The sequence below is a fragment of the Salmo salar genome, chromosome 13 (assembly GCF_965601325.2).
Source record: "Salmo salar chromosome 13, fSalSal1, whole genome shotgun sequence".
NCBI classification, from domain to species: domain Eukaryota; kingdom Metazoa; phylum Chordata; class Actinopteri; order Salmoniformes; family Salmonidae; genus Salmo; species Salmo salar.
The window spans coordinates 14724454-14796542 of record NC_138303.1 but is presented as its reverse complement, the minus strand read 5'-3'; the positions used below and the strand labels follow the sequence as shown (position 1 = coordinate 14796542).

The 72089-nt window shown below is 41.8% G+C and overlaps 5 protein-coding genes across 10 annotated transcripts in view; 2 read left to right on the top strand and 3 right to left on the bottom strand.

The window, feature by feature from the left end:
• The window catches only part of LOC106566485 (inositol 1,4,5-trisphosphate-gated calcium channel ITPR3), a 53453-nt gene extending 39013 nt beyond the window's left edge, over window positions 1–14440 (bottom strand). For all 6 annotated transcript variants that reach the window (XM_045692949.2, XM_045692945.2, XM_045692946.2 and 3 more), the window contains exon 1: window positions 14020–14440. In XM_045692949.2, the coding sequence (XP_045548905.1) occupies window positions 14020–14111 (92 nt within the window). In that variant the 5' untranslated portion in view covers window positions 14112–14440. The remainder of the gene's footprint in view (window positions 1–14019) is intronic.
• A 9929-nt stretch (window positions 14441–24369) lies between these two features.
• On the top strand, window positions 24370–30696 carry LOC106566465 (G-protein coupled receptor 37-like 1). The gene is made up of 2 exons (XM_014134530.3): window positions 24370–25466; window positions 29425–30696. Exons 1-2 carry the CDS (start codon window positions 24393–24395, stop codon window positions 30262–30264), a joined length of 1914 nt encoding a protein of 637 aa, XP_013990005.3. The 5' UTR covers window positions 24370–24392; the 3' UTR covers window positions 30265–30696.
• Window positions 30697–39259: 8563 nt separating this feature from the next.
• On the bottom strand, window positions 39260–43318 carry LOC106566464 (ADP-ribosylation factor-like protein 8A). Its single transcript, XM_014134529.3, has 7 exons — window positions 42890–43318; window positions 42098–42178; window positions 41800–41873; window positions 41595–41688; window positions 41346–41413; window positions 41180–41250; window positions 39260–41070 (listed from the first exon to the last, which is right to left on the bottom strand). The coding sequence occupies exons 1-7, from the start codon at window positions 43010–43012 to the stop codon at window positions 41015–41017; spliced, it is 567 nt and encodes a 188-aa protein (XP_013990004.1). The 5' UTR covers window positions 43013–43318; the 3' UTR covers window positions 39260–41014.
• Window positions 43319–47057: 3739 nt separating this feature from the next.
• On the bottom strand, window positions 47058–60135 carry ptn7 (Tyrosine-protein phosphatase non-receptor type 7; the record flags this gene model as incomplete). Its single annotated transcript, NM_001173849.1, is given in 10 exon segments — window positions 47058–47993; window positions 48379–48492; window positions 50839–50996; window positions 51651–51761; window positions 54282–54419; window positions 54730–54815; window positions 54923–55007; window positions 55105–55294; window positions 55592–55736; window positions 60043–60135. Coding segments are annotated over 9 exon segments (1167 nt in total). The 3' UTR covers window positions 47058–47836.
• A 9772-nt stretch (window positions 60136–69907) lies between these two features.
• The window catches only part of LOC100380652 (peptidase inhibitor 16), a 10261-nt gene continuing 8079 nt past the window's right edge, over window positions 69908–72089 (top strand). Inside the window, exon 1 of the mRNA XM_014134527.3 lies at window positions 69908–70276. Coding sequence (XP_013990002.3) covers window positions 70109–70276 — 168 coding nt within the window. The 5' untranslated portion in view covers window positions 69908–70108. The remainder of the gene's footprint in view (window positions 70277–72089) is intronic.

The following is a 72089-nucleotide window of genomic DNA, read 5'->3' as shown; positions in this document are numbered from 1 at the left end:
AACACCTATTCCCCCTCAGGGGACTGAAAAGATTAGGCATGGGTCTTCAGATCCTCAAAAGGTTCTACAGCTGCACCATCGAGAGCATCCTGACGGGTTGCATCACTGCCTGGTATGGCAACTGCTCGGCCTCCGACCGCAAGGCACTACAGAGGGTAGTGCGTACAGTCCAGTACATCACTGGGGCAAAGCTTTCTGGCATCCAGGACCTCTATACCAGGCGGTGTCAGAGGAAGTCTCTAAAAATTGTCAAAGACTCCAGCCACCCCAGTCATAGACTGTTCTCTCTGCTACCGCACGGCAAGCGGTACCGGAGCGCCAAGTCTAGGTCCAAGAGGCTTCTAAACAGCTTCTACCCCCTAGCCATAAGACTCCTGAACATCTAATCAAATGGCTACCCAGACTATTTGCATTGCCCCCCCCCCCCCCCTTTACACTGCTGCTACTTTGTTATTATCTATGCACTGTCACTTTAATAACTCTACCTACATGTACATATGACCTAAATTACCTAGACTAACCGGTGCCCCCGCACATTGACTCTGTACCGGTACCCCCTGTATATAGCCTCCACATTGACTCTGTACCGGTACCCCCTGTATATAGCCTCCACATTGACTCTGTACCGGTACCCCCAGTATATAGTCTCCACATTGACTCTGTACCGGTACCCCCTGTATATAGCCTCCACATTGACTCTGTACCGGCACCCCCCTGTATATAGCCTCGTTGCTGTTATTTTACTGCTGCTCTTTCATTATTTATTACTTTTATTTCTTATTTTTTTAGGTATTTAAAAAAAAAACTGCATTGTTGGTTAAGGGCTTGTAAGTAAGCATTTCACTGTAAGGTCTACACCCGTTGTACTTGGCAAGTGACAAATAAAATGTGATTTGATTTGAAACTCAAAATGGAATACATTTCAACACTGTATCTGACATGGTACTGGTGTCTTCTTTTTTTAAGCCCATAACCATGTGTGTAAGGTGTATACTTTTGTTTCAAAGTTGGTTTTGTTTAAGACTACCCTGATTTGGCCCACTGCAGTAAAAGGTTAAAGGTCTTGCTAATGACTAGTGACTTAACCCACTAGAGCCGATGTCCACGCCCCGCGTATATCTAATTAACATAATAATAACAACAAATCACCCCCAAAAATCTGTCCTTTTCAGCTGGAGATATGTGTGTTTTTTTTTACATCCACTGATGTCGCAATTCTGCATCTGAGGTGAAATGTGACAGAGCTAAAGCGGTGTTTGTCAGACCATGAGACATCCTGAAAATCACTCTTCTCACAAAATTGTTTGTAGAGTCTGAACGGTTAGTGTCCAAACTATTATGACCCCTCTATGGAAAGATGAGACTCTCACAAACAGGTCGGTTGTTTTGCTCTAAGACGCCCACAGGCCTCACAAGACTTGTCTGAAGATCCCCCGGTGCCAGTTCACAAAATTCATGGTAGTATATATGGAGACTGCTTAGTGCCCCCACAATATAATGACAATGTAGCCTGAACAGTGAACACTAAATGAACTGTTTAGATTGTAACAATGGCCTGTCCACAAAGCATATGCCGTTTCCTGGTATGTAGACAACACTATGTCCACTGTGATTGGCCAGAGCCGACACAGTGTCTTATGACAGACTGTTACATAATGGCCAGTGTGCAAGTGAGATTTGGTTGTGGACTCTGATTAGAGCCAAAATAACTTCATTAAAATAAGTGAGTAAGATTATTCCAGATCTGTTGTTTTCCTATATTGTTGCGTAGTGATGAACCAGGATAAAGACAACAGTTTCCCAAAATGACAATCAGAAAGCAGATTGGATTGTATGATTCATGCCTTATTATCAAATTACACATGGACTCAAAGGCCAACTGTCAGTTGATTTGAGTCAGAATTCTGTATTTTATTTTTCCTCACTGTCTCACGGTCACGGTTAAGAATGACGGTTTAAAGACATCCCACGATCATGACCTGTCTGCATTTCCCCGCTATGGACTCCCACAAGCTGTCAGTAAACATAACGAATCACTAGGGACCACTATCCACAGCAGCTCAGAAAACTAAATATACAAATCAGTTGAGCCTAACTACGGTCTCCCTGCAGACTCTGAGCTTTATTCGGATCATCTGTCACATCCTTCCACTTTAAAGTCAACTCTTAGCATGAATTGAACTACAGTATGTACAGGGCCTTCAGAAAGTATTCACAACATTTTGTGGTGTTACAAAGTGGGATTAAAATGAATTTAATTGTAATTTTATGTCAACAATCTACACAAAATACTCTAATGTCAGTGGAAGAAAAATTTGAATATTTTGTATTTATAAAATAAAATAAAACACTAATATTTATATAGTGCATTCTGAAAATATTCAGACCCTTTGACTTTTTCCACATTGTTACATTACAGCCTTATTTTTAAAATGATTAAATTATTTATTTTTCCATCAACAATCTACACACAATACCCCATAATGAAAAAATTAAACATATAGATTGAAAATGTTTAGAAAAAAAAAAAAACTGAAATACCTTATTTACATAAGTATTAAGACCCTGTGCTTTGAGACTCGAAAATGAGCTCAGGTGCATCCTGTTTCCATTGATCATCCTTGAGATGTTTCCATAACTTGGAGTCCAACCTGTGGTAAATTCAATTGATTGGACATCATTTGGAAAGACACACACCTGTCTATATAAGGTCCCACAGTTGACAGTGCAGGTCAGAGCAAAAACCAAGCCATGATGTCGAAGGAATTGTCCGTAGAGCTCGGAGACAGGATTGTGTCGAGGCACAGATCTGGGGAAGGGTACCAAAACATTTCCGCAGCATTGAAGGTCCCCTAGAACACAGTGGCCTCCATCATTCTGAAATGGAAGAAGTTTGGAACCACCAAGACTTCCTGGAGCTGGCCGCCCGGCCAAACTGACCAATCAGGGGAGAAGGGCCGTGACCAAGAACCCGATGGTCACTCTGAAAGAGCTCCAGAGTTCCTCTGTGGAGATGGGAGAACCTTCCAGAAGGACAACCCTCTCTGCAGCACTCCAGATCAGGCCTTTATGGTAGAGTGGACAGATGGAAGCCACTCCTCAGTAAAAGGCACATGACAGTCCACTTGGAGTTTGCCAAAAGGCACCAAAAGGACTCAGACCATGAGAAACAAGATTCTGTGATTTTGTTGAAACCAAGATTGTACTTTTTGGCCTCAATGCCAAGTATCCCGTCTGGAGGAAACCTGGCACCATCCCTACGGTGAAGCATGGTGGTGGCAGCATCATGCTGTGGGGATGTTTTTCAGTGGTAGGGCAATGACCCTAAGCACACAGCCAAGACAATGCAGGAGTGGCATCGGGACAAGTCTCTGAATGTCCTTGAATGGCCCAGCCAGAGCCCGGACTTGAACCCAATCAACCTCTGGAGACCTGAAAACAGCTGTGCAGTGACGCTCCCCATCCAACCTGACAGCGCTTGAGGATCTGCAGAGAAGAATGGGAGAAACTCCCCAAATACAGGTGCCAACCTTATACTGTAGCTTCATACCCAAGAAGAGTCAAGGCTGTAATTGCTGCCAAAGGTACTTCAACAAAGTTTTGAGTGAAGGGTCTGAATACTTATGTAAGTGTTAAGGACTTGAAAAAGAAATCTAAACCTGTTTTTGTTTTGTCATTATGAGGTATTGTGTGTAGATTGAGGGGGAAAAAACAATTTGATCCATTTTAGAATAAGGCTGTAACATAACAAAATGTGGAAAAAGAGGGAAAGTATTCAGACCCGAGTCAATATATGCTAGAAATACCTTTGACAGCGATTTCAGCTGTGAATTTTTCTGGTTAAGTCTAAGGAGGTTTGCATACCTGGATTGTGCAATATTTGCCCATTTTATTCTTTTAAGAATTCTTCAAGCTCTGTCAAGTTGGTTGTTGATCATTGCTAGGAAGCCATGTCTTTCCACAGATTTTAAGCCGATTTTAAGTCAAAACTGTAACTAGGCCACTCAGGAACATTCAATATCGTCTTGGTAAGTAACTCCAGTGTATATTTGGCCTTGCGTTTTAGGTTGTCTTGCTGAAAGGTAGATTTGTCTCCAAGTGTCATCTAGTATTTTGCCTGTGCTTAGCTCAGTTTGTTTTTAGAAAAAAAAAACTCCCTAGTCCTTGCCAATGACAAGCATACCCATAACATGATGCAGCCACCACCACTGCCATGCTTTTGATACTCAGTGATGTGTTGTTGGATTTGCCCCAAACATAATGCTTTGTATGCAGGACATAAAGTTAATTTCTTTGCCACATTTCTCTCAGTATTATTTTAGTGACTCATTGCAAACAGGATGCATATTCTTGGATGTTTTTATTCTGTAGAGACTTCCTCCTTTTTACTCTGTCAATTAGGTTAGTATTGTGGAGTAACTACAATGTTGTTGATCCATCCTCAGTTTTCTCCTATCACAGCCATTAAATTCTGTAACCGTTTTAAAAAGTCACCATTGACCTCATGGTGAAATCCCTGAGGGGTTTCCTTCCTCTCCGTTAACTGCGTTAGGAATGACGCCTGTATCGTTGTACTAACTGGGTGTATTGATACACCATCCAAAGTGTGATAACTTCACCATGCTCAAAGGGATATACATCTACCAATAGGAGCCATTCTTTGAGAGGCATTGCAAAACCTTCCTGGTCTTTGTCGTTGAATCTCTGTGCTTAAAATTCAGTGCTGGACTGAAGAACCTTCCAGATAACTGTATGTGTGGGGTACAGAGATGGGGTAGTCATTCAACAATGTATGTCGAACACCATTATTATATTTAGTCCATGCAACTTATTATCGTCTAAGCAAATTTTTACTCCTGAAGTTATTTAGGCTTGCCTTAACCAAGAGGTTAAACTTATTGACTCAAGACTTTTCTGCTTGTCATTATATATTAATTTGTAAAAAATAAATAATCTAAAAACAATTCCCCTTTGACATGATGGGGTATTGTGTGTAGGTTAGTGACACAATCTACATTTAATCATTTTAAATTCAGGCTGGAACAACAAACTGTAGAAAAAGTCAAGGGGTGTGAATACTTTCTGAAGGCACTGTAGGTTGTAATCTATAGCCTATTATACTGTAGGTGAGGATGTGGTCACAACAAAGCTTCTTAAAGTAGTCTGAATGCTTTGGGCTGCTCCTCTTCAGAGTGCACATAGAACCCATTACCCAAAGATGTCTGAAACATGAAGTGGTATTTCCATGACAGCAGATGAAAAACACAAGACAGGCTCACAGTTCACACAATGCAGTGGAAATATGCAAAAAGGGTTTGTATCTAAAAGACGCTGCCTGAAAGGCCAAGCTAATCCTACATCTTTACCATCGGTCTGTACATGTTTGCGTACAGAGGGTTGTCTCTGGTTAATGTCCCTATATCCCCCTCCTTCACATAATCAATGGGAGTTATCTAGCAGCCAGGTGAGGTTTGTCTACCTATTGCGGGTTCATTGCTTTGGCTAGAGTCTGGAGTGCTCCCCTGGTCATTTGCATTGCATATGAATCACTCTCAACTCAGGAATTGAGGTCTTTATAAAAACAGTTTTATTTTTGTTAAACTTCACGGTCATTGAATTAATTCACATACATAATGAATATCATTCAATGTGATTTTGAACTTATGCAAGAGATTTTGTTTATATACAGTGCATTCGGAAAGTATTCGGACTAGAGGTCGACCGATTAATCAGAATGGCCAATTAATTAGGGCCGATTTCAAGTTTTCATAACAATCGGTAATCGGTATTTTTGGCCACCGAATTGCCTTTTTTTTTTTTTTTTACACCTTTATTTAACTAGGCAAGTCAGATAAAGAACACATTCTTATTTTCAATGATGGCCTAGGAATGGGGGTTAACTGCCTTGTTCAGGGGGGATTCGGGGATTCGTTTTTGCAACCTTCTGGTTACTAGTCCAACGCTCTAACCACCTGCCTTACATTGCACTCCACAAGGAGCCTGCATGGCAGGCTGACTACCTGTTACGCGAGGGCAGCAAGAAGCCATGGTAAATTACTAGCTAGCATTAAACTTATCTTATAAAAAACTATCACTCTTAACATAATCACTAGTTAACTACACATGGTTGATGATATTACTAGTTTATCTAACGTGTCCTGCGTTGCATATAATCGATGCGGTGCCTGTTAATTTCTCATCGAATCACAGCCTACTTCGACAAACGGGTGATAATTCAACAAGCGCATTTGTGAAAAAAGCACTGTCGTTGCACCAATGTACCTAACCATAAACATCAATGCCTTTCTTTAAAATCAATACACAAGTATATATTTTTTTTAAACCTGCATATTTAGTTAATATTGCCTGCTAACATGAAATTGGGTCACTGCTCTTGCGTTCATTGCCTGGCTCGTTGCGAACTAATTTGCCAGAATTTTACGTAATTATGACATACCTTTGAAGGTTGTGCAATGTAACAGGAATATTTAGACTTAGGGATGCCACCCGTTAGATAAAATACGGACTGGTTCCGTATTTCACTGAAAGAAAAAAACATTTTGTTTTCGAGATGATAGTTTCCGGATTCGACCATATTAATGACCTAAGGCTCGTATTTGTGTTATTATGTTATGTGTGTTATTATGTTATAATTATGATTTGATAGAGCAGTCTGACTGAGCGGTGGTAGGCACCAGCAGGCTCGTAAGCATTCATTCAAACAGCACTTTCGTGTGTTTTGCCAGCAGCTCTTCGCTGTGCTTCAAGCATTGCGCTGTTTATGACTTCAAGCTTGTCAACTCCCAAGATTAGGCTGGTGTAACCGATGTGAAATGGCTAGCTAGTTAGCAGGTGCGCGCTAATAGCGTTTCAAACGTCACTCGCTCTGAGACTTGGAGTAGTTGTTCCCCTTGCTCTACATGGGTAACGCTGCTTCGAGGGTGACTGTTGTCGATGTGTTCCTGGTTCGAGCCCAGGTAGGAGCGAGGAGAGGGACGGAAGCTATACTGTTACACTGGCAATACTAAAGTGCCTATAAGAACATCCAATAGTCAAAGGTATATGAAATACAAATCGTATAGAGAAATAGTCCTATAATTCCTATTATAACTACAATCTAAAACTTCTTACCTGGGAATATTGAAGACTCATGTTAAAAGGAACCACCAGCTTTCATATGTTCCCATGTTCTGAGCAAGGCACTTAAACGTTAGCTTTCTTACATGTCACATATTACACTTTTACTTTCTTCTCCAACACTTTGTTTTTGCATTATTTAAACCAAATTGAACATGTTTCATAATTTATTTGAGGCTAAATTGATTTTATTGATGTATTATATTAAGTTAAAATAAGTGTTCATTCAGTATTGTTGTAATTGTCATTATTACATATAAAAAAAGAAAATATTTTTTTTTAAATCGGCCGATTAATCGGCAGCAGCTTTTTTTGGGGTCCTCCAATAATCGGTATCGGCGTTGAAAAATCATAAATCGGTCGACCTCTAATTCTGACTCCTTGACTTTTTCTACATTTTGTTATGTTACAGCCTTGTTCTAAAATGGATTAAATAAAAACCTCATCAATCTACACAATACAGATCTGTACCTCGACACAATCCTGTCTCTGAGCTCTACGGGCAATTCCTTCGACCTCATGGCTTGGTTTTTGCTCTGACATGCACTGTCAACTGTAGGACCTTATATAGACAGGTGTGTGTGCCTTTCCAAATCATGTCCAATCAATTGAATTTACCACAGGTGGACTCCAATCAAGTTGTAGAAACATCAAGGATGATTAATGGAAACAGGATGCACCTGAGCTCATTTTGAGTCTCAAAGCAAAGGATCTGAATACTTACACCTTATTTACAAATGTTGTATTTTTTTTAAATAAAATTGCCAAAAAATCTAAACCTGTTTTCGCATTGTCATTATGGGGTATTGTGTGTAGATTGAGGAAAATGTTTTTTTTTTTTAATCCATTTTAGAATAAGGCTGTAACGTACTTTTGGGGGGGAAGAAGTCAAGGGTTCTGAATATTTTCCAAATGCACTGTATATATTTAAATTGTAGTATGAATACCATCAGTGGTATGCTGTTTGAATAGGCTACCATCAGTGGGTTGAAGCTTTTCACCTGAGACAGAGAATGCAAAGCATGTGTGATTGAATGCAGAGCTATCATACCTCACAAGAAGGGTGCAGGCTCTGACTAAAACTACACAACAGAAAATCAGGGCCTTTACGAAAGCTGCACCAGGTGTATGTTCGTGGTTTTAAAGTCTGTGGCACTTTTAAAAACCTATGTCAGGCAGTCTAAAGCACTGCTGAGGCACCACTACAGCCTGAGGTTTGATCCCAGGCTGTGTCACAGCTGGCCGTGACCGGAAGCCCCATAGGGTGGCGCACAATTTGCCCAGCGCCGTCCGAGTTAGGGTAGGGTTTGGCTGGGGGTATTCCTTGGCTCATCGCGCTCTAGCAACGGGGCGGGTACTGCAAGCTGACTTTGGTCATCAGGCAAACTGTGTTTCCTCTGACACATTGGTGCGGCTGGCAGTGTGTTAAGAAGCACGTCTCAACCTTCGTCTCTCCCGAACTCGTTGGGATTGGCAATTGGACATCACAAAATTATATTTTAAACTGTCAGGTCCCTGATGATTTCATTCATAAACACAGATCTGCACTGTGTTCTCTCATGTGTAAATAACTCAAACAGGCACCGACGCAGATGCTGTCAAAAATAGTTACAACTCATTTGTCCTGCTTCTTCTGTCCTTACAGGCATCATGTGTTATACAGTAAGACAGACTTAAAGCAGCTTTAGGTATTTAGCTCTGAAGTCCAGTATCCATGTTTTCAATATAAGTGCAGAATTTATTATCATTATTGGTCATTCTTGGCCATTGATACACAACTTAGATGTAATTTAATTCTAAAATAATATTTAATTCTGTTAAGTGTTAGAGCTTTGAGGTAACCCCAATGTAAACAATACAAACTTTCTCTCTGGACGGAGACCTGATGTGAACCTAAAGTACATCAGTGTGCTTCTTTCTTTTACTGGTGACTCAAGACACTTACTAAAAGCTTTGCCATACTGAGCTAGAACCTTCCAATAGGCAGCCCTATGTTGTCAGACAGTCAAATGTGTGTCCTGTATTCGACAGAGATTTGGCATGCGTTACCCACCGCTCCATCCCTTGTTGTGACTGATTACAGCAGTCATCCCCGTGTTTGAATTTATGCAAACTAAGAGACATGATTTTAGAGACATGCTGTTGTACAGTCCTCATGTGATCCTGTGTTATAGGCTACTATCCACTTCCCCATCATTCCAGAAGGAAGCAATTGTCTCTCCACAGATGATAAATAAGTTAAACATTGACTAAATATTGTTTCAAATATGACTCAGCCAGACTTGTAGCCTACTTCGCGATAGTGGATTTGTGAAGTGAATAAATTAAGTGTTGCTAAAAGGTGACTCAAGAAGCTGTTTGAACAGGCATCAGAGGCTAAACCCTGGAGCTGTATTAGTGGCTGACTGGACAGGGCTCCGCTCTTAAGAAAAGGGTGTTATTTGTTTGTCCCCATAGGAGAACCCTTTTTGGTTCCAGGTAGAGCCCTTTGATGGTGAAAAGTAGAGGTCGACCAATTATGATTTTTCGACACCGATACCGATTATTGGAGGACCAAAAACCCCGATACCGATTAAATCGGCCGATTTTAAAAAATATTTTATTTTTATTTTTTTATATGTAATAATGACAATTACAACAATACTGAATGAACACTTATTTTAACTTAATATAATACATCAATAAAATCAATTTAACCTCAAATAAATAATGAAACATGTTCAATTTGGTTTAAATAATGCAAAAACAAAGTGTTGGAGAAGAAAGTAAAAGTGCAATATGTGCCATGTAAAAAAGCTAACGTTTAATTTCCTTGCTCAGAACATGAGAACATATGAAAGCTGGTGGTTCCTTTTAACATGAGTCTTCAATATTCCCAGGTAAGAAGTTTTAGGTTGAAGTTATTATAGGACTATTTCTCTCTATACGATTTGTATTTCATATACCTTTGACTATTGGATGTTCTTATAGGCACTTTAGTATTGCCAGTGTAACAGTATAGCTTCTGTCCCTCTCCTCGCTCCTACCTGGGCTTGAACCAGGAACACATCGACAACACCCACCCTCGAAGCAGCGTTACCCATGCAGAGCAAGGGGAACAACTACTCCAAGTCTCAGAGCGAGTGACGTTTGAAACGCTATTAGCGCACACCCGGCTAACTAGCTAGCCATTTCACATCGGTTACACCAGCCTCATCTTGGGAGTTGATAGGCTTGAAGTCATAAACAGCGCAATATATTGCGAAGGGCTGCTGGCAAAACGCACAAATGCTGTTTTGAATGAATGCTTACGAGTCTGCTGCTGCCTACCATCGCTCAGTCAGACTGCTCTATCAAATCATAGACTTAATTATAACATAATAACACACAGAAATACGAGCCTTAGGTCATTAATATGGTCGAATCCGGAAACTATCATCTCGAAAACCAAACGTTTTTCCTGTCAGTGAAACCGTTCCGTATTTTATCTAACGGGTGACATCCCTAAGTCTAAATATTCCTGTTACATTGCCCAACCTTCAATGTTATGTCATAATTACGTAAAATTATGGCAAATTAGTTCGCAACGAGCCAGGCGGCCCAAACTGTTGCATATACCCTGACTCTGCGTGCAATGAACGCTAGAGATGTGACACAATTTCATGTTAGCAGGCAATATTAACTAAATATGCAGGTTTAAAAATATATACTTGTGTATTGATTTTAAAGAAAGGCATTGATGTTTACGGTTAGGTACATTGGTGCAACGACAGTGCTTTTTTCGCAAATGCGCTTGTTAAATCAACACCCGTTTGGCGAAGTAGGCTGTGATTCAATGATAAATTAACAGACACCGCATCGATTATATGCAACGCAGGACACATTAGATAAACTAGTAATATCATCAACCATGTGTAGTTAACTAGTGATTATGTTAAGATTGATAGTTTTTTAAGATAAGTTTAATGCTAGCTAGCAACTTACCTTGGCTTCTTGCTGCCCTCGCGTAACAGGTAGTCAGCCTGCCATGCAGGCTCCCCGTGGAGTGCAATGTAAGGCAGGTGGTTAGAGCGTTGGACTAGTAACCAGAAGGTTGCAAAAACGAATCCCCCCTGAACAAGGCAGTTAAACCCCGTTCCTAGGCCGTCATTGAAAATAAGAATGTGTTCTTAATCTGACTTGCCTAGTTAAATAAAGGTGTGAAAAAAAATATATCAATTTTTTTATCACAAAAAAATATAAACAAATTGGCGGCCAAAAATACCGATTACCGATTGTTATGAAAACTTGAAATCGGCCCTAATTAATCGGCCATTCCGACTAATCGGTCGACCTCTAGTGAAAAGGTTCTACTTAAAACTTTGTATTAGTGAAAAATAGTTATTTTCAAAGGGTGTCCCATGGGGACAATTGAAGAAGCATTTATGGTTCCAGGTAACACCTTCTTTTCTAAAAAAGCTTTGTGGGTGGGCAGCAGAGGCATCATGCCCATAGGGGGCACAGGGGCAAGTACTCCCTCAGATTTGTCCTGTAAATAAAATACTTTTTTTGTTGTTTCTCTGTAAAACTACTAGCAACCTAGCTATTTTATGAAGTTGACTTTAGCTAGCCCAGATAGGTTCTCAATCTTCCAACCTGATAACTTGCTACCAAGAAGCCATTTCAAGCTACCAATCACATTAAAGTAGCTAGGTTGTCTATCTTAGCTTGCATGCCTGCTGGCAAGGCTGGTAGACTAGAAAAGCAAGCAATAACTAAATGTACTGAATAAGACTCACAAACCTTTTAACCAGATTTTTGCAGAGAACCATATTTTGTTTCTTTAAAAAAATAAACCAGTCAAGGAGGATAGACAGCTCAAGAGGTATGCTTAGATATGCAGAAAAATACATATTGTTTACATAGAATTAAGCAGGGCCTAGCCCCACTCCGGACACCCCCAGCCATCCTCACAAACTTTGTGCCCCCTCAGATTTGTACGGTGCCTGACGCCCCTGGCGGGCAGCGCCAAGTGAACACAAAGGGCACCAGAACACATCGAATGCTGTTCCTTCTCCGGCAGCAACTGGAGAAACCACAGGAAGCACTATGAATAGAGAGGATTTGAAAACATCGCAAATGGCAACGTATTCCCAACATAGTGCACTACTTTTGACCAGAGCACAATGGGCCCTGGTCAAAAGTAGTGCACTTAATAGCGGATAGGGTGCCATTTGGTACAGCACCAAGTTACCCGAGCACCTATCCGTTGGAAATCTCCAAGGGAACACACTTGGAATCGCTTCCTGATCCAGACATAATTCCTACAAAAATAATAGCATTCAGGCAAACAATGGAAGGGGGGCTGCAGTGTATATGTGAACATAAACAACAACAGGATACTGCCAGGGGAATATATCCAGGGACAAAGTTGTAGCCATGTTGTCACACCTTTCACTGACAGAGTATTAAACCAATAATGTCTATGATCTTTTTTCAAGGATATGTTTCTGACTAGAGGAAACCACTACTTTAGACATTGGTGGCAGGTAGCCTAGTGGTTAGAGCGTTGGACTAGTAACTGAAAGGTTACAAGATCGAATCCCCGAGCTGATAAGGTAAAAATCTGTCCTTCTGCCCCTGAACAAGGCAGTTAACCCACTGTTCCTAGGCTGTCATTGAAAATAAGAATTTGTTCTTAACTGACCTGCCTAGTTAAATAAAGGTACAAAAAAAAACATATGCCTGCACAAAATCAGATGAAACAACACTATTCATCATCAACAACAATGTAGGCCTAGTGCAACTCTTCACTCTAAAGCCTTGCAATGTGAAATACAACAGTTTAAAGTGGGGCTCTCCAACCCTGTTCCTGGAGAGCTACCGTCCTGTGGGTTTTCACTCCAGCCCTATTCCTGGAGAGCTACCGTCCTGTAGGTTTACACTCCAACCCTGTTCCTGGTGGGCTACCGTCCTGTAGGTTTTCACTCCAACCCTGTTCCTGGTGGGCTACCGTCCTGTAGGTTTTCACTCCAACCCTGTTCCTGGAGAGATACCCTCCTGTAGGTTTTCACTCCAACCCTGTTCCTGGAGAGCTTCCGTCCTGTAGGTTTTCACTCCAGCCCTGTTACTGGTCTAGAAGATGAATCCGGTTACTTACAACTTGGGTTGGAGCGAAAACCTAAAGGAGGGTAGCTCTCCAGGAACAGGGTTGGAGAGCCCTGGCTTAAAGGATTAGTTTGCTATTTTACAACTTGATGTTATATGATTCCTCAGCCTGAAAGTAGTCTATTTGCCAGGAAAAATTGAAATCCATGGTTCAGTTCTCTAAATAGATGATGTTTGTAATGACTAACTTTAGCCACTGCTAGCTGAAAATCAATGGAACAAAGTTGTAAAATAGTGAACTCCTTTTAATGAGCTTTCTGAACACAACAATTGTAATATCTTACTAGAGAACTGATGTTTCCATAGGTTATGCTTGACTATGTAGAGATCAGACTCCATGGCCCACTTTGCCATACTGAGACTGGGTATAACTTATTGTCATCAGCTGATGAAATATATGAGGGTCTCTCAGAGACACTAAATCTCAGATGCAATGATCTCATGACTATTTAATATGTCTGGAATTGTTATAATAGCTTACTGTGCTGTGTAACATGAGCTACACAAATACATGAAGCCTAAATCATGGATTCGTGGAGTTTTGTATTTCTCTGTAAAATGAATTCATTACGCAGAGAGCAAAACTTGACACAGAGGCTACAAGAGGTGAAGGAGATAAGAAGAATGAGTCTCGATTCGAAGTCGACCGATGGGGTAACTACCGTATGTTGAAATGAAGATCTGTCAAAATGACAAGACTGTAAACGTATAACCACAGGCAAGGTAAAGTATTTGTAGGGACATGCACATACTTACCCAAGTGTACTTATAAAACCATTGACAGAGCCCTCCGCGTAAAGGGAAACGATGTCCCCAATGTGCAAAAAGCTGGACATTGAATCCGACATCTTCGGTGACTTTCGCGTTGACAATTATCAACTGAAATACACGTATCCTCTTCTGTATTCTCCACTTGACTGCTGCGACTTTTTGAAGCGCTACTCGTATCTGATCTTCCCCCTCGTGCACTAAGGGCTAAGAACCCTTCATTCGAACTAATGAAGATTTCGTTGGAATGCACGGAGGACAATGTAGTTAATTCAAATTATAGCTTAAATTGTTTAATCCAATAAAGTTTAAACCCGAAAATGACCAATGACAACCCGATGTTAATGAAAGTAGAGAAAGTCCAAATGTGTCAGCGAAGTCGTCATGTTGACACTGCACCTGAAGACATAGTATTGGAACCAGGAAGTGTGTCATCTTGATAACTCCTCAGTTATCTGTTCTTGGTTCAGTTATCTTCTCAGTTGCCTGTTTCTGACTGTAGAAAGTACAAGAGAAAGATTGCGTTATACCCTCTCTTGCCTACATACATTAATACAATGAGAATTGGTACAAATGGATGGTACAGTAGGCTACAGTGCAAGGGGTTTTATTCAGTAGACATACAAATGTTTGTTTATCTGCTCATTATAGAGTCAATAAAAGTCCGATGATTGAAAGGGCGTCAATAAACCATAATCTCAACTATATAAACAAATAAACATATTTTAAACTATATATATCATAATTAAGAGATATAGTTTCATATGAACAGATATATTTGAAGAGGTTTTTAAGTTCAAAAGTGGATCACAGCTGCACTACTGTCTATGAGAGTGTGATGTAGTGGGATTCAAAAGATTCCTTTTTTATTTTGTCTTTTCTACATGCCCTGCTGGAGTTTAACTAGGCCTATTTCAGACGTCACTCTCTTACCATAGTTTACCATCTAGGGTTCTTGCTTACTACATCGTCATAGTTTTGGCCTTTCTAAAAGCTTGAGTTCAAGGTATTGAACAACATTTAGGCAGCTGTGTAGCAAACCCAGACAGCCATGCTTTTTTCCCGCCCACTGTTGACAACTCATGGTAGCAGGCGAGTCATGCTCAGCCTTTGGCTTGGACTTCCTGGTGCAGTCAAGGGGTGATACGGACTGAGGCTGAGCCAAGCTGTTTGTGTAGGAGAGACGTCTTGCTGCTTTCCTTACACAATACAGTATGTACAATGGAAATATAGCCCCTCTTTCGTGGTTTTCTAGTGGGCAGGTCTCATCTAGCTGTTCAAAAAGTCAGTGTTTGAGGAAAATGACATTTCTAACAATGTGCCAGTTAACTTAGCACTTATTCAGCAAGTGTCACTGTTCCATGGCTACAGTAGGCTACAACCTTATCTGAAGTACTTTCTGAGCCAAAGTATAACTCTCTAAACATGCAGTTCTTTCTTTCTTAGATTTCCCATTAAATATTGATTCCTCTGGTTAGCGCTGGCATTGAAAGGCCATTGTTACGGACTGACTTACTGACTGCCTTTAACTATCATTTCCCAGGCCGGACCATACATGGACACTACAAGGCAACATTTATTATCTGGCTTGGCCCATGTGAATGTATCCATGGTGAACATTTGTAATTCAAGGTTCCTCCGTCTTGTTTCTATGGTGATGGAGACAAAGGCCCAATGAAGGAGCATGAGAGAGGCCCATAGAGGTCCACTGGACCTGGGGAACATTCTGTCTCTCTCATTGTGATTAATACCTACTTTAGTAGAGACCAAACCTGGACCGTATTTTACACCCCACCTTCTCCTTTACAAGTACCACACAAACTTTAAGCTGGAAAGCCGCCACCTTAACTAATTTCATCATCATTTAACATCTGCTTTCTTGTAACCACATACACTATTACAATCCACTCAAACAGGTTTTGTGAGTTAAGGAGCATACTGTATTTATTTAACAAGGCAAGTCCATTAAAAACCAATTATTATTTACAATGACAGCCTAGGAACAGTGGGTTAACTGCCTTTTTCGGGGGCAGAAAGACAGATTTTTACCTTGTCAGCTCAGGGATTCGATCTAGCAACCTTTCGGTTACTGGACCAAACACTCTAACCACTAGGTCACCTGCTTCCCCCCTCTAACCACTAGGCTACCTGCTCTAACCACTAGGCTACCTGCCGCCCCAAAGGACTGTAAGGATTATTATCCTTATTGCTCTAATGCTGAAAAGAAAACGGACAGACACCTATTTTACTGGTATTTTTCCCCGTGTAGCTGGGTGGGTTTTAAAGGGGAATTTCACCCTGGGCTTGTTTTCATCATGTCTAAGGCATTTCTAGGTCAGTGAGATGTTTCACACACACTATCTATACAAAAGTATATGGACACCCCTTCAAATTAGTGGATTTGGCTATTTCAGCCACAACCGTTGCTGACAAGTGTATAAAATCGAGCACACAGCCATGCAATCTCCATAGACCAGGTATTACCAAACTGGGATATGCGCAATGCCGTCGGGGGTACGACAAATAAAAATGTGATTCACTTTTTCTTTTTAAAGAGACAATGCCTTCATCAAACACTGTTTCACGACGCATCAGTGACATGGCAGGAGATGTTTTGAAAACACTACTTCGCATACAAGCCAGTGAATTCAATGCGTTACAGCTGGATGAGTCAACAGATGTGGCGGGCCTGGCACAGTTCCTGGTATATGTCCGTTAAATTTATGGGGGGTCAATTAAGGAAGACAACCACTGGAAACCAGGACAACAGGAGTGGATATTTTTAAAGTACTGGACAGCTTTGTGACATCAAATGGACTTTGGTGGTCAAGATGTCCTGGTATCTGTACTGATGGCGCAAAAGCCATGACAGGGAGACAGAGTAGAGTGGTAACGCGCGTGCAAGCAGTTGCTCCCGACGCCACTTGGGTACACTGCAGCATCCACCGAGAGGCTCTTGCTGCCAAGGGAATGCCTGACAGCTTGAAATACGTTTTGGACACTACAGTGAAAATGTTTAACTTTGTTAAAGCAAGGCCCCTGAACTCTCGTGTATTTTCTGCACTATACAATGATATGGGCAGCGACCATGTAATGCTTTTACAACATACAGAAGTGCGCTGGTTATCAAGGGGCAACGTGTTTTTTGAATTAAGAGACGAGCTTAAAGTTTTCTTACTGACCATAATTTTTTTCTTGTCTGACCGCTTGCATGACGACGAGTTTCTCACACGACTGGCCTCTCTGCAACTATATTCAATGTGCAGGACGAAATTGAGGCTATGATTAAGAAGTTGGAGCTCTTCTCTGTCTGCATTAACAAGGGCAACACACAGGTTTTTCCAACATTGTATGATCCTTTTTTTTTTTTGGTGAAAAGCTTATGGACAAGCTTACGGACAATGTCAAATGTGATATAGCGAAGCACCTGAGTGAGTTGGGTGCGCAATTACGCAGGTACTTTCCCGAAACGGATGACACAAACAACTGGATTTGTTAAACCTTTCATGCCCTGCCTCCAGTCCACTTACCAATATCTGAAGAAAGAAAGCCTCATCGAAATTGCAACAAACGGTTCTGTGAAAATTGAATTTAATCAGATTTCTGGATTGGGCTGCGCTCAGAGTATCCTGCCTTGGCAAAATGCGCTGTTAAGACACTGATGACCTTTGCAACCACGTACCTATGTGAGAGTGGATTCTCGGCCCTCACTAGCAGGAAAACTAAATACAGGCACAGACTGTGTGTGGAAAATGAATTAAGACTGAGACTCTCTCCAATACAACATTGCAGAGTTATGCGCATCCTTTCAAGCACACCCTTCTCATTAACCTGTGGTGAGTTATTCACAATTTCCGATTTAACAAATGAAGTTTTATATGTAAGGTGGCTAAATAAAAAGCAAAATGATTGATTATTATTATTTGTGCCCTGGTCCTATAAGAGCTCTTTGTCACTTCCCACGAGCCGGGTTGTGACGACAAACTCACACTCATTCTTATGTTTTAATAGATGTATCGTATAGTGTGTGTGGCAGGCTTACAATGATGGCAAAAAACAACATTTGAGAGTGCACTGATCCTGGTGCTAGAGGGGGTACGCAGCTGGAGGTTGACTGTTTGAAGGGGTACGGGACTATAAAAAGTTTGGGAACCACTGCCGTAGACAAACATTAGCAGTAGCATGGCCTTACTGAAGATCTCAGTGACTTTTAATGTGGCACCGTAATAGGATTCCACCTTTCCAACAAGTCAGTTCATAAAATGTCTGCCCTGCTTGAGCTGCCCCGGTCACCTGTAAGTGCTGTTATTGTGAAATGGATACATCTAAGAGCAACAACAGCTCAGCCACACAAGCTCACAGAATGGGAGTGCTGAAGTGCGTAGTGCGTAAAAATCATCTGTCCTCGGTTGCAAACTGCCTCAGAAGCAACGTCAGCACAATAACTGTTCTTCGGGAGCTTCATAAAATTGGTTTCCATGGCCGAGCAGCCGCACACAAGCCTTAGATCACCATGCACAATGCCAAGCGTCACCTGGAGTGGTGTAAAGTTTGGGGAAGGCCCTTTCCTGTTTCAGCATGACAATGCCCACATGCACAAAACAAGGTCCATACAGAAATGGTTTATCAAGATCGGTGGAAGAACTTGACTGGCCTCAGAGAGCCTTGACCTCAACCCCATTGAACACCTTTGGGATGAGTTGGAACACCGACTGCGAGCCAGGCATAATCGCCCAACATCAGTGCCTGACCTCACTAATGCTCTTGAGGCTAAATGGAAGCAAGTCCCTGCAGAAATGTTCCAACATTTAGTGGAAAACCTTCCCAGAAGAGTGGAGGCTGTTTATAGCAGCAAAAGGGGCCCAACTCCTTATTAATGCCCATGATTTTAGAATGAGATGTTCGACAAGTGGGTGTCCAGATACTTTTGGTCATGTAGTGTAATTGCACAGCAGGAAGGCAGGTCTGGGCTTTGCTCACTGAATGATGGCCCTATGATGCCTTCTGGTGTATTGATGGGGGGGATTAAGTCATACAATCAAAATATTGACATCAAGAGGGCAGCTGACAAATACAAATGCCTACCTAAGTAAGTTATTTTTCCTGCAAGCCACCTAGCTAGTTAGCTAACAGGTTTATCTACTGAAACCCATGTTGTGTATTGCTGGCTAACATACTACATTGTTACAGTGGGGGGAAATCAAATTATTTTTCAGTTTGTTAACTTAGGTAGGTGGTTAGCTAGTCTAGCTAGCTAATTGAGCTAAACAACTACAGGTAGACATAGAGACTTCGGGGTTATGGTAAGGGCATTCATAAGCTACGGACAATGAACACAATTGCATTTTATCCATGTAAATTTCAAAGTACAGAGATACCGTGACGAAATCCTGAGGCCGACTGTCTTGCCATGCATCTGCCCCCATCACCTCATGTTACAGCATGATAATACACCGCCCCATGTCGCAAGGATCTGTACACAATTCCTGAATGGTCACTGTGCAAAGGTTGAGGTTATGCCATATTTATTTCTATTAGGCTAGATATTGTTGTAAATGTAATCTCTGTGCCTGTCCACATGTATGCATGTTCAACTTGTCTACCCTAATGTTATGCTGCACAGTTCAACTGTCGTTCAAACTGTGCAATGGAGTATAATTTATTATATATTCTTTTGTCTTGCAGATAATACAGTGTGGTGGCTGGGCTTCTTCCTGGAGTGGATTCTTGGACAGAAACAGATTTTCTTTGCATGCGTGTGTCATTGTAGCAGAACTGTATCCCGTGAACTGTATCCTTCTCGATGGATTGGACATTATGCTGGATTTCAAGCAGAAGATGACTCAAGAGGAGCTGTTTGATGGCAGTTTGATCATGACAACACTCCTCCCACAGCTGTATAAGTGTTCCCTGAACTTACTGTATGTTCCTTTGTAATGGCAATTTCATCATGACCACCTCTCCCATCATCTGCTGATCACCACTTCTCTTAGTCTTCGTTGTCGATTCGTGAAAACAGCAGTCTCATAAAATGTCTGTGTCCAGTTGCAAGGGATCAGTTTGAATTTAGAAAATGCTCAGTTATTAAAATAAATACTTTTTTTGCTCCATGAAGTAATCCAAGACAGGTGTCTGTCATCATGATATGCAACACTTTGGGGTGGACACCCACCTGTTTTGAAATAGATAAGATGGCAGCGTACACTGTTGGATTACTTAATTGTTTAGGGACAATGAGGGACATTGGGAGCTGCTTTTGAGAGGAAAGATCAGTCAACAAAGTGAATGGGCTGGGGGAGCTGCAGAAGGTGTGACAAGTTTTAGGAGGACAGTTCTTACACAGTATATATATGTGTATGGGAGATTGAGGAGAAATGCCACCTTTTAATTGTTCTCATAAACAACAATACATTTACTGTCTCTAAGCACAACTGAAACACCCTTCCTAATCTCAAAGACCTGTCTGTAAACTTCCCCCAGTCCATTGACTTTGACAAATAATTTGTGTCAATAGTAGCCCTTGGCAGGGGATTTTTGTAGATGTGTCTTTGTATTGTGTTTTGAGAATCTGCAGAGAGAAGAATGAGGTGGTTGTGTCATTACTGTTGTGGTCTTGATTTGATAGTTTTCAGTGTCCTTTGCATGTTTCTGTCCCACAATCTTGTTGTGCTCCATAACCGCAAGGTGTGTCCGCTCCCTCATGCGTGTGTACACAAAATGCCGCCGCTTTGTATTTTTTTCAGCAGGGTGGACTCCAGATAACCTGAGTTTTACAAAGAGAAAAAAGGTAGACTAAATTGATGACATGGTCTGGAAGGTTCTCTGTGGTCCTCAGTCTACATCTAACCACCTGTAACCCCACAACACAAACCATACAAACATGCTTACTGTAAATCTTAGCCGTCAGCTTGTACACATTTTTAGCCAACTTACCTTAACCTTGTGCAGAGCTAATGGAATGGTGGAATCAGATGATGTACCACCTACAACAAAACACCCAACAATACACAATTTAACCACCCCACTAATTGTATTGATCTCTATTAGACTGGCTATCATAGCATACCTAACATGGACATTTCAGTATTGTCAGCTTGCTGTTAGCTAATTAGCATCAGCTGAGAACCAACTAACCAACCATAGACAATTTATACACATTCATCATTACTACCAACACACCGAGAGTGAGTTAGCTATAATCGACAATTCTATTTTTAGTAACAGTGTTTTCCAGACAAGGGTGTAATAGATGGCTACCAGATTGAGTTACTCTTATTTGCTAACGTTAGCTAGCTTACATTCGCTAACGTTAGTCAAACTGGTATTGCATCACTTCCCAGCTGTCGTTTAAATGCATTCCCCATCCATTCAGCCTGAAAATCCCTCTGATAATCTTTGGTCACTGTAAGCATCATTTTTGATAGCTGCAAATAACTGGCAGCATCGGGGTACATTTCTGGTAGGTAGCTAGTACGGTGAAAGATAACTTACTTTCATGCTTGTTTGTAATTAGCACAGCCAGACAGAACATGATGACAAACGTTATTGAAAAACAAACATAAAAGAAGAGAAGTTCTGAGAGTACTATGTGTTGGTTGTTCGAAGTAAACAACGCCATCAACCAAGTTTGTGGGCATGCCCCATCTACCTAACGGAGCGGTATCTGCATTTGCTATGAATGCTGGACTTTATGGTTCACTATGAGCAGCCAAATACACAGGAAGCCGAAACTTCCTGATTCTACCATTGAAATGAAATAGTGCTCTTTCTAGCTTGTGGTTTGGATAATTTTGAAGTTTATGACAAAAACATAATGTTGTTAATATAGTCATGACTAATCTCAGCAAAAAAAGAAATGTCCTTTCACTGTCAACAGCGTTTATTTTCAGTAAACTTAACATGTGTAAATATTTGTATGACACTAACAAGATTCAACAACTGAGACATAAACTGAACAAGTTCCACAGACATGTGACTAACAGAAATGGTATAATGTGTCCCTGAACAAAAGGGGGTCAAAATCAAAAGTAACAGTTAGTATCTGGTGTGGCCACCAGCTGCATTAAGTACTGCAGTGCATCTCCTCCTCATGGACTGCACCAGATTTGCCAGTTCTTGCTGTGAGATGTTACCCCACTCTTCCACCAAGGCACCTGCAAGTTCCCGGACATTTCTGGGGGGAACGGCCCTAGCCCTCACCCTCCAATCCAACAGGTCCTAGACGTGCTCAATGGAATTGAGATCCGGGCTCTTCGCTGGCTATGGCAGAACACTGACATTCCTGTCTTGCAGGAAATCACGCACAGAACGAGCAGTATGGCTGGTGGCATTGTCATGCTGGAGGGTCATGTCAGGATGAGCCTGCAGGAAGGGGACCACATGAGGGAGGAGGATGTCTTCCCTCTAACACACAGCGTTGAGATTGACTGCAATGACAACAAGCTCAGTCCGATGATGCTGTGACACACCGCCCCAGACCATGATGGACCCTCCACCTCCAAATCAATCCTGCTCCAGAGTACAGGCCTTCGACGATAAACGCAAATCCGACCATTACCCCTGGTGAGACAAAACTTCTACTCATCAGTGAAGAGCACTTTTGACAGTCCTGTCTGGTCCTGCGATGGTGGGTTTGTGCCCATAGGCGACGTTGTTGCCGGTGATGTCTGGTGAGGACCTGCCTTCCAACAGGCCTACAAGTCCTCAGTCCAGCCTATTGCGGACAGTCTGAGCACTGATGGAGGGATTGTGCGTTCCTGGTGTTGGATGTTGTTGCCATCCTGTACCTGTCCCGCAGGTGTGATGTTCGGATGTACCGATCCTGTGCAGGTGTTGTTACACGTGGTCTGCCACTGCGAGGAAGATCAGCTGTCCGTCCTGTCTCCTTGTAGCGCTGTCTTAGGCGTCTCACAGTACGGACATTGCAATTTATTGCCCTGGCCACATCTGCAGTCCTCATGCCTCCTTGCAGCATGCCCAAGGCATGTTCACGCAGATGAACAGGGACCCTGGGCATCTTTCTTTTGGTGTTTTTCAGAGTCAGTAGAAAGGCCTCTTTAGTGTCCTAAGTTTTCATAACTGTGACCTTAATTGCCTACCATCTGTAAGCTGTTAGTGTCTTAACGACCGTTCCACAGGGGCATGTTCATTAATTGTTTATGATGCTTCATTGAACAAGCATGGGAAATAGTGTTTAAACCCTTTACAATGAAGATCTGTGAAGTTATTTGGATTTCTACGAATTATCTTTGAAAGGCAGGGTCCTGAAAAAGGGCCGTTTCTTTTTTTGCTGAGTTTATAGGCAGTGGCAGAGCCAGGGTGAAATTCCCTTCTAAAAGGAGACTTTGTTGTGTATTTTCAGAGAGAGAGAGAGAGAGTGAGAGTACGTACAAGCATATGAGAGGGAATACCTCCCAGGGGACATAGGAAACATTCAAACATCCAACTGCCAGTCAACAGGTTGCCCACTATTTCCTGGACCAGAGAACTCCTTCCTGTAGCTGGCCATCTATCTATTATATTTGAGTTCCATTCTGCCTCATTAGGGCATAGCATTACTCATTTCAGTCTGACATTTTGGCCTTTTGGTGAATTCTATAACCCCCTTCATGAAAGGTGTTTGTACTTAAAAAATGCTCTCCGCCTCGGACACTACACTCTTAGAAAAAAAGGTGCTATCTAGAACCTAAAATGGTTCTTCGGTTTTAGAACTCTTTTTTCTAAGAATGTAGAAACATACCTGAGGCTTAGGAATGCGCCTTTACCATGGAACCTGTCTGTGTGCGTGTGTGGACATACGTTGGTGCAGGAAAGAGGTATGCCTTATTGCCGGGAGCAGTGCAAATGAGCACTGTAATGACACATTCCAATAGATTGTAGATTAAGTAAATTACTCCACCTCTCCTGTGGGCAAAACCTGTCAATGCTGTTGTGTGTATAGTAGGGGAGCTGGGCTGTTCATGTGGATTTTGAAACAGGATGCTGTTCCTACACTATGAAAATACACTGCGCCTTTGGATAACACAACAGATCTGCTTATATATACAAGACACACAAGAAAGCCATCTGCATGTATCCTTATTGATGTTGAACCACCTGGATGTAATATTGAAATGAATGGGACCAGATCTGTATTTGGGATTGGTGTACTTTTTGGAGACATGCACTGCCCTCTACATGCACAACATAAAACTGCAACTGATAAGTATTTTGACCAGCAGAGGGCACAAACGTTTTGCTCCATTTGGGGGTCCATAGAGAGAAACAGATGAGTTCGCCTCTTGTCTTTCCCTTTTCAAAGGGACCAGCCACCCATGAATGAGCAGGCAACGGTACTTGTTAACAGACTCACAGACCCGCCTATGGGACTGCAGCCACAGGACGCAGAGAGAGGCAAGTTCCCCAAGCTTCAGCATCCCACCACGGATTGGGTAACTTCTTCTTCTCTACTAAATGAACTGCTGAGGGGGCCTCATTTTGACACCGTCTCCTGCAGTGAGCAAAGCTGGGAAGTTCTGGAATTTAAAAGAAAAGCTACTTTTCAGGCTACTGCTCTCAAGATGATTCTCTCTATTTCACTGGTGGTACTATTGACAGTGTGGGCTTCCGATGCCAAAAACATTCCCCAGACAAACAGTGCATCTCTTGAAAAGGATATGTTAAATCTCGACATTCAAGTCATTCAAAGCCATGGTTATGGCAATGAGGATGTGAAACGACTGGAATGGGACAAGCACCACAAGAGAGCACCGCGGGGTGCAGAGGACGAGGACACAGACGCAGGTGAACCTCAGTCTACCTTCTCACGGTCTTATGGGAACGAGTTCACCTCACCCAGAGCTACCCAGTTCTCTAGCTCAACCCTGGAAACTGGGGCCAACACAGACTCAACTCTGGACACTGGGGCCAACACAGACTCAACCCTGGACACTGGGGCCAACACAGACTCAACACTGGACACTGGGGCCAACACAGACTCAACCCTAGAGACTGGGGCCAACACATACTCAACCCTGAATACTGGGGCCAACACAGACTCAACCCTGGACACTGGGGCCAACACATACTCAACCCTGGACACCGGGGCCACTGGGGCCAACACAGACGTGGATCAGGGCAACAGCAGCACTACAGGAAGGGGGATCACCAACATCCACAACCCTCTGTACCCGGTGACTGACAGTTCCTACACTGCCTACGCTGTCATGTTCCTGTCCCTGGTGGTGTTCTCTGTGGGGATTATAGGGAACCTGGCTGTGATGTGCATCGTCTGGCACAACTACTACATGAGGAGTACCTGGAACTACATCCTGGCCAGCCTGGCTTTCTGGGACTTCCTGGTGCTCTGCTTCTGTTTACCTGTGGTGGTCTTCAATGAGCTCACCAATAAGAGGCTGCTGGGGGACATCTCATGCAGAGCGGTACCATATATGGAGGTGGGTTTGATTCCCTTAGCCCCCCCACCATCACCACACCCCTCCCCACACACCCCTCAAGCCACACCCTCCCCTTATGCCATGGTGGAATCACATGAAAATTATTAATGAACACAACTATTTGTACATGACTATATGATAAGTACCTGCTGTTGCCTAAAACAATCATACATTTATTTTTGTTGTTCTTTTGATTATATAATTATAGGATATTTACAATGATTTATGACATTGTTGCAAACCAGGCCGTAAAAGAAGGTTATGGGTTGAATTATGTTTATGGGCCACATAGTATTGTGAAATGTTTTTAAATGTTTAATACTTTTTTACCAACTGAATATTTATAGTATGTTTTCTGGTAAACCAAAGTTTATTAACTGATAATAAACAACACATTACATAGCTGTATGTAAGCAATACATTATAGAGTATCTACGATTTTGGTCTTATCAATATAGATACTACACTGTAAACTCATCGTTGTATATCTCGACGGCTAATGTAACAGGTCGGAAAGACTTCTTCCATATTGAAACTGTTCTGTAATTTAAATTACGAGTAAAACTACTATAAAAAATACTTCTCTGTCCATCGATTTTGGAATTTTTGATGCTCCCTGACTGTCTAGAGTTAATTTCAGTAATTATTAGTGAGCTGGACCCAGTCAATAAACTGTATGAATGTAGTGATCATTAGTGAGCTGGACCCAGTCAATAAACTGTATGAATGTAGTGATTATTAGTGAGCTGGACCCAGTCAATAAACGGTATGAATGTAGTGATTATTAGTGAGCTGGACCCAGTCAATAAACTGTATGAATGTAGTGATTATTAGTGAGCTGGACCCAGTCAATAAACTGTATGAATGTAGTGATTATTAGTGAGCTGGACCCAGTCAATAAACTGTATGAATGTAGTGATTATTAGTGAGCTGGACCCAGTCAATAAACTGTATGAATGTAGTGATTATTAGTGAACTGGACACAGTCAATAAACTGTATGAATGTCGTGATTATTAGTGAGCTGGACCCAGTCAATAAACTGTATGAATGTAGTGATTATTAGTGAGCTGGACCCAGTCAATAAACTGTATGAATGTAGTGATTATTAGTGAGCTGGACCCAGTCAATAAACTGTATGAATGTAGTGATTATTAGTGAACTGGACACAGTCAATAAACTGTATGAATGTAGTGATTATTAGTGAGCTGGACCCAGTCAATAAACTGTATGAATGTAGTGATTATTAGTGAACTGGACCCAGTCAATAAACTGTATGAATGTAGTGATTATTAGTGAGCTGGACCCAGTCAATAAACTGTATGAATGTAGTGATTATTAGTGAGCTGGACCCAGTCAATAAACGGTATGAATGTAGTGATTATTAGTGAGCTGGACCCAGTCAATAAACTGTATGAATGTAGTGATTATTAGTGAGCTGGACCCAGTCAATAAACTGTATGAATGTAGTGATTATTAGTGAGCTGGACCCAGTCAATAAACTGTATGAATGTAGTGATTATTAGTGAGCTGGACCCAGTCAATAAACTGTATGAATGTAGTGATTATTAGTGAGCTGGACCCAGTCAATAAACTGTATGAATGTAGTGATTATTAGTGAGCTGGACCCAGTCAATAAACGGTATGAATGTAGTGATTATTAGTGAGCTGGACCCAGTCAATAAACTGTATGAATGTAGTGATTATTAATGAGCTGGACCCAGTCAATAAACTGTATGAATGTAGTGATTATTAGTGAGCTGGACCCAGTCAATAAACTGTATGAATGTCGTGATTATTAGTGAGCTGGACTCAGTCAATAAACTGTATGAATGTAGTGATTATTAGTGAACTGGACACAGTCAATAAACTGTATGAATGTCGTGATTATTAGTGAGCTGGACCCAGTCAATAAACTGTATGAATGTAGTGATTATTAGTGAGCTGGACCCAGTCAATAAACTGTATGAATGTAGTGATTATTAGTGAGCTGGACCCAGTCAATAAACTGTATGAATGTAGTGATTATTAGTGAACTGGACACAGTCAATAAACTGTATGAATGTAGTGATTATTAGTGAGCTGGACCCAGTCAATAAACTGTATGAATGTAGTGATTATTAGTGAACTGGACCCAGTCAATAAACTGTATGAATGTAGTGATTATTAGTGAGCTGGACCCAGTCAATAAACTGTATGAATGTAGTGATTATTAGTGAGCTGGACCCAGTCAATAAACGGTATGAATGTAGTGATTATTAGTGAGCTGGACCCAGTCAATAAACTGTATGAATGTAGTGATTATTAGTGAGCTGGACCCAGTCAATAAACTGTATGAATGTAGTGATTATTAGTGAGCTGGACCCAGTCAATAAACTGTATGAATGTAGTGATTATTAGTGAGCTGGACCCAGTCAATAAACTGTATGAATGTAGTGATTATTAGTGAGCTGGACCCAGTCAATAAACTGTATGAATGTAGTGATTATTAGTGAGCTGGACCCAGTCAATAAACGGTATGAATGTAGTGATTATTAGTGAGCTGGACCCAGTCAATAAACTGTATGAATGTAGTGATTATTAATGAGCTGGACCCAGTCAATAAACTGTATGAATGTAGTGATTATTAGTGAGCTGGACCCAGTCAATAAACTGTATGAATGTCGTGATTATTAGTGAGCTGGACCCAGTCAATAAACTGTATGAATGTAGTGATTATTAGTGAGCTGGACCCAGTCAATAAACTGTATGAATGTAGTGATTATTAGTGAGCTGGACCCAGTCAATAAACTGTATGAATGTAGTGATTATCAGTGAGCTGGACCCAGTCAATAAACTGTATGAATGTAGTGATTATTAGTGAGCTGGACCCAGTCAATAAACTGTATGAATGTAGTGATCATTAGTGAGCTGGACCCAGTCAATAAACTGTATGATTGTAGTGATTATTAGTGAGCTGGACCCAGTCAATAAACTGTATGAATGTAGTGATTATTAGTGAGCTGGACCCAGTCAATAAACTGTATGAATGTAGTGATTATTAGTGAGCTGGACCCAGTCAATAAACTGTATGAATGTAGTGATTATTAGTGAGCTGGACCCAGTCAATAAACTGTATGAATGTAGTGATTATTAGTGAGCTGGACCCAGTCAATAAACTGTATGAATGTAGTGATTATTAGTGAGCTGGACCCAGTCAATAAACTTTATGAATGTAGTGATTATTAGTGAACTGGACCCAGTCAATAAACTGTATGAATGTAGTGATTATTAGTGAGCTGGACCCAGTCAATAAACTGTATGAATGTAGTGATTATTAGTGAGCTGGACCCAGTCAATAAACTGTATGAATGTAGTGATTATTAGTGAGCTGGACCCAGTCAATAAACTGTATGAATGTAGTGATTATTAGTGAGCTGGACCCAGTCAATAAACTGTATGAATGTAGTGATTATTAGTGAGCTGGACCCAGTCAATAAACTGTATGAATGTAGTGATTATTAGTGAGCTGGACCCAGTCAATAAACTGTATGAATGTAGTGATTATTAGTGAGATGGACCCAGTCAATAAACTGTATGAATGTAGTGATTATTAGTGAGCTGGACCCAGTCAATAAACTGTATGAATGTAGATCCATCTGTGTTTTTTTTTATGACTGTTGTGATCTTTCAATCTACAAATGTGGGTGGAATTAGCAAAAACTACACTTTTCACATGCTGCACACAACATTTATAAACACGTATCATGTTTGACACCCCTTTTTTTTTAACATAATACGTGTTTAGAAATGCTGTGTGCAGCATGTGAAAAGTGTAGTTTTCGCTAATTCCACCCACATTTGTAGATTGAAAGATCACAACAGTCATAAAAAAACACAAATAAGCAGAAAAAACAGCCCATCGTGAAAGATGTAGCATATCTGACAAGTTCTTCCTCTTTAATCCATATAACACTCCAGGTGACCTCCCTAGGGGTGACATCCTTCAGCCTGTGTGCCCTGGGTATTGACCGCTTCAACTCTACCACCAGCTCCCAGCCCAAAATCCGGCGAGTGGAGAGCTGCCAGTCCATCCTGGCCAAGCTGCTGGTCATATGGCTGGGCTCCATGGTGCTGGCGGCCCCAGAGCTACTGCTGTGGCAGCTCAGCCAGGCCGTGTCTCCAGCCACAGGGGTCGTGGTGGACTCCTGCACCATGAATCCTACCTCCAACCTCCCCGAGTCCATGTACACCCTTGTCATCAACTACCACGAGTGCCGCATATGGTGGTACTTTGGTTGCTATTTCTGCCTGCCCGTGGTCTTCACCCTCTTGTGCCAGCTGGCCACCTGCCACGTGTCCAATGACGGTATCCCCCAGCGCTTAGAGGAACGCTCCCCCTCCAAGAAGCAGAAGATACAACACAGTCAACAGGTGGAGCGCCAGCTCAATTACACCGTGATGGCCCTGACTGTGGTTTACGGCGTCTGCTCCCTGCCGGAGAACGTGTGCAACATCGTCCTGGCCTACACCGCCATGCCCATCTCTGACAACACTGCTACCCTGCTGGCCCTCATCAACCAGTTCTCCCTGTTCTTAAAGTCGTCGGTGACGCCGGTGCTGCTGCTGTGCCTCTGTAAGTCTCTGAGCCAGGCCTTCATGGACTGCTGCTGCTGCTGCTGTGAGGAGTGCCAACCCAGGGGCTCCCATTCCCCTGGCACCGAGGCCAAACTCAAGAGCACCAACGAGATGTCCTCCTCCATCTTCTTTGACAAAGCCAAGGACAGCTCCACCATCTTGTCGATCAGCGGGTCCAGCTGAACTGGCCTCTCCTGCTTTCTTTCCTTTCCATCACCTAAACTGGTTAGATGTGGTAACAAAGCAACTCACCTTTCAGTAGTGGACATTCCAGTCTCAACCATGGACACACCTTTGTTTTCAGTATTGTTAGTCAGAAGACAGGGACCACTGCCAGCGTCACCTTCTCTGTACCCTTAATGTCTGTAATGTCTCTCCTTTTGATGTTCTCTCCAGACAGATACAACACCCCATCCAGTTTTAAGGTGGTTCATTTTACAGGAAGTTCAGACATTGACTAAAGTGCAGACTAGGGGGCTGGAGGGAAGAAGGAGAAGAGCTCCATTTAATATCCTTGTAGAAGTGTCACCCCAATGTGTTTATTCTAAAGATTATTAGGTCAAAAATAAACAGAGTATTATGCTAGATTATTATACTAGGGTTGACTAACAGCCCCAGGGTGTCCGGCACTGAGATCGTTATTTCTTGATGTCACAACAATTAACATATCTGTAAAATGATGTTGCCTTATAATTTTCTTCATGTCCCCCAATTATCGATGCAGCTACTTCATCTTTAGCCGTCCCATGTCATTGTATCAAGTATTGTTTTGAGTTATATTAATAATCAACAGGGATGGTTTAGACGGTATTTTCCATCAAATCAAAGTGCTGTGAATAATGCAAAATTATTTTAACAGATAGTCATGAGAAATCACTGTACAGAGGTCAAGGTTATAAACTGGTTATAAGAAGGTTAGGAAAGAAGTCAGACATCATTTTGTGAATAATAGAAAAATCCACCAGCTGTAGTTGTCTTTAATTTATCCAATAAAGGTTTGTAATTTATCAGCGCTTGTCATTTTTCTCACAGAGAGATTTCATAAACGTCAGTAAAAAAAAAAATGCTCAACCAGATGTAGGGATTTTGGGTGATTTGTGCTTGACGCCCATCCCACTGACCCTCTGAAACTCAATAATGGAGTCCTCTCTCTGACCTGGAGCATATTTCTCCTCTCACTGATTCAGGCTTTGGCCAGCAGCAGAGCTCCTCTCACTGATTCAGGCTTTGGCCAGCAGCAGAGCTCCTCTCACTGATTCAGGCTTTGGCCAGCAGCAGAGCTCCTCTCATAAGGGTGTCATTGTTCTCCAGGGGCCAGTGGAAGCCTCCACTCTGAGGCCCTGGGAGTGGAACTACAGTTGAGTTGCCAGGTTACTGTCCCAAAATTCACAGGTATTGCAGACGGGCCAAAGCTGGGCAAGCCTTCCACCGTTTTCTCACCCTGTCTGGTGCCCCTGTCCAAATGAACACGTGGCACTACTGCATGTTCTCTCATGTTGTCGCGAAGGTTCGAAAGAAATATATGTTGTTTTTTTACTTAAAAAGATTGAGATGGACATTGGCTTGGTGAGAAGTTTCCAATGTGATGGACTAGGTTCAATCAGAGAACACCACCACAGCATAGACACCAGGATTATGTAATGCATTGTTTCCAACATACAATGAAACTCAAGCCAAATTGATTGGACAGCATATCAAAAGATCACCAGTAAGCCAATAGAGGGCAAAATAGTAATGACGTCTTTTTGTAGGCATTAACAACAATTAACTCCACCATGGCTTGTTGGCCAAAGCCTATGGGGATCAACACTGAAAATAAGGTCTGAGGAGATCTTATACTGTACGTTTTGCTCTATGACCAGTGTTCATTGTCAGGTTCCTCTGCCTCTGCTGCAGTTAATTATTGTAATTATTTTAACCCTTATGAAAAAAAGATGGCTGCTAATAGCGCGTCCACAATAAAACTTTTTGTTTTACGACAGTAATTTTGCAGTGTAACTGCAGTTACAGTGCAGTATACAGTAAATGCAGTTCAACTTTTGTAAGGGCACTTTTTGTGAATTTTGAAGCATTTCTGTAATCAAAACAAGCACATAAAGACTTCCTCATTGATAAAGTTCATGTTAACTGACTGATATTATCTCATAAAACAAAACATATAAGATCTCCTAATGCTATGTTAACCTCCGACCTTATTTTCAGCGTATATCCCAAAACCCCATTCTTTCCTCATTCATTTTCCCCATAGGACTGGCCAACAAACCAGAGGTAGAAAATGCTAACTCATGAATGTTTTTTAGGACTACAAGCTGGCGAGCTCTATAGGGCCAACCAATACCCAATTGTGATTAGCTTAGAAGTCAGTTTGAATGTACAGAGACAGTCTGGTTCCTCCATTAAATGATGCACTGATTGAAGGGTTTACAGACAGAGGAGGGTATTTTTTTTCCGGGGGTTGGTTGACCTCATTAGAGTCTCTCTCTCTGGGTCTTGGAGCGTGTTCAGAGGCTGTCAGGGCCTGGGTAGATGGTGCTGGAGCTTCATTAGCAGTGAGCAGAGCTCCTCACCAGCTCCTGTGGACACTAATGACTGAACAGTGAACAGTCGCCTCTCTGTTTCATTAATGAAGCCACCGACACAAATCAACAGACAGCCTCCCCATGCCACAACATCCAATGCCAGTCCACTAACATACAAGGACTGAGGGAGTGGGATGGTTCATGAAGCCCTGCAACAGGTAAACAAATAGAGAGCGTCATTCCAGGATTAAAAGTTGACTATATGAGGACACAGCAAGCTGGTGTTACAAGCAGCAATAGGACAGAAGTGATCAACCTTATAGATCAGATAATGTGCACTCATTTTATTTATACTGTAAGTACATTTCTAAATGCTTTGATGAAACAATTTTTTTGATTACAGTTTTTCTCAATTGCTAAAACACTAAAACCCATTGGCTGAACAAAGTTCTCATTTACCTTGACTCATTTTGTTGTCAATACCTTAAACCATTTCACATGGTAAAACACAATTTACAGATCTCACTTAGACTTTTCAGCAAAACTCTAAACACATTCTTATTCTCAAAACACATTCTGCACTCTAATGCACATGTCATCCATACTGGTAAACACAAGTGGCAACAATCAAATACAAATAGAGAACACAGGTCATTGATTGAACACAACCACTCAAAATTGATTTAACCTGTTTCAAATGATGCGACACAACCAATATAAGCCAGTTCAGAGAGCAAACAGGTTGTTGAAGTTGGGAAGGAGAAAGTCTGAGAATGGATAGAAGAAACAATGTGAGAGGACGAGGACCGGTGCATATGCGAGGTGGGCGACGAGGAGGAAGAGGAGGAGGAGGGCAAGGAAGAGGAGGACGAAGAGGAAGAGGAAGACAAAGAGTGGAAATATCTGATGAAATTCGAGCAACAGTTATAGACCATGTTCTTGTCCATGGACTGACAATGAGGGAAGCAGGACTTAGAGTGCAACCCAATTTGAGCCGATTTTCTGTGTCCACCATAGTAAGGACATTCAGAGAAGAGAACAGGTACAGTAGACTACTGTATTTTTGTAATTGAAAATTTACTGCACTACACTATATGCAGCTGTTTCAATAGACATTTGTAAAGTGAATCACTGTATATATTGTACTGCATGAATATGTTTTGTAACTGCACAACTACTTTTTGTGAAATTGCAAGGCTGCCACATGCAGGTGGAAGGACAGCTATATTAACTCGGGAGCAAGAGGCCGTTATAGTTGGCATGGTCCTTCAAGATAATGCAATACGACTCAGAGAAATCCAGGAACGAGTGATACAAGACAACACACACTTCCAGGGAATCGACAGTGTGAGCATTTCCACTATTGACCGTGTCCTCCATCGTAACAGGATGCGAATGAAACAAGTATACAGAGTACCTTTTGAGCGCAACTCACCAAGGGTGAAAGAACTGCGAGCTCAGTATGTGCAAGTAAGTGTACATTCAGAAACATTTACTGTAATCCAGATTGTCTACAGTACTAACACATACTATGTGAATGACATTACTCTTAAGTACATACAATGTATGTGAATCAGAAGTGCATACAGTAGGCCTAATTGTACTCTACAGTATAGCACTGTCTCTGTACGACTTACAAAATCCTACATACAGTATATTGTATTTCTACACACACAATATTTGACTTGGAATCCTTGGACAGACCCCATGACTTCATCTTTGTCGATGAAGCAGGCTTCAATCTAACAAAGAGGAGAAGGAGAGGCCGAAACATGATTGGACAGCGGGCCATTGTTGAAGTCCCTGGTCAACGAGGTGGCAACGTCACAATCTGTGCTGCTATCAGCAACCATGGTGTTCTACATCACCATGTTACACTCGGGCCATATAACACCCAGCACCTTCTAACATTTATTGCCAATCTAAGAGATATTTTATTTGAGCAGCAGGTTCAAGAGCAGCAGGGTCAAGAGCAGCATGAGAATCCCATTCCCACCTATGTGATCGTGTGGGACAATGTCAGTTTCCACCGAGCTGCTCAGGTAAGGGAATGGTTTAACATCAATGGGCAGTTTATGAACTTGTACCTCCCTCCATACTCGCCTTTCCTGAATCCGATTGAGGAGTTTTTCTCCTCTTGGAGATGGAAAGTGTATGATAGACAACCCTACACCAGAGTAAATCTGCTGCAAGCCATGGATTTAGCCTGTAGTGATATAGGTGAGGAATCATGTCAGGGCTGGATACGGCACACAAGAGGCTTCTTCCCCCGTTGCCTCAGGAGGGACAATATTGCTTGTGATGTTGACGAAGTGCTCTGGCCTGACCCAGCCCAAAGACAAGAAGAAGCACATTGATCACATGTTTACTCCTTTGATTTTTGTCCCTTTTAGTATTGTATACTGTAGTACAGTGCATTGTAGGCTGTATACTGTATAATGGACCAATTGTATGGCCCTGAACATTGTGCTTTCCATTTATTAACAGTACTGACTGCTTAATAGATTTTGACTGGTTGCAGGTTCATATCAACAAAGAACAAGAATTACAGTATCACAGAGACAAAGGACAAGTTTGTGAGATGCAGCGTACAGTACTGTAAAAATAGGGGTACAAGGAGGAGGAAGAACAAAAAACAAAATTGAAAAGAGCAAAGCAGAGTAGTAATTTCTGATCAATTTTGAGCTACTATGATAGAACATATTTTCGTTCATCAAAAGTCAATGACGGAAAAATATGAATATTTTTTTCGATTACAAATTTACTTCTCCCTGAGAATTGTATGTTTTGAACAATGTGTTTTCTATTTTTCAGTGTATTGTTTACTGACTGCTTGAGAGTGTATATAATTTTGATCACTTTGTTTTGAGAGCAGTGTTTGATTTTGAACACAGGTAAAACTGTTTTGAGGCGAATGTTTCATTTTGCGAGAGGAGTCAGAGGTTATTTAAATAGTGCTTGAAGATGAGGTTTAATGTTTAATGTTTTCAGGAAATGGAGCAAGGTTTCAGAAATTGTGTTTTAGCAATTGAGAAAAACTGTAAACTACTTTTTCCTGCATTGTAGTGTATTTATGAAACACCAAAGACGAGGGAGGGAGGGAGGGAGGGAGGGAGAGAGGGAGAGAGAGAGAGAGAGAGAGAGAGAGAGAGAGAGAGAGAGAGAGAGAGAGGCCTCTTTGGTTTGGCTCAGTGAACGTAGACTAATATGACCTGAATGTCCCCACTTATGAACACAGAGCTGCCTCACCTCCCCCTGATGCGGGGACAATGTTTGTTTTGTTCTGTGGGAAAACTGACTAGGATTGGGGGGGAGCTCTGTTGTCATGGCAGAGGCCTGACAGAGAGCTTTGGCCCTCCGAGGAACACAAATTGATCTGAATCAGAGAGGCTGGCGTGGATCCTGAGCATGAATGTCCACACACACACCGGTCCGGTCCAGACCCAGGCCTCTATAGCGGACCACCTTGTTCTCTCTGGACAGGAAGCCTCATTATTGTCATGCCAAGGAGGGACAAGAACAGAGCTTGTTGTCACAACTCGTTCGTATTCATGGCCTAATGCGGCTCAACCCAGAGAAGAAGGAGAGTAGGGAGGAAAGTAACTTCTATTCAGCTTTAGTCTGGGCCGTTCTGAGATCACCGATCTCATAGTACATCTCTGGTACCCACAGTTCCTCCCCTCTCTGGGGTCTGGGTGCTTGGGAAGATCTCCAAAACAACACAACAGTTCCTCCCCTCTCTGGGGTCTGGGTGCTTGGGAAGCTCTCCAAAACAACACAACACAACAGACCTCTCTGAGGTCTGGGTGCTTGGGAAGCTCTCCAAAACAACACAACAGTTCCTCCCCTCTCTGGGGTCTGGGTGCTTGGGAAGCTCTCCAAAACAACACAACACAACAGACCTCTCTGAGGTCTGGGTGCTTGGGAAGCTCTCCAAAACAACACAACAGTTCCTCCCCTCTCTGGGGTCTGGGTGCTTGAGAAGCTCTCCAAAACAACACAACTTCTTTACCACTTTGGTGCTTAGATTTGTCACACACAAAGGCTTTACCCATTTGTTGAAAATCAGCATTGAGAAAGAGGTGAGAGTGTTGTAGGGGAAGAACACCCTGCTCATATGTGTGTAGTGTATTATTTATTTGTATTTAACCTTTTTTAACTAGGCAAGTCAGTTAAGAACATTTTCTTATTTTACAACGACGGCCTACCCCGGCCAAACCCTCCCCTAACCTGGACAATGCTGGGCCAATTGTGTGCCGCCCTATGGGACTCCTGATCACAGCCGGTTGTGATACAGCCCGGGATCAAACCAGGGTCTGTAGTGACGCCTGTTGCAGTGTCATATACACGTTTAAAGTAGCGTTTAAATAAGAAAACAAATTGACAATACAACTTTCATAACAGGGGGGTGCCCTATACCTGCGCCCAGAGGGGAGTAGTTCAATGTACGGGTACAGGGGTCTAAAATTATTTTGTGAGCCTTGCAGAGGGCCCTGACCTTAAAGATCTCATCCAGGCCTGTCTGTTTGACTCCAAGTACCTTGGGGAGGGCCCTGACCTTAAAGATCTCATCCAGGCCTGACTGTTTGACTCCAAGTACCCTGCTGAGGGCCCTGACCTTAAAGATCTCATCCAGGCCTGTCTGTTTGATCCCAAGTACCTTGCTTGCTGTGGTGATAATCCTTCTCAGCATATTTCTCTGGCTGACAGTGGAATTGCCAAAGCAACAAACAATACAAAAAGTAAAAATACTCTCAATGAAAGATTTGTAAAACAGAGTCAGTAAAGTACAATTAACATTAATAAAAGATCCCAGCTTTTTGAGAAAGTACAGTCTCTGTCGTCTACTGGTTTAGGTGTAGAGTTGTTGGTTGACAAATCCCTGTTCCATACCAGCCTTTGACTAAATCTAAAATGGTAATTGTTATATAATGAAATATACAGAGAAATAATACACAGTCACAACAGATCACTAAAATCTATGATTTGAAACTAAAATGTGTGAAAGTGCCAGTCAGCGGTATGAGTTTGTCACAGGGCAGCATTGTGTGAAACAGACAGAAGACACATAATGATCCCACCCAGTAGACTGCTCAGCCTACTGCTAGGCTATACCTCAGAAGTAGATCAGCTCCAAGTGACAGTCCTGAGGTTATTAACCACCAATCCCGCTAAACATCCTCAGTCTAATGCACAACCTCCTTTCATTAACAAACTGCCCCCAGAATACTCACTACAACGTTATGATCAGAAGTAGTATAGACCACACACATACACACACATTTAGACCATGTGTGTGTTTAAAATACTTTTAGAGGGATTGACTGCCTTATAGTCTACTCTCAATCCCCCAGAAATGATCTGCGACTGGAACCTACTGCCCCCTGCTGTTACCTCAATGCAACTCCTGCTTCAATAATATTCTGTTGGTAGGCTTGGATCTTCCCTTATTAAGCAAATCCTTTAGAAAAAGTTTCAGAAAATAATATTTTGTGGTTTGCCCAAAAATGAGATATATTTTTTACTTAAGTGCCTAATGCAGTCCCTATAGGACTTTCACTATCTTACTATGCAAAGGCCCTAACTGAGGACAGAGAGCAAAAACTCTTTAAAGGGCCTATCCGTAGTTGAAACATAACAAAGCCTTTCTCTCTCTCTTTCTCTCGGAGGACCTGAGCCCTAGGACCATGCCTCAGGACTACCTGGCCTGATGACTCCTTGGGTTGCCAGGCCACCTGGCCGTGCTGCTGCTCCAGTTTCAACTGTTCTGCCTGCGGTTATGGAACCCTGACCTGTTTACGGGACGTGCTACCTGTCCCAGACCTGCTGTTTTCAACTCTCTAGAGACAGCAGGAGCGATAGAGATACTCTGAATGATCGGCTATGAAAAGCCAATTGACATTTACTCCTGAGGTGCTGACCTGTTGCACCCTCTACAACCACTGTGATTATTGTTATCTGACCCTGCTGGTCATTTATGAACATTTGAACATCTTGGCCATGTTCTGTTATAATCTCCACCCGGCACAGCCAGAAGAGGACTGGCCACCCCTCATAGCCTGGTTCCTCTCTAGGTTTCTTCCTAGGTTTTGACCTTTCTAGGAAGTTTTTCCTAGCCACCGTGCTTCTACACCTGCATTGCTTGCTGTTTGGGGTTTGAGGCTGGGTTTCTCTACAGCATTTTGTGACATCAGCTGATGTAAAGAAGGGCTTTATAAAATACATTTGATGAATTGATAAAATGCTGAAGGATGCAGCTGGAGAAATGTAGCCACTCTCAATTTCATAGAAAGAGCGATGGATGCAAATATATCAGAATGATAATTTTAAGCATGTTTTAAGGCTATAATAGTGTTTGAGATTTACTTTTTTTTATTATAATTTTTTAAAATGTTGACAAAGAATGGAGTGAAAGAAGCTTCTATGTTGGGTTCTGATGGGGTACGACGGTTGAACTAAGCTCATGAGGCATTTGTGATATATTCTTCAAGAAACAATGGGTATTATTTAATTAATTTACAAGTCCAAAAGTGGATATAACAGCTGTAGATTGCACCTTCAGCCACACTGGTCATGGGAAGTACAATTCTCAGAGGTAGCAGTTGTCGGAGCCACAGCTATTTTCCACATTGACTGGCGTGATTAGAAACGAGAGGCACTTTTCCTCAGGTTGTGCCGAGTGCCGTGGCATGGATCCTTTAATTAGAGGACAACAAAAACACTACATTTTCTCCCACATTGATTCTTTCATTTACATGAAAACAGCCAGACAAACATACACATGACACCACATGAAAAGCACCAACCATCATCAACAACCCAAAGCCACGGTGACTACTGCGTGGCAACAATCATATGAATTCTGCAGACCATGTATAAAGTGGTTTTCACCAACGTTTTTAGTTATCATACATAAGCATATCCTATTAAAAACACAATCGTCGACTTAATTGAAACAATAATGTACAAAACAGGTTAAAACAGATATAGTAAATACTATATTTGCCATAAAAAAATAACAATTTATAGTTAATTCTCAAAGGTCCCACAAATACTTATGCCCCAGCATGCAAACAAAAAGCAGAGACGTTGCCGTGGTTGTCAATGATTATTACGTTCGCCAAGTAGGAGGCAATATAATATCATAGACATGGAAGTTTATACAAAATTACACAGAAGCCTTCATCGTTAGTTAATATGACATTTCCAACACCTAGATTATATTGGCTGACACCTGTATAATCTCAATTTATCTGGGGGACTTCTTTATCACAGATTTTCTATTTCGAATGGGTTGTTCATGATCATGTAATGATATGAAAAATGGGCAAATAGTATCTCTACATTACTGGGTGGAAAGGCGCTATTGCATAATGATATAAATCAATGACAGGAAATGGGAAAAGAAGATTCATAAATCTAAACATTTATATTGTGTTTGTAAACCATGTGTTGCAGATATTGCTTGCCCATTGACATGGCTAATGGAAATTCAAATTGTCCATGTTGCTTAGTTTAAAGAAAATCTTCCTGTTTCTAAACTACCAAAAGTGCGTCAGGACAAGCAACAGAGAAGATGACATAATGCAAATGTATATATAAAATCACAATAGAGAACATCAAGGCCATCTTTAACAACATCTCCCATTAGCCTTTAAAGAAAAGAGAAATGGAGAGACTTGTGCAAACTCCAAGTATTTCAATCAAATGTTTTAACACTCCCCCTTCAAAAAGGTACATACAGTACCATTATACACAGTACCACTGAAGTTGGGCACTGTCGTTGGGAAGTAATAGGACTATGGTCAAAGACAGTGGTTCCCACCCAGGGATACTACCTACAGGGGGTACTTGAGAACATCCATGAGACCATAGGCATTCTGGAAAAAGATACAAGGGGTACTTCAGGGGTACTCTGGGCAGAGCAAAATTCAGTTGATGGTACAGTAACCGAAAAAGGTCGGGAACCACTGGTCTAAGACATAAATACTGTTTGAAATGTGATATCAGTGTGGTAAAGATAACTTTGAAGCTGCTAAGTGATGCAGTGTTCAGACTCCAGTCTTCTCTACCTATTGCGAACAAAGGTTATGTACTGTACAGTACTCTGCCCCGTCTCTGGAGCAGTTGACGATAACCCTCAACAGAGATGAAGTATGACATATGAACATCAGGGCAGCTAAGTACCACTTTATCCATCAGAGGTCATAGGTCACAAGAAGTGTTATATTACAAAAAGAAAATGAACACCGCAAATAAAAAAGGTTTCCAGGCTCCCTTCAGGAGAGTGGAATCAGGCTTGGGGGGGGGGAACTTGGCAAGAGAGGGCCATCCAAAGAAAAGGGGAGTATGGACAAGCTGGGTAGGACAGAGGAATTGGTACAGGTGAAGGCCTAGGACTTGAGATGAGGTTCTCATGAAGTGCTCCGCTTGGTTCTGGAGTGCTGGATTAGCCACTGTAGTGTGATATCTGGAGGTGAAATAACAGGTGTTTAAATGTCATGAAATACACAGGAAAACTAAAAGGTAACATTTTCTGTGATATAAGCCAGAACAAGTCAAAGACGTCAGATGCTTACCGATGTTGTCCTTCTCCTTGCAAGAGATGGAGTAACAGCAGATCTCTCTGTCTTGGATGGCCGAGAGGTTCCTGTGGACCACAGAGAAGACATGAGCATCACAGACAGAGAGAGACACAGAGAGAGACAGAGAGAGAGAGAGAGAGAGAGAGACGCTGATTCTTACATTCTCTCAATCAGCTCCTTCTCATCAAGCGCCCCAGGAAGATCCCTCTTATTCCCCAAGACAAGAACCTGTGAGGGGGAAACAATATTAGTATTGAATCTTTCTTTAGACACCACAGTGTGTTTTTCAAGGGAGCCCTGCAATGACAAGACCAAGCAGGAGCATAGAAAACACAGGAACGTTGGACAAAGTCCAGTAGTAGACCTACTGTAGCTACTGGATCAGCTAGCACTGTATGGGGATACTCACAGGAATACCCTGGAGCTGGGGCTTGTCCAACAAGTTGTGTAGTTCATTCTTAGACGCCTCTGTCTTTTCTGGGTCTGCTGCATCAACCATGTACCTTAAAAATGATACGGTTTCAAAAGTTACAATAAATATCCTTATTTGAAATAAGCTACCAATATAACTGACCACACCCTGCACAAGGGGATAGGAGGGTGCTGTTACTCACACAATGGCACTGACTCCTCTGCAGTATCGCTCCCACATGCTCCTGAATCGAGGCTGACCGCCGATATCCCACAGCTAAGGAGGATGAGATCAGAACATCAACACAGCATTGACACTGCGTAGCTAATCAGTTTTCAACCTTTCACAATTAATAAAATAGTTTAAGTGGGTCACAGTCAATCACAGGGACCATCCAAGATCACCCCCTCCACTTCATACTACTCCCTCTGTAGCAAACAAAAAATTAATCAAGAGATGACCATGAAGTGGCCTGACCTCTAACCTGGCAGTATACTGACCTTGATGGTGACATTTCCCTTGGTGATCTTCCTCATGTTGAAGCCCACCGTGGGAATCATGTCTTCGCTGAACTGGCCCGACTGCAAGCAAGGGGAAAGAATAAAGGAAGGTTACATTTTAAGTTATGTTCAAATCATCTGGGCCCAGTTTTTCAAAAGTTATCTCGGATAGGATTAATTCATAGAAAAAATAGAACAGTTGATTTATTGACTTGAATGGGGACTCCTGTTCTATGAATTACATTTCTATGAATTTAATAGTATTCGATAGCCAAAATCCGGATAGATAACTTCTTAAAAACTGGGGCCTGGCAACTAGCTATGGTTAATAAAATATTACTGAAATATGGTAATGTTGCTCATAAAACAGTTATGCTAGTCAATTCAGGAAAGAGAGAAGACACAGACAAGATTGAATGCACATCAAGTGAACTGAATGAATGATTGTCTTGACTAGACAGATGTGATGACGGACTAACGTTATACTGCTACATGCCTCATGTGCATGTTGTCGTTTGCTAACCAAACTAGCTAGGGTCATCACCGCCCGAGCATGTCTGGGACCACACAGAGCCAGCTAGTTTACCAGCTAGCTACCTAGCTAGCTACCTCGCTAAACTAGCTAGCTATAGTATCGTTACAAAATACCAGGTTACAGAAACACGATTGAAACATAGAACATGGTTATGATAGAAGCTAACTAGCTGCTTAGCTAACAAAACTGGCATTGGCAAACATCTCGACCTGTTTAGTAACAATGGACAACGTCAGATGACTAGAGATTAACCGTACCGCGATCACGTTAACGAAGGTTGTCTTGCCCGAATACTGGAGTCCCACCAATGTTAACTCCATCTCTTCCTTCCAAAACAGTGCTTTGAACCAGTCAAGGAGCTTGTTTATCAATGCGATCATCCTGGGCGCGTTGTGACTGCACTACTAGTGGAACTGGAGCTTGCTAGCCTGCTAGCTAGCTGTAACGTTAGCTACAAGTTGTCTAGCTAGCTATCTAGCTTGCAGTGACAACACAGGGTACAGGACGTATTACTAACGGTCGAATAACGTGTCTATCACGAATATTCGCTAAACAATCTGTTTTATGCGCAAGTATTGGCACTATTATTTTAAGTAAGTTGTAGTAATCTGCCTTGTTTACTTCGCCTCCTTCCTCCCTGGTTGTCTTTTCCTGCCTGACAAGGGTCGTCACTGGTTACTACAGCCACAAAGTCATAAACCCTGCCCATTTATACAATTTATGTTCTTAACATGTGATTTTAAGCCTAACCGTAACCATAACATTAACCACATGCTAACCGTACGCCTAATCTAAAATTAAGACCAAAAAGCACATTTTTGTTTTCATTATTTTTTTCGATATAGACAATTTGGAGTTTGTGGCTGTGGTAACTAGTGGAAACCCTGTTAAGGGTTGTTCTTCCTCATTGGGTGGGGTTTCAGAGTCACATCAGCCACGAACAAATATTTGCATCAGTGTCTCGTCAGCAACACTAAAAAAGTACTTCTGGTCACGCGATTTCGGATTATTTTCAAAACAAAAGTCCCCCACGTGTCGCAATATCAAATCAAATGTTATTTGTCACATGTGCTGAATACAGCAGGTGTAGGTAGACCTTACAGTGAAATGCTTACAAGCCCTTAACCAACAATGCAGTTTTAAGAAAAATAAGAGTTAAGAAAATATTTACTAAATAAACTGAAGTAAAAATTAATCAGTGACAATAAAATAACAATAACGAGGCTATATATATGGGGTACCAGTAGCGAGTCAATGTGTGGGGGTACAGGTTAGTTGAGGTAATTGAGGTAATATGTACATGTAGTTAGGGGTAAAGTGACTGTGCATTGATAATAAACAGAGTAGCAGCAGTGTAAAAAAGGGGGAGTTAATGCAAATAGCCTGGGTAGCCATTTGATTAGCTGTTCAGCAGTCTTATGGCTTGGGGGTAGAAGCTGTTACGAAGCCGTGTGGTAGCAAAGAGAACAGTCTATGACTAGGGTGGCTGGAGTCTTTGGCAATTTCTAGGGCCTTCCTCTGACACTGCCTAGTATAGAGGTCCTGGATGGCAGGAAGCTTGGCCCCAGTGATGTACTGGGCCGTACGCACTACCCTCTGTAGCGCCTTGCGGTCAGAGGCCGAGCAGTTGCCACACCAGGAGGTGGTGCAACCAGTCAGGATGCTCTCGATGGTGCAGCTGTATACATTTTGGAGGATCTGAGGGCCCATGCTAAATCTTTTCAGCATCCTGGGGGGGGGGGGGGGGGGGGAATAGGCTTTGTCGTGCCCTCTTCACGACTGTCTTGGTGTGTTTGGACCATAATAGTTGGTGGGTGATGTGGACACCAAGGAACTTGAAGCTCTCAACCTGCTCTACTACAGCCCCGTTGTTGAGAATGGGGGCGTGCTCAGCCCTCCTTTTCCTTTAGTCCACAATCATATCCTTTGTCTTGATCACATTGAGAGAGAGGTTGTTGTCCTGGCACCACACTGCCAGGTCTCTGACCTCCTCGCTATAGGCTGTCTCATCATTGTCAGTGATCAGGTCTACCACTGTTACCCTGTATTTATTCATGATATATGACAAATAATTGTCTAAACATTACCAATGATTCACATTTGTTCATATTTAAGTGAAATTTGCATGAAATGTTCCAAAGTGAAATAAAGTGAATCACTGTACATGCAGTACATATTGGTTGATGGAGCAACATTGTTTCTGGGTGCGGCAGTAAAAGTATTGTAGGGAATACTCAGTAGGGTCTGTACAATGTATATATATGATGTCATTTTCATGGAGCTCTGAATAATACGTAGTGTTGCTGGCCTTTTACTCCTTCCATTCCATTGGCCACAATGCAAATCACTGTCTATAGAATACATATTGGCTTATAGAGCAAAGACTATTAGGACAGCAACACTCTGTATAATTCAGAGCTTCATGAAACGACACCACATTCTACAGATCCTACTTAGTACACCCAACCCCACTTTTACATCGGCACATAGAATCGTTTTTTCTCTATAAGGCAATATGTAATTTATAGGCCAACGGTGTATTGCATTGGGAGCAATGGAATGAGTGGTGTAGAAAGGGCTGCTGTGTATTTAGACCACAGTCAGAAATAACACCATATACTGTATATATACTCTAGTGCTAGATCAATAGGGTCTGTACAATATATTTACTTAAGATCCAGCCATTTCTCAATGTGTTCCATCGTATAATATTATTTATCACATATAAAGAAGCAATTATCTTTAGTTTAGATTTATGTAGTTATAATTTTGTAACACTATTTTAACATAATGCGCTCTGCAAAGCTGCACAAATTATTGATTTACTGCAGACTTTTATTTTGAAGACAAAATCGGAAAACCGGAAGTCTCGATGTTGCTGCCGGGACTCTAATGTTGCTGCCATGATGCTAATCAGAAACACCAAGTGAGAGAGGCGCTCGATAAAGAGGGACTCTCCGCAAAATTATGATCTCAATTCACGACACTTGCCCTCTGCTGGAGAGAAGGGGATCGTCACCGTAGCTCTTCTGTATTTCACTTTCTGTTTTACATATCAACATTTACTGATCAATTCTATTTTACATATAAATATGTATTTATTAATCAATTAGCAAATCAACCTGGAACCTAGAAAAACAAGAAATTATAACCTACTACACTACTGTTCAAAAGTTTGGGGGCACTTAGAAATGTACTTGTTTTTGAAAGAAAAGCAATTTTTTTTGTCCATTAAAATAACATAAAATTGATCAGAAATACACTGTAGACATTGTTAATGTTGTAAATGACTATTGTAGCTGGAAACGGCTGATTTTTAATAGAATATCTACATAGGCGTACAGAGGCCCATTATCAGCAACCATCACTCCTGTGTTCCAATGGCACGTTATGTTAGCTAATCTAAGTTTATCATTTTAAACAGCCAATTGATCATTAGAAAACACTTTTGCAATTATGTTAGCACAGCTGAAAACTGTTGTTCTGATTAAAGAAGCAATAAAACTGGCCTTCTTTAGGCTAGTTAAGTATCAGGAGCATCAGCATTTGTGGGTTCGATTACAGGCTCAAAATCACCAGAAACAAAGACCTTTCTTCTGAAACTCGTCAGTCTATTCTTGTTCTGAGAAATGAAGGCTATTCCATGCGAGTAAATACCAAGAAACTGAAGATCTCGTACAACACTGTGTACTACTCCCTTCACAGAACATCACAAACTGGCTCTAACCAGAATAGAAAGAGGAGTGGGAGACCCTGGTGCACAACTGAGTAAGAGGACAAGTACATTAGAGTGTCTAGTTTGAGAAACAGACGCCTCACAAGTCCTCAACTGGCAGCTTCATTAAATAATACCCGCAAAACACCAGTCTCATCGTCAACAGTGAAGAGGCGACTCCGGGATGCTGGCCTTCTAGGCAGAGTTGCAAAGAAAAAGCCATGTCTCAGACTGGCCAATAAAAATAGATTTAAGATGGGCAAAAGAGCACAGACAGTGGACAGAGGAACTCTGCCTAGAAGGGCAGCATGCCGGAGTCGTCTCTTCACTGTTGACATTGAGACTGGTGTTTTCCATTAAAAATTTGCCGTTTCCAGCTGCAATAGTCATTTACAACATCAACAACACTGTATTTCTGATAAATGTTATGTTAATTTAATGGACAAAAAAAGATGTGCTTTTCTTTAAAAAACAAGCACATTTCTAAGTGACCCCAAACTTTTGAACGGTGGTGTATGTATTTTGTCTACAGAATGTCAAGTAGACTGCAATTAATTAAAGCCAAGGGCATAACATATTTATTATCAGGGTAGCAAATATGGACAAAATCATTATTCATGAATTTCAATACAACTCCAACCAGTCCAATGCGCGCATAAAAATGCTACAATAACTGTCACAGTTGTCGTAAGGAGAAGCGGACCAAAGTGCAGTGTGTGTCGTTCCACATTTTATTTTCACTGTGAAACTATGCAATACATACACATAAACCAAAGAACAAAAAAAACGTGACGCAGAGGTGAAACATACACTCACTCAAAAACCATCTCCCACAAACCCAGGTGGGAAAAACACCCACTTAAGTATGATCTCCAATTAGAGACAACAATGACCAACTGCCTCTAATTGGAGATCATCCCAAACAAAAACCCAACATAGAAATACAAAACTAGAACATAACAACATAGAAAAACTAAACTACAAAAAAAACCCTGTCACGCCCTGACCTACTCTACCATAGAAAATAACAGCTTTCTATGGTCAGGACGTGACACAATAACTGTCACAGTCAAGGGGATGAGATTGCCACAGACAGCACATGAGCAGAGTTCCAGAAGCTTGTTCTCCCATGCAGAAAGATAGAATTCTAGAATCTTGTTCTCCCATACAGAAAAATAGAGTTCCAGAATCTTGTTCTCCCATACAGAAAGACGGAATTCCAGAATCTTGTTCTCCCATACAGAAAGACGGAATTCCAGAATCTTGTTCTCCCATACAGAAAGACAGAATTCCAGAATCTTGTTCTCCCATACAGAAAGACAGAATTCCAGAATCTTGTTCTCCCATACAGAAAGACAGAATTCCAGAATCTTGTTCTCCCATACAGAAAGACAGAATTCCAGAATCTTGTTCTCCCATGCAGAAAGACAGAGTTCCAGAAGCTTGTTCTCCCATACAGAAAGACAAAGCTTCAGCTGGGCTTTCTCTGTCACCGCGTTTCTCCTGTAGTACTGCCGGTCTGGACAGGGACAGGGACAGGGACAGGGCTCTCTGAGCCACAGTCTGTGTTCACCAGCTGTCGGCTGTACTGGGCCAGGGTGAGGTACAGGAACTGGTACTGCTCACTGGTCTGTATCATACCACCCCTGACAACACAATCAATCAATCAATCAATCAATCAATCACTCAATCACATTTATTTTATAAAGCCTTTTTTACATCAGCAGTTGTCACAAAGGGCTTTACAGATACCCAGCATAAAACCCCAAAGAGTAACACAGAGCGGCAGAGACTGAAGGAGCAGCATCCTTCAGGGCAGCATCCTTCAGGGCAGCATCCCCAAGCTCCGCATCTAAGATCCCTATGACTACAGCACCTTTTAAACAACTCAAGACAAATTTCAAATGCATTGTTTGAAGCAAGGTGCTCACTTGATAGTTTACTTGATAGAAACAGAGTTTGGTTGAAACGTGCTTGGCACTTCACTACCAGCAGCAGGGCAGCAGCAGGGCAGTGTGTAATATTTAGTACCTGTCGAGGCGTAGCTTGCAGACGATTCCAAGCACGTCAGCCTTACTGGTGTGTTTTAATTGCAGGCATCCAATGCTGCTGGCGATGAAACAACCTGTTCTCCCAATCCCTGCACTGTGATGGAGAGCATATGACAAATTAAGTCAAATAGAGTCACAGCATAAAAGCACTGTCTGACCCTAACACTGTCTGACTCTAACCTCCTGGCAACTTTTTTTTACTATTCAGCCCTTTTTAAAATGTGAAAGGAATGTGAAGGCAGCCTACACAGGGGCCTTTGTTATAAACACACAGACAGAGAAACACGTGATGGAGACATTAGTAATCCAAAGAGTCTCCAGAAAACCTCCTAAATTAGCAGAGCAGAAATTTGACGAACTGACTTGTTGGAAAGGACATGTATCTATTCTCCAGTCTCTGCTACAGTATTTGCCTGCAATACACAGTCCACATACAGTACATACACGTATTGAACACAACACTAAATTAATTCCATAGCTTTCACCTTTGTCGTCAGTAAGTGAACTCAAGCTAGTCACAGTAAATCATTATTGTAAGAATTTAATTCTGACTGACATGGTATGTGAAATGGAGCCTCCCTTAAGTGTCATAACATAGACTACTTTACCAAAAGTATGTGGACACGTGCTCGTCGAACATCTTATTCCAAAATCATGGGCATTAATATGGAGTTGTTCCTCCCTTTGCTGATATAACAGCCTCCACTCTTCTGGGAAGGCTTTCCACCAGATGTTGGAACATTGCTGTGGGGACTTGCTTCCATTCAGGCACAAGTGCATTAGTGAGGTCGGGCTCTGATGTTGGGAAATTAGGCCTGGCTCGCAATCGGCATTGTAATTCATCCCAAAGGGGATCAATTGGGTTGAGGACAAGGCTCTGTGCAGGCCAGTGAAGTTCTTCCACACTGATCTCAACAAACCATTTCTGTATGGACCTCGCTTTGTACACGGGGGTATTGTTATGTTGAAACAGGGAAGGGCCTTCCCCAACTGTTGCCACAAAGTTGGAAGCACAGAATAATCTTAAATGTCATTGTATGCTGTAGAGTTAATATTTCCCTTCACTGGAACTAAGGGGCCTAGCCCGAACCATGAAAAACAGCACCAGACCATTATTCCTCCTCCACCAAACTTTACAGTTGGCACTATGCATTGGGGCAGGTAGCATTCTCCTGGCATCCGTTAAACCCAGATTTGTCCGTCGGACTGCCAGGTGGTGAAGCGTGATTTATCACTCCAGAGAACGCGTTTCCACTGCTCCAGAGTCCAATGGTGGCAAGTTTTACACCACTCCAGACGATGTTTGGCATTGCACATGGTGATCTTAGGCTTGTGTGCGGCTGCTCGGCCATGGACACCCACTTCATGAAGCTCCCAACGAACAGCTCTTGTTCTGACGCTGCTTCCAGAGGCAGTTTGGAACTCGGTAGTGAGTGTTGCAACCGAGGACAGACGATTTTTACGTGCTACGTGATTCAGCACTCCCATTCTGTGAGCTTTGTGTCCTACCACTTCGGCACAGAGCCGTTGTTGCTCCTAGATGTTTCCACTTCACAATAACAGCACTTACAGTTGACCAGGGCAGCTCTAGCAGGTCAGACATTTTACGAACTGATTTGTTGGAAAGGTAGCATCCTATGACGATGCCACATTGAAAGTCATTGAGCTCTTCAGTAAGGCCATTCTAGTGCCAGTGTTTGTCTATGGAGATTGCAAGGCTGTTTGCTCGATTTTATACACCTGTCAGCAACGGGTGTGGCTGAAATAGCTGAATCCACTAAGGGTGTCCACATACTTTTGTATATATACTGTATAAACACACTGGAAGCGAGAACCGTTCAATTAGCCTAGGACTATTTTCTTATCAAGGACATTCTATAACATATGCCAATTACATTTACATTTACATTTAAGTCATTTAGCAGACGCTCTTATCCAGAGCGACTTACAAATTGGTGGATTCACCTTATGATATCCAGTGGAACAACCACTTTACAATAGTGCATCTAAATCTTTTAAGGGGGGGGGGGGGGGTTAGAAGGATTACTTTATCCTATCCTAGGTATTCCTTAAAGAGGTGGGGTTTCAGGTGTCTCCGGAAGGTGGTGATTGACTCCGCTGTCCTGGCGTCGTGAGGGAGCTTGTTCCACCATTGGGGTGCCAGAGCAGCGAACAGTTTTGACTGGGCTGAGCGGGAACTGTGCTTCCTCAGAGGTAGGGAGGCGAGCAGGCCAGAGGTGGATGAACGCAGTGCCCTTGTTTGGGTGTAGGGCCTGATCAGAGCCTGAAGGTACGGAGGTGCCGTTCCCCTCACAGCTCCGTAGGCAAGCACCATGGTCAATGTTAGTTCTCTCACATTTATCAAAGTGAAAGTTAATGACAGCTCGTGTTAAGGGTTGTGTTAATGAGAGCCAGTGTTAAGGGTTGTTTTAGTGTGGACCTGCAATGGACGATGGTGGTTCCTAGGCTGGGGTGGGACTGCCTGTGTTCCTCCACGTCCGCCACCAGTCTGAGCAGAGGCCCAGTGCAGTCTGGAGTCTGGTGGTCTGGCCATGTAGAGTACCAGTAGTGCCTCACCTGCCTGCTCTCTGAGCCCACCTGTAGGACACATTGTTGTTAGTAAGTTAACTGCTTCATTCATCCATCCATCCATCCATCCATCCATCCGTCCCTTCATCTATCCATCCATCCATCCCTTCATTAATTATTCCATCCATCCCTACATTCATCCTTCCATCCCTTCATTAATTCATCATCCATCCCTACATCCATCCATCCATCCGTCCCTTCATCTATCCATCCATCCATCCATCCATCCATCCATCCATCCATCCCTTCATTAATTATTCCATCCATCCCTACATTCATCCATCCATCCCTTCATTAATTCATCATCCATCCCTACATCCATCCCTCCATCCATCCATCCATCCATCCATCCATCCATCCATCCATCCATCCATCCATTCATTCATTCATTCATTCATTCATTCATTCATTCATTCATTCATCCATCCATCCATTCATTCATTCATCCATCCATCCATTCATTCATTCATTCATTCATTCATTCATTCATTCATTTATCCATTCATCCATCCATCCCTTCATTAATTTATCAATCCATCCACGCATTCATTAATTCTTCCATCCCTTCATTCATTCAGAAGTGTTGAAGTTCTGAAACTGGTGTAACCCAGAGCTTTGACTGGCATTATGAGATGTTCAGACAACAATAACCCAATTTCTCACCTGAATAATTATGTCTCGAATTGTGTAGCCATCACATTCTTTCGCAATGGCCACTCTGAGCTCAAATCTGCCATAGCTGCCCTCCTTCTCTGGCCAGTAAAGCTCACACTTCTGAAACACAGAACACACTTTCTGTAGACTTCAGACATGAACCAAAGTCTCTTACAAGGATTTTATAAACCATCTCTGCTTTACCACCAATGGGTCTGTCAAAGGAAACCCTTTAGGAGATTAGAGTTTATTGACTCACCCGTGCATCAATCTAAGTAACATAATAAAAAAATCCCCATCAAAATCTGTCAGTTTAAGCTAGAGATATCTTTTTACATGGGCTGTGCATCTCAATCCACTGCATCCGCCTATGTCGGCCTTCCACATCTGCGTTGGAAGGTGGTTGAGCTACAGCCGTGTTTGTCAGACCATGAGACATCCTGAAAATTGGTCTTCTCGCAAAAACGTCCATGCAAATTAATAGGACCACTCTACAGAAAGATAAGACTCTCACAAACCTTATTCCTTTGTCACGCCCTGACCTGAGAGAACCTTTTTTATGTCTCTATTTAGGTTTGGTCAGGGTGGGATTTGGGTGGGCATTCTATGTCCTTTTTTCTATGCTTTGTATTTCTTTGTTTTGGCCTGGTATGGCTCTCAATCAGGGACAGCTGTACATTGTTGTCGCTGATTGGGAGTCATACTTAGGCAGCCTGTTTTCCTTTGGTGTTTGTGGGTAGTTATTTTCTGTTTTGTACATTTTGTGACCGGCCAGAACTGTTGGCTGTCGTTCATTTTCTTGTTTGTTTGAAGTGTTTCTTATTATTAAATCATTAATATGAACACTCACCACGCTGCGCTTTGGTCCCCTTCTTCTACAGACGACAAGCGTTACATCCTTATGATACATTTTTTGACTGTCTTTGTTGCCATTTATTGATGTGTTATTCAATGTGTTTCTATGGGCTTTAGTAGGAGAGGCCAAATTCAATATTTTATCCCCCCAAAAATGTATATATATATACAGTTGAAGTCGGAGATTATACACTTAGGTTGGAGTCATTAAAACTCATTTTTCAACTACTCCACACATTTTCTGTTAACAAACTATAGATTTGGCAAGTCGGTTAGGACATATACTTTGTGCATGACACAAGTAATTTTTCAAACAATTATTTACAGACAGATTATTTCACTTATAATTCACTGTATCACAATTCCAGTGGGTCAGAAGTTTACATACACTAAGTTGACTGTGCCTTTAAACAGCTTGGAAAATTCCAGAAAATTATGTCATGGCTTTAGAAGCTTCTGATAGGCTAATTGACATAATTTGAGTCAATTGGAGGTGTACCTGTGGATGTATTTCAAGGACTACCTTCAAACTCAGTGCCTCCTTGCTTGACATCACGGGAAAATCAAAAGAAATCAGCCAAGATCTCAGAAATGAAATTGTTGACCTCCACAAGTCTGGATCATCCTTGGGAGCAATTTCCAAATGCCTGAAGGTACCACGTTCATCTGCACAAACAATAGTACACAAGTATAAACACCATGGGACCACACAGCTGTCATACCGCTCAGGAAGGAGACGCGTTCTGTCTCCTAGAGATGAACGTACTTTGGTGCAAAAAGTGCAAATCAATCCCAGAACAACAGCAAAGGACCTTTGCTGGAGGAAACAGGGAAATTAGGTGGATATATTGAAGCAACATCTCAAGACATCCGTCAGGAAGTTAAAGCTTGGTCGCAAATTGGTCTTCCAAATGGACAATTTACCCCAAGCATACTTCCAAAGTTGTGGCAAAATGGCTTAAGGACAACAAAGTCAAGGTATTGGAGTGGCCATCACAAAGCCCTGACCTCAATCCCATTGAAAATTTGTGGGCAGAACTGAAAAAGCGTGTGTGAGCAAGGAGGCCTATAAACCTGAGCTCTGTCAGGAGGAATGGGACAAAATTCACCCAACTTATTGTGGGAAGCTTATGGAAGGCTACCCGAAACGTTTGACCCAAGTTAAACAATTTAAAGGCAATGCTACCAAATACTAATTGACTGTATGTAAACTTCTGACCCACTGGGAATGTGATGAAAGTAATGAAATAAATAATTCTCTCTACTATTATTCTGACATTTCACATTCTTAAAATAAAGTGGTGATCCTAACTGACTGCATGCAGGATCAAGTTGAATCTGGACCATAAGCCTGTCCTTTCTTTCCAACAGAAAATTCCTACAAACTTTGTGAACCCTTCAGAGCTGGATATTCCAGGACGGGCTTTAAAAGACAGGTAATTTTTACTCGGATTAAATATCAGGAATTGTGAAAAACTGACTTTAAATGTATTTGGCTAAGGTGTATGTAAACTTCCGACTTCAACTGTATATATATACGTAAACCAACTGTATATATTTATTTATTTATTGTTTTACATAAAGGGGTCCTAAAATTTTAAATCAATTAGCTACATGAACTAAATGAAATAGCTAAAGGGTGGGGGGGTGTTCTACTAAGCTAAAATATGGAATTTTTTTACCAACCTTAAAACAATTCCACATGTTAGCTTAGTAGACCCCCCCCCCACAACGGCTTAGACTTTTAGAGGTTAGGAGAGAAATGGAAGCAGGATGGGATTTCACCTCCTTCTTCTCCTTCAGCTTGGTGATCATGACAATGGTGGTGGATCTCTCCTGCCACACCATTTCCCAGAAGTCATGCACGGTGTTGAGCATGGGGCCCTGGGTAGCGATGTAGGTGCTAGGTGCACCGTTGTAACCCTGCGTGGGCGACAGCAAGATATAGGGCTGTGTCATTTCCACTTTGACTTCCTGTGGGTTTCCTTGGTTGACATCACGATACACCCACGTAAACCAACTGTATCACTCTCCACATCCTTAACATCCTCTGTGCAATGCGTATGTTATACTTTCACACAACCTTTTATATACATTTCTATGACGTTTTTGTATGACTTCATGTTCACCTACTTACACTTCTTCATTCCCACTAAGGTCTAGAATGACTAAGTCTGCATAATGTAAATACAAATAAAAACCAATGACCTTCTTAATTACAGGCGGTTCTAACCTTTATGTAGTTTGCGTTGATGTATCTCTCAGTCTCACCCGCCTCCTCTGCTGCGGGGTTCCTCAGACACACACGGGTCTCAGGATCTGGTTAAACATGATTATAGTTTATACATTGGTTATTATATTGTCTGGGTGCCAGTGTGTTTCAGCATTTATCAACTTATGCTTATCAATTTTACCTAGTCACTCACTTGGCAGTATGGTCTTGTATCTGTCTTTTAAAGCCCGTCCTGGAATATCCAGCTCTGAAGGGTTCACAAAGTTTGTAGGAATTTTCTGTTGGAAAGAACGGACAGGCTTATGGTCCAGATTCAACTTGATCCTGCATGCAGTCAAATGTCTGCACATAGTAACAGTTACAGTAGATACCGACCTGGTACTCTGAGTTCAGCCTGCTGGTCTCTTCAGATGCCTCCTGCAGCTGAGAGGGGGTCAGAGGGCGTGTTGAGGTCCTCAGCAGGTGGAGGATGGTCTCTCTGGGAGTGGAGATGGAGCATAGGGTCTCCACTGCTTCCAGACTGAGACTGCTCACGCCCAGTACCAGGGACACATTGGATCCCCGTCTGAGGATGATTGGAACCACAGAGAGGACAAAACGATCAGGGACTCTATTTGCATTTACGTAATGTATCACTTATAGTTTATCATAAAATATTTTTTGATTTGTTTAACACTTTTTTGGTTACTGCATGATTCCATACGTGTTATTTCATAGTTTTGATTTCTTCACTATTATTCTACAATGTAAAAATAAAGAAAAACCCTTGAATGAGTAGGTGTGTCCAAACTTTTGACTAGTACTGTAGTTTATCATGGCCATGATGACAGTACTGTGAGTTGAATATCATGGATGTGTGTACCTCTCCTGGAGCCGGACTGTTCTGCGAGGGGCTGTGGCAGCAGGGCAGGAGCCTGACTGGTCTTTGTCCACAGGGTGTGATGATGATGATGATGATGATGACGATGTGGATTCTACTAACTCACTCATGGTGCTGTGTTGAATTACTGGTTGAATTGAGTGAAAACAATCCCGAGAGAAAGAGAGAGAGACAGAGAGGGAGGAGAGGGAGAGAGAGACAGAGAGGGAGGAGAGAGAGAGAGAGACAGAGAGGGAGGAGAGAGAGAGAAAGAGAGAGAGACAGAGAGAGAGACAGGGAGAGAGAGAGAGACAGAGAGGGAGGAGAGAGAGACAGAAAGAGAGGGAGAGAGAGAGACAGAGAGAGAGACAGAGAGAGAGACAGAGAGAGAGACAGAGAGAGAGACAGAGAGAGAGAGGGGGGGGAGGGGGAGAGAGAGAAAGAGGGGGAGATGGTGGAGGGAGAGAGAGGGGGAGGGAGGGAGAGATGGAGAAAAATAAAGCAAGAGAGTGGGAGAGAAGGAAAGAGGGAGAGAGATCACATTATTTCCTTACTATGCCTACACAGTGAACACACCACAACAGTAATTAAATTCAGATGGAATTTAAAATATTTCACCCTACTTGTCAACTCTTCTTGTCAAAAGAACAGCAGTTAATGAAAGATCTCACATCCCCTGAAACTGACATTCACAACACATGACACGCAGTAGAGAAACACCATTGACTAAACATTTTTTTTTCAGATCATCAGACATAGTTTCTCTCCTTTGTTGCCTGATTGTCGCTAAACTAGGATCTATCCATACCTGAATCCTGGTCTGTCAATATGTCAGAGTAATCCTAAGCCAAATGAAATGTCTGCCATTGACATGAACCAACCACAGTGAGAAACAGAAAGAGAGAGAGGGAGAGGGAGAGAGAGAGTAACACAGTGGGAAGTAGAGAGTGAACAGGCACAGACATGCAGTCTTTTTGACACAGTGACTCAGTATGTTAGTAGCTAGCCTCTTCTTTGGCTTCAGGTACACATGTCTAAACGTGAGAGTGGATCAATCACTGAGAAGTTCCTGGAGGGAAAAGAAGGGGGAGAATATTGTAAAGCTGGTATTGTAAAGCGGATGTTGTAAAGCTGGTGTTGTAAAAGCTGGTGTTGTAAAGCGGATGTTGTAAAGCTGGTGTTGTAAAGCTGTTTTTTTTTTGCCAATAGGTGAATCAGTAGAGTCCTTCCTCAGTGACTCCAGGCTCAAGGCAGCTGAAAATATGCAATGATTTATTCATCATACTAACATAAACGTTTGCATATAGTATATTTGCTGATGAAGTCCTTGAAGCGGGATTGTATGACAGAAATAAATAATGTACCAAAAAACGAAATAGAAATATTCTCAGATAAGTACAGTGCCTTAAGAAAGTATTCACACCCCTTGACTTTTTCCAAATGTTGTTGTGTTACAGCCTGAATTTACACAACACCCCATAATGTCAAAGTGGAATAGTGTTTTTCATTATTATTATTATTATTATTTTTTTTTTTACAAATGAATGAAAAATGAAAAAATGAAATGTCTTGAGTCAATAAGTATTCAACTCCGTTGTTATGGCAACGCCTTAATACGTTCAGGAGTCAAATTTGCTTTAACAAGTCACATAATAAATGACATGGACTCACTGCAATACTAGTGTTTAACATGATTGTTGAATGACTTCCTCATCTCTGTACCCCACACGTACAATTATCTGTAAGGTCCCTCAGTCGAGCAGTGAATTTCAAACACAGATTCAACCACAAAGAGCAGGGAGGTTTTCCAATGCCTCACAAAGAAGGTCATCTATTGGTAGATGAGTAAAAAAAAAAGCAGACATTGAATATTCCTTTTGAAGTGAAGTTATACATTACACTTTGGATGGTGTATCAATACACCCAGTCACTACAAAGATACAGCCGTCCTTCCTGACTCAGTTGCTATGAGCCAAAGGTGACTTTAAAACAGTCACAGAGTTTAATGGCTGTGATAGGAGAAAACTGAGGATGGATCAACAACATTGTAGTTACTCCACAATACTAACCTAATTGACAGAGTGAAAAGAAGAGAGCCTGTACATATTTAAACATATTCCAAAACAACATGCATCCTGTTTGCAACAAGGCACTAAAGTAAAACTGCAAAAAATGTGGCAAAGCTACTAACTTTTTGTCCTGAATAGAAAGTGTTATGTTTGGGCCAAATCCAATACAACACATTACTGAGTACCACTCTACATATTCTCAAGCATAGTGGTGGCTGCATCATGTTATGGGTATGTTTGTCATCGTTAATTAAGGACTGGGGAGTTTGTCAAGAATAAAAAAGAAATAGAATGGAGCTAAGCACAGGCAAAATTCAAGAGGAAAAGACTGGGAGATGAAGTCACCTTTCAGCAGGACAATAACCTAAAACACAAGGCCAAATCTGCACTGGAGTTGCTTACCAAGAAAACAGTGAACGTTCCTGAGTGGCTGAGTTACAGTTTTGACGTACAGGTAAATCTACTTGAAAATCTATTGCAAGACCTGAAAATACAAAGATCATCAACGAATTTGACAGAGGTTTAAGAATTTTGAAAAGAATAATGGACAAATGTTGCACAATCCAGGTGTGAAAAGCTCTTAGAGACTTATCCAGAAAGACTCACAGCTGTAATCACTGCCAAAGGTGCTTCTACAATGTATTGACTCTTTCTAAATTTGCCAACATTTCTAAAAACATGTTTTCACATTGTCATTATGGGGTATTGTGAGTAGATGGGTGAGAAAAAAACATCAACGTAATCCATTTTGAATTCAGGCTGTAACACAACAAAAGGATAATACTTTCTGAAGGCACTGTAAATAGCTTTCAAGTTTGATATGAGCTCAAAAGCATTTTCAAAGAAAATAGAAATAAACATTTAAAATATAAATAAAGACTTCAGTGAGTATTAGAATATTTAATGAGGAAGAGGAGATGTGTTTATTTATAGTTAAGCAATAAGGCCTGAGGGGCTGTGGTATATGGCTAATATACAACGGCTAATGGCTGTTCTTAATCACGATGCAACGCGGAGTGCCTGGATACAGCTCTTAGCCGTGGTATATTGACCATATGCTCACCCCGTTATCATCCAAAAGGCGAGGTCAGTACAGGTGCATCAAAGCTGGCATCGAGAGACTGAAAAGCAGCTTCTATCTCAAGGCCATCAGACTGTTAAATATCCATCAATAGCACATAGTGGCTGCTGACCTATATACATAGGCTTGAAATCACTGGCCACTTTAATAAATGGAACACTAGTCACTTTAATAATGTCTACATATCTGGCATTACTCATCTCATATGTACAGTGAGGGAAAAAAGTATTTGATCCCCTGCTGATTTTGTACGTTTGCCCACTGACAAAGAAATGATCAGTCTATAATTTTAATGGTAGGTTTATTTGAACAGTGAGAGACAGAATAACAACAAAAAAATCCATAAAAACGCATGTCAAAAATGTTATAAATTGATTTGCATTTTAATGAGGGAAATAAGTATTTGACCCCTCTGCAAAACATGACTTAGTACTTGGTATTTCTTTGCTCTTATTCTATCTCTCACTGTTCAAATAAACCTACCATTAAAATTATAGACAGATCATTTCTTTGTCAGTGGGCAAACGTACAAAATCAGCAGGGGATCAAATACTTTTTTCCCTCACTGTATATACTGTATCCTATACTATTCTACTGTATCTTAGTCTATGCCGCTCTGACATTGCTTGTCCATATATTGACATATTCTTAATTCCATTCCTTTACTTAGATTTGTGTGTATTGGGTATATGTTGTGTAATTGTTAGATATCACTTGTTAGATATTACTGCACTGTCAGAGCTAGAAGTACAAGCATTTCGCTACACTCACAAGAACATCTGCTAGTCACGTGTATGTGACCAATAACATTTGATTTGATTTGATTTGACATACCACAAACCCCCCAGGTGACTTATTTATATTATAAACTGGTTTTCAACATAATTAGAGTAGTACGAATTCATGTTTTGTCATACCTGTGATATGCGGTCTGATATACCACGGCTGCAGGCCAATCAGCATTCAGGGCTCGAACCACCCAGTTTCTAATTATTACATATAGCACAACAACAAAATATGGTAAGGAAGCACAGAACATAACCGTACGCCGTACTGTGATGACGGAAGCCTGAGCTGAAATAATGCATCAGCTGTGCTGAAACGCTGCCTCAGACTGACTAGCGAGTCTTCCATGTTCTTGGCGAAAAAGTGACGTTAATTCCAAGTGATATGATGACGGGGTAAATATTCTAACAAGCTGAAGACAATCTGTAGTTTATCTGCAGGCATACAGAACAGTATGCATATGCGTCTTGGTTGTCACTATCACACTGTCAATGAGATAGGCCCAGCAGGTAACTCACCAGCGCAAGGGGACTGCAATCCAAGTTGGCCCTCAGTTATCGCCTCTCTCCTTGTGTTCCTGTGTACTGTGTGGATGTGTGTTGGGCCAAGGTTTGACTCTTTACTGCTTGGCTTTAGGGAAGCTTATGAGACAATCATTTTTTTCTTCCTTTTTTCTACCTCTCCACTGCTTCCTCTCTACCCACCCACCCACCCACTCATATTCTCATACCCTCATTTCCACACACGCACACGCACACGTACACGAACACACACAACATTCAAGGCTGCCTCACCCCTGCAGACTCAGTGCCACTGGCTTTGTGTAACCTCCAAGGAGAGCACACTAACCTCAAATGTGAATTTTAAGTTGGCTATTATTTTCTCTACAGCAACAAGGGACCAATGTCCACAATTACAACAATAAAACCATTGAGTGAATAATATATTATGTCAAATGTAAGGGCCCTATTGCAAGTATTTTCTCATTTCATCACAGTGTCTCCACAGTGCAAAAGTGAATAACAGTCGTTGTGGGCGAAATTGTAGTGAAAATAAGCATTGCTGTGATGGAAACAGCTGGGTGACAAAGTGAATAACAGGGTTATTTTATTCATTCATTTATTTTGCCTTTATTTAACCAGGTAAGTTATTGATACCACACGATCTTTTACAATAACAACCTGAAAGAGATCAATAATGTTGACAGAACAACAATCATGTAAAAGTAGCATGTAGCATGTAAAACAAGCATGTGTACTGCAGTCCTGTAGAAACGCTGAATAGTTTCCTATTGTGTGAGGTTAATGTTGATTTACCACAGTGCAATGTGGGTATTTCAAGTAACAACCTGGTCATCAATGCTAAGACAAAAGAGAAAGGTGAATATTACAGTAAGTTTGTGGAAGTGGAACTTTGGCACAAAACATTTTATTGTATATTAAGCTCATAGTAACACGTGGGAGGTATTCACATTGGAGGTAGTCCTACAAGTTGATCCATATAGGTGGCCAGTGCAGCACATGAAACTTGGTTTGGGTGAATGTGCTTGCTGTGATTATGCTTAATTCTAACGTAAGATCTACTATGCATTACCGTATAGCTATCACAGATTAATCAGGCTTGTGGTGGTTGCTACGTGGGAGGTCAACCGGCCTGAATCTGGTAACAAGAGTTTGTGCAAGCCACTTCCTGTCATGCCAATACAACACTTCCTCTTGTTAACAGACATTCATTGGACTGCTTTAGTTGCTAAACCATACAGTGTTAGTCAGCCACATGATAAACATGAATGTAAATACAGCGCCAGAGTGTGAGACTGTAGATTTATGAGTCAGTTCCTTTATTGAGGAATACATCTCATAGCTTTTGCCTGGATGGATTCAATAAATCAACTTAGCCCTAATGAAAGATACTGTGAGGCATACAGTACATTAGTAATCAATAATTTACATGATGTGAAAATGTGAGTTGAAGCAAAGGTATTGTTCAACCTATACTCTTTAATAGTGCTCTGTGCAGTTGAATGGAGGTCCATATTGGCCATTGCATGACCAGCTGTGATGATGATAGGTGCAATTTCACGTCTCCACCCACGCAGGCCAGGCAGTGAAACTCTAAATGTGATGCGGATGTTTTTCTTGTCTTTTTATTTCCTACTGATGAATATGTCACACACACACATCCCACTGGGCACAGACGTCAATTCAACATCTGTTCAACGTCATTTCATTGAAATGACGTTGTTGCAACATTGATTCAACCGGTGTGTGACCAGTGGGACTGTTCTTGCCTTTGAAACTTTCAGACACACCACTCTGCAAATAGTACAACAAGAATGTGTTAGAAACAGTAATATATTTTGATTGAATTAGATGCAACGTATGTTACATAACAGTAATATTGTACCCCACACGGTTTAATTACTATCAATACAATCCTTGTACGTAGTGACATATAAATCATCAACAGCAGGGGGCACTGCATGTTTTAGTCTTATCGTTTTCTGATTGGTTTTCACAATGCTGTATTCATGAACTATTGCACACTAGGACAAATCTAATAAAAAGCGAGGTTATGTAAACATTATTCAAATGGTTTTGCCAGTAGAATGTCAGTTGCTCTTCAGAGAGTATTTCATTTGGGATGTTCAGAGAGGGTCTAATTTTTGTTTTTCAGCAGATGTCAGTTGAGTGATTTTATGTTGCATTCGTCTTGCCTGGAAAATGACTAATGCTTTTGATTTGGTAATGCTATATTTCGATTTTCTGTTGAAATACAGATTGTTGTGTATCATAGTGCATGTCTCCAGTCAGAGAGAAGTGTTCTGTTGCTTCTAGGGGTTCTGAAGTGTTCTGTTGCTTCTAGGGGTTCTGAAGTGTTCTGTTGCTTCTAGGGGTTCTGAAGTGTTCTGATTCTTCTAGGGGTTATGAAGTGTTCTGATTATTCTAGGGGTTCTGAAGTGTTCTGTTGCTTCTAGGGGTTCTGAAGTGTTCTGATTCTTCTAGGGGTTCTGAAGTGTTCTGTTGCTTCTAGGGGTTCTGAAGTGTTCTGATGCTTCTAGGGGTCCTGAAGTGTTCTGATTTTTTTAGGGGTTCTGAAGTGTTCTGTTGCTTCTAGGGGGTTCTGAAGTGTTCTGTTGCTTCTAGGGGTTCTGAAGTGTTCTGATTCTTCTAGGGGTTCTGAAGTGTTCTGTTGCTTCTAGGGATTCTGAAGTGTTCTGATGCTTCTAGGGGTTCTGAAGTGTTCTTCACTCCACGTACTGTAAGTATTGAAAAAAAAAGAAGCCTATGTCTCTTTGACAAGTCATTTCCTGATCAGAATTTCTGAGCATCATAAAGGGGTTCCAGAACTTCCATCAGACAACAAATTGTGTAATATCCGTAAGGATAAAAGTCCCTGTGATATCCCAGAGGATAAAAGTCCCTGTAATATCCCTAAGGATAAAAGTCCCTGTGATATCCCAGAGGATAAAAGTCCCTGTGATATCCCAGAGGATAAAAGTCCCTGTAATATCCCTAAGGATAAAAGTCCCTGAAACATCCCTGAGGATAAAAGTCCCTGTAATATCCAGAGGATTAAAGTCCCTGTGATGGTCCACAGGATAAAAGTCCCTGTAATATCCAGATGATAAAAGTCCCTGTGATGGTCCAGCGGATATCCCACAGGATAAAAGTCCCTGTAATATCCCTGAGGATAAAAGTCCCTGTAATATCAGAGGATAAAAGTCCCTGTAATATCCAGAGGATAAAAGTCCCTGTAATATCCCTGAGGATAAAAGTCCCTGTAATATCCCGAGGATAAAAGTCCCTGTAATATCCCTGAGGATAAAGGTCCCTGTAATATCCCCAGCTATAAAGGTCCCTGTAATATCCCAGAGGATAAATGTCCCTGTAACATCCCTGAGGATAAAGGTCCCTGTAATATCCCCAAGGATAAAAATCTCTGTAATATCCCTGAGGATAAAAATCCCTGTAATATCCCCAGCTATAAAGGTCCCTGTAATATCCAGAGGATAAAAGTCCCTGTAATATACCCGAGGATAAATGTCCCTGTGATGGTCCAGAGGATAAGTCATACTCAAATTCTAGCTCTGGAAAAAGTTTATAGCATTGCATTGATTGGATTTGATTACACATCCGTATTTGCAATCACTTCTGTATAAGTAATGTGTGATGATTGTTGCCAACATCAGAAGTCAAGACCTGAGTATCAAAACAAGTTACCAAACACAATTTATATGTCTCTGTCGTCAAAGCAGAGCACAAGGCATAACATGTTCATTTAACCTGTCCTGGAGCACTTTAAAGTATTCATCAAATCGAACAGCGAGCGCCACTCCCCAGTACCCTGCTTCCCCACAGCACCCTGAGAGAGAGAGAGAAAGAGAGAGCTGCTCTGCACTGAGGGCCTGTGATGTAATATGTTCCAGATGGGTGGGAGTTTTGCGGGGAGTCCCCAGGGCTCGAACACAATGAATCAGTGCCTGGAGCAGAAGTCATACTCAGCTGTAGAAGACAGACACCCCATCCTAAAACCGTCCTGTACTCTTCCACCGTGGTGGCCAAAGCAATAGCCAGGGCAGAGCACGGAGAGGACGCAGCAGAGAGGCAACAGAGTCAAGGACAAGACAGAGACAGCCACCCAGGAGCTCCATGTTGTCACACACAGGCATCTCCATATAGTTCCCCGGGCTAACACATGCATGTGAGACTCTAATGGCCTATTACTTAATACCTACTGTAATATAACTCAGTATGAAGGGTTTACTAAATCTCGTACTGTCTAAAAGCATAATAAGTCATGGCTCTCTGAGGTAATGATATGATAAGCAGGATGGAACACTTCCAAAGAGAGTGTGTCTGCTCTTCATTTGTTACCATGCCAAAGTTAATGGTTGTATAATTTTTTTGTTTTGGTAATGGACCATAAAACCATCATAGTCTCCACCCATGTAAACACTGTCTATCAGAATGTTTACAGGTACTCACAATAAACCCAAGTGCCAATCAAATTTGCCCCTAAGATTGGATTGAATCTTCTTACTCAACCATGGCTTGGGTCAGAAGACATGGATACAGGTTGACCTGGGGAATGGTGGGGCGCCGTAACCATGGCTCACCATGACTTCAGCACTGGGCTCTAGATCATTGGAAGCCTGGATCTCCAGAGCTCTCCTCTGGTCATCTGGAGCCAATCATAGGCCTGGTGAATCCAGTCAAGATCAGGGCAGTGTGGTACTGGAGGACTAGGGATACATCTAGGGGGGAACATCTGAAACACCCCAGGACAGGTTGAGGGACTGCTTAATGTATCATGCCCTGACCATAGATAGCCTTTCTATTTCTCTATTTGGTCAGGTCAGGGTGTGATTTGGGTGGGCAATCTAGTTTTCTTATTTCTTTGTTTGGCCGGGTATGGTCCCCAATCAGAGGCAGCTGTCTATCGTTGTCTCTGATTGGGGATCATACTTAGGCAGCCCTTTTCTCACCTGTGATTGTGGGATCTTGTTTTTGTGTAGCTGCCGGTGAGCAGCCCAGAACGTCACGTTTTGTTTCCTTCTGTATTATTTTTTGGTTTCACTTCATTAAAGGATGTGGAATTCCATGCACGCTGCGCCTTGGCTTATTTACGATAGGGAGTTTGAAGACAGCGATCGTGACATAATGCCTTTACGTTGTTGTGTTGCCCATTCATCACTTTACTAAGACCTCTGGATAGTAGGTTAAAATAAACTAAAATAACTTGCCTTTATTGAATAAACATTGTATAGAGAGGGTAGGACACAGTGAAAAGTAGTGAAACATTAAAAAAGTTCTCCTTTTTAGATAAAACTATACTAAATATATTCACGTCACCAAAACGGTTATTAAAACAAACTCGCCCCGTAGCACTCACCTCTGTCATCATGAAGTGCTTTGAGAGACTAGTCAAGGATCATATCACCTCTACCTTACCTGCCACCCACTTCAATTTTATTACCACCCCAATAGATCCACAGACGATGCAACTGCCATCTCTCTGCACACTGCCCTATCCCATCTGGACAAGGGAAATACCTATGTAAGAATGCTGTTTATTGACTATAGCTCAGCATTCAACACCATAGTACCCTCCAAGCTCATCATTAAGGTCGAGGCCCTGGGTCTGAACCCCGCCCTTTGCAACTGGGTCCTGGACTTCCTGATGGGCCGCCCCCAGGTGGTGAAGGTAGGAAACAACATCTCCACTCCACTGATCCTCAGCACTGGGACCCCACAAGGGTGCGTGCTCAGCCCCCTCCTATACTCCCTGTTCACCCATGACTGTGTGGCCAAGCACGCCTCCAACTCAATCATCAAGTTTGCAGACGACACAACAGCAGTAGGCTTGATTACCAACGATGATGAGACAGCCTATAGGGAGGAGGTGAGGGCTCTGGTGTGATGCCTGGAAAACAACCTCTCACTCAATGTCAACAAAACAAAGGAGATGATCGTGGACTTCAGGAAACAGCAGAGGGTGCACCCCCCTATCTACATTGACAGGACCGCAGAGGAGAAGGTGGAAAGCTTCAAGTTCCTTGGCGTACACATCACTGGGAAACTGAAATAGTCCAGCCACACAGACAGTGTGGTGAAGAAGGCAAAACAGAGCCTCTTCAACCTCAGGAGGCTGAAGACATTTGGCTTGTCACCTAAAACCCTCACAAACTTCTACAGGTGCACAATTGAAAGCATCCTGTCAGGCTGTATCACCGCCTGGTACGGCAACTGCACCGGCCGCAAAAGCAAGGCTCTCCAGAGGGTGGTGCGGTCTGCACAACGCATCACCGGGGGCAAACTACCGGCCCTCCAGGACACATACAGCACCCGATGTCACAGGAAGGCCAAAAAGATCATCAAGGACAACAACCACCCGAGCCACTGCCTGTTCATCCCGTTATCACCCAGAAGGCGAGGTCAGAACAGGTGCATCAAAGCTGGGACCGAGAGACTGAAAAACAGCTTCTATCTCAAGGCCATCAGACTGTTAAACAGCCATCACTATCACATTAGAGGCTGCTGCCTATAGGCATAGACTAGGAATCACTGACCACTTTAAGGAATGGAACACTAGTCACTTTAATAATGTTTACATATCTTGCATTACTCATCTCATATGTATATACTGTTTGCTATACTATTCTACGGTATCTCATTCACTTAATAATGCTTACATATCTTGCATTACTTATCTCATATGTATATACTGTTTTTTCAATACTATTCTACTGTATCTTAGTCCGTTCCGCTCTGACATCGCTCGTCCATATGTATATAGTCTTAATTTATTCCTAATTAAATTTGTGTATATTGGGTATATGTTGTGTAATTTGTTAGATATTACTGCACTGTCGAAGCTAGAAGCACAAGCATTTTGCAACACCCGCAATAACATCTGCTAATCACGTGTATGTGACCAATAACATTTGATTTGATTTGATTTGAAGGTCTACAGGTTTCCATCCTCCTTTGTGTACATTGACTTCCATACAAAACATAAGAGGCTCATGGTTCTCACCCCCTTCCATAGACGTCCCCAGTAATTATGACAACTTCTTGAGCATTTCCTCCAACCTATTAGATATCTTGTAGCATGAACTGACATGTTGTCCACCCAATCAAAGGATCAGACAATGAATCTAGTACTGAAAGCATACGCTACAGCTAACTAGCACTGCAGAACATAAAATGCGGTGAGTAGATGACTCAAAGAGAAATACAATAGTTGAACAGTTTGAACAAATGAATTTCTTCAAAAATTAAGGAGAAGCAGGAGAGAGAGAGCTAGCTGTATTTCATTGTATTTTTTTCACTTTCACTTTCGCTAGCGAATGTAGCTAGCTAGTTTAGCATAGTCAAACACCCATCTCAAACAGAGAGGGATGCTATGTTAGCTAGCCTGCTATGGCTAACCAACACTGGAACTCTTCCAAGTCAAGGTAAGCTTTTGGTTGTATTAATTTATTGCCACCTGGGGCCTGCCAGTGTAACTGCTAAACTGCTAAACTGTACACTGTACTGCATGATTGTAGTGGGTTTACCAACGCGTTAGTTCTAGTAGCTATGTTGACTATGACGTTAGCTAATATGGTGACAACGACCTAGGCTGTCTGTAGCGGTTATGCTATGAAGGTTTGGCTTGGAAAGGTTTTTTCGCATGGTCACAGACAGCTGTTGTGTTCTGCACTGACGTCCACAAGCAAAGGGAAAAGGTGAGAGGAGGAGAGTACATAGATGTGAGAAGGAATTATACAACGAGCAAAGTGATCATGCTGTTTGTATGTGGCTGCTATGAAAGTAAACTGTGTTTGCGGGTGATCAAGGGGTATATTCATTCAAAAGTGTTTCTTAAATGGAAGCAAACGGAATGCAATGGGGATAAACATACCTGAATTTGTCCAATAGAAACTCTCATTTGCAACTGTTTGGACTAATGATTACACCCCAGATCAGCTACTGTAGATGCAGGCAAGAGTGTGCAAGGCGGTATTGAATGTGTCACTGTCTGTCACAGGGATTACAATTTTTTTTCTCTCGACCTGTGCACCTACATTGTAAACTTTAATTTGTAGTTCTGGTTGGAGCAACCTCATGATAGGGAGAATTAGAGTATCATGTTGTAGTCTAAACCTATTGATGTTACATTGAGCTGGGTGAATAGAGTATCAATAACAGTCATCCAATATGTTGTAATATAAATACGGAGAAAAAAAATCGTCCTCCCTAATCTTAATCGGCACCAGCCACCACTGGTAGGACACCAGGGGATGGATTTGAGGTACAGCACATTACAGAGATATCATTTCTGTGGTTGTTGAAGTAATAAAATAATGCAATCCTCTCCTCAGCTGGTAGTAATACTGTACATTTCCTGTAAGTAAGTCGTAGAGGTTTTGAAAGCTTTACTCTCAGGCAAGGTTTCTCAGAACGACTCTAATACTTGTTCTCCCTGTGGCATTACCGTCACGGAGAATGTGCAGGAGAAAGGCTTTTGGGGAGGGTCCAGGTTCAGCTGATCAGGTCTCAGGTTTCACTTCATTCTGCAGACATGTTGAGCTACTGGCCATCGACAGCTGGAGTGTTTGGTTACTGTGAGGGACGGCCCCACGCCTCTGGACTAATGAAGTTTTGAGGATCTGAAAGATCGTCACCCTCTATGAGTCAAGTGAAGCAGAAGTGAAATAAACCACTTTACTGTGAACACTTCAATATGATCGGTACTGCATATGTAATTCATTAATAATGGAACATCCGCCTCTAGAATGAATGACAGCAAACGTCACATAATCAGCTCTGCAGATGTTCTGCAGTGCAAACCTCTGGCTGGCCTCCCATACAGTCATAAGGGGATTATTATTACATGAACGAGCATGGAGATGATGTATGTATGGTCTCTATGTGCTGGATGTGAACCTTATTCAGGCCCTGGTGTGAGCAACGGTACATTCCCACCGGTACCATCAGGATTGTATGAATTATGACCTGGGAAAACGGCTTTATTTGCTACGTTTGTCATAATGAAATAATACAATTCCAATTCATGGGTTTAGGAATGTGTCCCTTGGAAATATTCTTGGAAATTCCTGGAAATGTAACGAAAAGGAACTGGTATGCACCCAGGAGAAAGACGTCTGTCAGCTACCAGAATGTGGAAGATACAGAGCATGTATATGTGCCAAGTGTATCACGTCCAACCACAGGCACCTTAACTGGGGAGGACGGGGCTCGTGGTAATGAGTGGAGCAGAATCAGTGGAATGGTATCAAATACATCAAACACATGGTTTCCAGGTGTTTGATGCCATTCCATTTGCTTCGTTCTGGACATAATTATGAGCCGTTCTCCCATTAGCAGCCTCCTGTGCGTCCCACCCAACCCAAAGCATAGTATCACATTATCAGCTGTGGAAATGTCTCCTCTATGAAGGGCTGTAATGGAAGGAGAACGAAAGTCAACATGACACCGGGGTGAGATACACAACATAGATCAACTGCCTAATGCCGCTCACTCATCATGCTTGGTTTTAAGATATTTCCTATTTGGTGCACTACGGGGAAATCTGTGTCCTGACTCAGTGTTTAGAGCAAATGAGCACATAGTGAAGGCCAACTGCGTGTGAGTCAGAGACATGTATCTGTATCTCTACATAGCTCAATCTGTGTCTGTGTCCTGCCTGAAATCACACCAGATTCATAAGAATAGGGTGATTGTTTTCGGGTGGTGCGGTGTCGGTGCGTACCAGTCAGAGCAGCGTGTAATGTGACCTAGTGAGGGTGAGGAGGGGAGTCAATATTGTGGTTCTCCTGTGGAGAACGGGGTGGATCCACTCCCTCTTAATATACCCAGGCTAAGGAGGCTGAGCTTTACATCTAAGAGAAGAAGCAGAGCAGCTGGAGTACACACACACACTACACACTACACACACTCACAAAACACACACGTACACACTGTAAACACACACTCACATACAGAAACAGACAAACAGCAAGGCTGACACCGGCAGATATCTGAAGTAATTCTTGAGAGAGAGAGAGGGAGAGAGGACTTCACTTCCCAGACAGACATGCTGAGGGGGACAGCTCTCTGGGCTGGCCTGATGGGACTGTATGTCATCGTCACCCAGTGTCCAGCCGCCTGCCAGCTGAGCCAGGAGGACGCGGAGACCCTCATGGAGCTGCACAACAGCTATCGGGGCCAGGTGGTACCCAGTGCCACCTACATGCGTAAAGTGGTAAGGGCTGCGTGACTGGGGAGGATGGATGGGCAGTTATCTCTAGCTGCATCTGCTGTCTCCTGCAGGATGGGACATGTTCAGTCAGGGCACTTCTGCATTAGCAGGTGTGGAAATGATGTGTTTGAACCCTTTGTGGTGATGAGCTTGTTTGATCCTGAGATTTCCTACTGTATGGCTGCAGGGATTGATGGAGTTCAGCCCGCTGTCTGCTGGTATGGTTAGCAGCCCTATTTCCTCTCATGGGGCTAATCTGTAGTATAATTGATCTTGAGTTGGTTGCAGGTAGAGGTAGATACATAGCCTTCTTCTGGAGAGGGAATTGTTGATTGAGATTTATTTTGGTGTCATACTGATAGCTGTTCATTATTAAATGATCTGTTTGGTATTCAGCTTTAAAACTGTCTCGTATCAAAAACTAAACTCTGGCTGCGTCTACAGTATCATAACCGTCTACAGTATCATAACCGTCTACAGTATCATAACCATCTACAGTATCATTATCATAACCGTCTACAGTATCATAACCGTCTACAGTATCATTATCATAACCGTCTACAGTATCATAACCGTCTACAGTATCATAACCGTCTACAGTATCATAACCGTCTACAGTATCATTATCATAACCGTCTACAGTATCATAACCGTCTACAGTATCATTATCATAACCGTCTACAGTATCATTATCATAACCGTCTACAGTATCATTATCATAACCGTCTACAGTATCATAACCGTCTACAGTATCATTATCATAACCGTCTACAGTATCATAACCGTCTACACTATCATAACCGTCTACAGTATCATTATCATAACCGTCTACAGGTATCATAACCGTCTACAGTATCATTATCATAACCGTCTACAGTATCATAACCGTCTACATTATCATAACCGTCTACAGTATCATAACCATCTACAGTATCATTATCATAACCGTCTACAGTATCATAACCGTCTACAGTATCATTATCAGAACCGTCTACAGTATCATAACCGTCTACAGTATCATTATCATAACCGTCTACAGTATCATAACCGTCTACAGTATCATTATCATAACCGTCTACAGTATCATAACCGTCTACAGTATCATTATCATAACCGTCTACAGTATCATAACCGTCTACAGTATCATTATCATAACCGTCTACAGTATCATAACCGTCTACAGTATCATTATCATAACCGTCTACAGTATCATAACCGTCTACAGTATCATTATCATAACCGTCTACAGTATCATTATCATAACCGTCTACAGTATCATTATCATAACCGTCTACAGTATCATAACCGTCTACAGTATCATTATCATAACCGTCTACAGTATCATAACCGTCTACACTATCATAACCGTCTACAGTATCATTATCATAACCGTCTACAGGTATCATAACCGTCTACAGTATCATTATCATAACCGTCTACAGTATCATAACCGTCTACAGTATCATTATCATAACCGTCTACAGTATCATAACCGTCTACAGTATCATTATCATAACCGTCTACAGTATCATAACCATCTACAGTATCATTATCATAACCGTCTACAGTATCATAACCGTCTACAGTATCATTATCATAACCGTCTACAGTATCATAACCGTCTACAGTATCATAACCGTCTACAGTATCATAACCATCTACAGTATCATTATCATAACCGTCTACAGTATCATAACCGTCTACACTATCATAACCGTCTACAGTATCATAACTGCCTACAGTATCATTATCATAACCGTCTACAGTATCATAACCGTCTACAGTAGCATTATCATAACCGTCTACAGTATCATAA

Bases quoted from the DNA above. Each gene is read 5' to 3' on its own strand.
- LOC106566465 (XM_014134530.3), top strand. From the start codon at position 24,393: ATGGGACTGCAGCCACAGGACGCAGAGAGAGGCAAGTTCCCCAAGCTT. The intron at 25,467-29,424 runs GTGGGTTTGATT...ATAACACTCCAG, and splicing joins GAGCGGTACCATATATGGAG to GTGACCTCCCTAGGGGTGAC.
- LOC106566464 (XM_014134529.3), bottom strand. From the start codon at position 43,012: ATGATCGCATTGATAAACAAGCTCCTTGACTGGTTCAAAGCACTGTTT. The intron at 41,251-41,345 runs GTAAGAATCAGC...TGTGGTCCACAG, and splicing joins AAGGAGCTGATTGAGAGAAT to GAACCTCTCGGCCATCCAAG. The intron at 41,071-41,179 runs GTAAGCATCTGA...TTTCACCTCCAG, and splicing joins CAAGGAGAAGGACAACATCG to ATATCACACTACAGTGGCTA.